General features: G+C 45.7%; 2 protein-coding genes across 2 annotated transcripts in view; one reads left to right on the top strand and one right to left on the bottom strand.

Moving 5' to 3' along the window:
• LOC141479544 (p53 apoptosis effector related to PMP-22-like) overlaps positions 1 to 9,742 on the top strand; it is a 15,190-nt gene extending 5,448 nt beyond the window's left edge. Inside the window, exons 2-3 of the mRNA XM_074168777.1 lie at positions 8,785 to 8,928; positions 9,528 to 9,742. Of these exons, the coding sequence (XP_074024878.1) occupies positions 8,785 to 8,928; positions 9,528 to 9,742 (359 nt within the window). The remainder of the gene's footprint in view (positions 1 to 8,784; positions 8,929 to 9,527) is intronic.
• A 48,550-nt stretch (positions 9,743 to 58,292) lies between these two features.
• TNFAIP3 (TNF alpha induced protein 3) lies at positions 58,293 to 70,626 on the bottom strand. The gene is made up of 8 exons (XM_074168533.1): positions 70,314 to 70,626; positions 65,392 to 65,582; positions 65,036 to 65,183; positions 64,651 to 64,821; positions 63,725 to 63,905; positions 61,433 to 62,343; positions 59,351 to 59,583; positions 58,293 to 58,574 (listed from the first exon to the last, which is right to left on the bottom strand). The coding sequence occupies exons 1-8, from the start codon at positions 70,624 to 70,626 to the stop codon at positions 58,293 to 58,295; spliced, it is 2,430 nt and encodes an 809-aa protein (XP_074024634.1).
• Positions 70,627 to 71,421: the final 795 nt, after the last annotated feature.

Genomic DNA, 71,421 nt, shown 5'->3' with positions numbered 1-71,421 from the left:
TTATTCAAAACTTAGAAAATACATGCTCAATTAAATGCGTATGGTAATGAAAAATTTCACAACAACATTATATTTCATGAACTCTGATGCAAGAAAGAAAGAACAAATTTGACTTCTTTTCCCTAGCTTGTAGGAGACACTAGAGAGGTATGAGAGAAGGGAATCAAGCCCAGAGCATTTAATTACCATGGCAATTTTCATTCCTCATCTGCAATTGCTAGCATGCTTTCCCTTGTAATGTTAGGGCTTTTATATGTTTAGTGGCAGATTCATTTAATCGGACTCTTTTCTAAATAATAGTTATGCTCTTCAGCAATTATCTCTACAGAGGGCAATTGCGGATGGCATCCCACTGTTTATTATCCAACTTCCCTTTAATAATTACAGTTGAATTGGGTGGAAAAATAGCAATCGTGTGGAGGGTTCTCACTTCCCCATCAGGATGTGATCTGCTGGTGTTGAGGATTCTATGAATTTCACTGAATTTCACTGAATTTTTAGAGTTGGAAAGGACCATAAAGATCATCTAGTCCAACTCCCCTGCCGAAGCAGGATTGCCCAGAGCATGTCAGAGCATGTTACTCAGGACTGCATCCAGGCGGGTCTTGAAAATCTCCAAAGAAGGGGACTCCACAACCTCCCTGGGCAGCCTGTTCCAGGGCTCTGTCACCCTCACTGTGAAGAAGTTTTTCTCATATTTGAGTGGAACCTCCTATGTTCCAACTTGTGCCCATTGCCCCTCGTCCTCTCACTGGCAACCACTGAAAAGAGTCTGGCTCCCTCCTCCTTCATCCCACCCTTTAGATACTTATAAGCATTGATAAGGTCTCCCCTCAGCCTTCTCTTCTCCAGGCTAAAGAGTCCCAGCTTTCTCAGCCTTTCTTCATAACGGAGATGCTCCAATCCCTTAATCATCTTTGTTGCCCTTCGCCAGACTCTTTCCAGTAGTTCCCTTTCCCTCTTGAATTGGGGAGCCCAGAACTGGATGCAGTATTCCGGTTGTGGCCTCACCAGTGCAGAGTAGAGGGGGAGAATGACCTCCCTCGACCTACTGGCCACACTCTTCCCTATGCAGCCCAGGATTCCGTTGGCCTTCCTGGCCACAAGAGCACACTGCTTGCTCATTGTCATTTTGCTGTCTACCAGGACCCCCAGATCTCTCTTTTCAGAACTTGAAGATCCTCAACACTTTGCAACGTCAGGACCTTAAATCCTCGAGAGGACACTGTTCACTTACACACACACAGGAGGCCTCTCTTGCTGAAAAATGTGTGGAAACTTGTGGCTAAACTCTCGTTTCTCTTCACCTCATCTCTTCCTCTAGTTTTTTGAGGCAATCTGATACAGCAGGGCTACAATAACCTCTCCGTAGTCTGAACAGTGATAAGGGCTGCGAGGTGGATGTGAAATTCCCCTGTTGGGTTAAACAGTCAGGTTACTTTGGCAGGAAAGGAGTTAGGCCGGAAAAGAAACAAAACACTCAAAACACTGTTTTTTTTTTCACATTTCCATATCACTTCTCACCAACTGCTTGCATTGTTCTGTGCAACCTTGAGCACGCTGAGTCAGTGAGCATTGTGGTGCCGTGATTCTTCTTTGTCAAGCACCATTACCAAATCTCTCATCACTCAAAAATTCCCGGGAACTCGAGGCAGTTTGTGGAGTGTGGAGGGTAGCCCGTATCCCAGAGGTTTCTGGCTTCCTTCTGCTGGCACTAAACGACACTTAAAGATCACACGCAGTCCCGCTGAAGTCCTAATCTGCAGTTGAACACATCTAATGTCACCTACCATGCTGAATATGCACACTGTGCCCAAATCAGGCCCCAGACGTGGGAAGTCCCTGTGTGGTTCATTAACTACCCCGCCAGCAGTAAGTGGCAAGTGAGGAAGACTTTCAGGATGCAAAAAGCTATTGTAAAAGCTTGCGAAAGCTATTTTGTTCACAAGATGAGCAAACAGAGCTTATGATGTATTTTATGAGCACAAAGTACCCTTTCTGCTTATACGTTGGGGTTTTTTTTTTCACAAATGGTAAAATTCTGCTTCTAACAGAAAATTAGATCCAGATTCAGAACTGCTCTCTACCAGAGAGAAAATCCCTAGTGCAAAAGGCGACTTTCGGCAAGGGTTCAGACCAAAGTTTGCTCACAGCATGAAAACTGCAGATCAAGAGTGAGAACAATACTTGCTGCATATGGAAATGAGATGTAAATTCTGTGTTCCTCAGCCTCAAATGGCCCTGGGAATACAGAACTTAAAAAGAGGTTTTTGGAAAGGTTCCACTCTGCTGCTTCAATTAAAACTCCTAGTTCGTAGGCTGTGTTATCATGGAAATAGATTCTGTTTAATTTACACTAAATATTTTAACCCGTCTTTATCTCAGGGGTAGTTTGGGAGCAGGTACATCTGGCTTCTCTGATTAACTGAGCTTATGTGTATGTTCTGATTCATCAGTACGTTACCTGCTTTATTTACCTGACCATCCCAACACCAATATACACATGCAGGTGTATGCAATCCTGCTTTGATTTAAAATAAATAGGAAAAAATAGGAGGAAAAAAATGTTACAGCATTAAAGTGTGTAAGACTGAGCTTTAATCCCGGGATGTTCTCAATGTATGCAACTGCTTCTGAAGATAATGCGAGATAGGGGTACTCCCTGACTCTCTCATGAGCAAACCTTTAATTTCGAGGCACTGTGTGCACATTATATTTAATAGCTAACTTACTCCCTTGGTGCTCCCTTTGATGATGGCTCTACGCCCTCTGCCACTTCTGCCTCCCTGGCGCTAACTAAGCATCAAGGAGCAGCCCTCATTAATACCAGATTTGCAGAAGCCAGCTTCTAAGTCAAGCTTGTACATGCCTGGGCTTATGATGAGATGAATTCAAACCACTCCCTCAAGATGTAACTGCTCCTCCCCTCAAATTCAAGTCGGAAAGGCTTCTAAGTTGAATTGCTTACCTCAGTAAGAGAAGAGGTTTGCAGAAGTACATAAAGGCTTGGATGCAGGCTTTGCCTGTGTACATTTGTGAGTGAGGTCAGAGTGATGGGGAATTAATAGGTTTTTGCTTTAAAGTAGTTCAAGTCCACCAAGCCAAACTGAGCTATCACTTTAGCACTAAGCTGTGGTCAAGACACTGCTTTCTGCTAACATATACTGTGTTTTACTGATAGATGGCCTGTGCATAAATGGTCTTTTACTTACTGTTGTTATTTAAAATCATTGTTATGGGGTAAACGTCCTAAATTCCTAATCCTTTCTCATACCTGCTGTTAATCACTGAGAAACTTTTGCAATGAAATTATCTTAGTGTGAACCTAAATAAATAATTCTCTGCTTCCATGGTTGTCTAAGAAAAGGCAAGCTTAAAGCTGGTTCCTGCTCACATAAAAATGGCTTGTGTGTTATTAGATAGTAATCTGTTATTAAATGAGAAATCCATATTAACTGCCAATGAATTCTAAAGAAGTAATGCTAAGGGAAAAAGAACAGAGTTATCAGCTCGTAACCCTTCAGCTGATAAATTGTGTTGTGAGTTAATGAGTCTGATGGGCCATCTTAGGATTCAAGTTAAGCAGAACACAAGTTCTGCTGAAGACACGTTCGCTTTCACAGGGAAACTTTCTCGAGAACAAACCGAAATGAAATGGGTAAAACCCTGCCAAAGCAGTTCCTTTCCGAAGTGAAGCGTGTGCTCTGCAGAGTTCACCACGCCCTGATGAAGAACGTCAGGTTGAGAAACCTAAGCGAGTTCAGCTTTGTTTCCAAAATAATGCTCTTTCCCTTTAATCAGGGAGACGTAAAACAGGTTGAGCTCTGCAAACTCAGCCTGGAAACATCCTCATTACGTACAACACAGCGATGAATCACCGCCACGGCAGATCTTAGGTCTTGTAAGAATCGCTTTGCAAGACTGGAGCTAGAACTGCAGGGTGTGTGTTTCTTTCCCTTGGTGGTGTGAAGAATAACAGAGCAAAATATTAGTCCCTTACATTTTCTTTGCCCTCCCTCACTGTGTCTTTTGAATTTAAACTATCCTTCCTAAAACAGCTGCGCTATTGCCCGCGGTGGACGATGTGTTAAAACAATTAGTCAGCAAGAACCTGTAGATAATTATCGGTATCTGCACGCTGGCAATAAACATTTGTTTTTCTTCCCAGTGCTAGTGTTGTATTTAGCTTCAAGCCAGGAGGAAAATTTGCAGAATTATGTTCTTATTGATTAAACCAGGAGAAGGACTTCTGGACTCCCTGGGGTTGCTTACAGAAAAGGTCACCCAAAGAGAGAGACTCTGTAGTTCATGTGGTCTGGGGACACCAGATCAAGAAAAAACACGAGAACAGCATTGTGAATATTTTCCCATGTTTCAAACCACATACAGCAGAAACAGAGAAATTCGTATTTCTCCTGGGGGAAGCAGACTTCGCATGCTTTTTTCAAGGCACAGCAGCTCTTTTCTGAAGGCAGTGTTTGGAGCACGAAGCTCAGCAGGCTAAGGAAAGGCTGGATCTGGTGGTTCAAAGTTTTGGCTCCACTTACTGCTGAGCGAGGAAGTTAATTTCCTCGTGTGTGAAGCACAGACAGTGTTTACTCCTTTGCAAACTGGAAAACGTATGAGGGAGCAAAATCAGGAAGGCAGGAAACTGGAGAAGCTCTTAGTCCTGGATCCCTAATGGAGTCCATCAGCTTCCCTATGGCTGCAGGCAGCGATGGGATGTTCAGGACGTGTGTAGGTGGTGCAATACAAGAGGTAGTCATGCTGCCTCTAAACTGAGTTAGCTTTAATGGCAGAGTAATGAAGCTGTGGTGTTAGTGTATACTGTCTCAGCTAATTACCTTGCTCATAAGCTACAGTGAGCTCTCTACTGGCATAGGTGGGCTCTTTCTGGTTTCTAAATTAGCTCAGGGGTCTTCCCACACAGCAGGGAGTTTTAGAAGGCCGGCACTTATTTTCATTTTCCAGTAGTCACATATTGCTGCGTCCACCGGTGGGTAGTCAGGACTCTTACAAATCATTGCTGATTGACTTCCAATTGGTAAATAGAAGCACTCTCCTTGCTGTGCTTGAGATAGGCGTCACACGTGAGCTCCTTTTGTCCGTTTTGGGGTAGCAAGGTCTTGTTTTAAGATGAAATTGCTCAGAAAATTGCCAGCTAGAAGGTGTTTTTAAGAGCGGACGGCGTGTAGCTTCCTACAAACCCTTTCATAGTGTTCATTGGTGTTCCTGCAGCTGATACAGGAGCTGGAAGAGGGAGAAATAGGACCGGCAGGCAAGTGTTACAGGATCCTGCTGGTATTCAAGGACACTCTTGCATAAACACACAATTCTTTTCTAACAAGTACGTTTTAACTCTTAAACAACCAAGACATCACTGCCATTTTTGGGGCCTGAGAAAACAGATCTCACACATTCCTGCATATTTTCACAGACGCCGCTTGATCTCCCATAACCTGCTGCTCCCTCTGTTTCTATTTTTGATTTGATGAGAGGTGGACGGGATCCTTTCAGCTTTCAGCTGGCCTCTCTCTAGAGTCAGGTGTACTTTGAGCTGGTGTTGCTCCTGTGATGATTCTTTGGACTGGAGTTTACTTTTTTAAGAAAAAGCTTTGCAGTTAGAACAATTTATTTATGCTTTTGCTTTATGTTAAAGCTAAAAAAACCCACCACACTGGAAGATAAGAATATATTTGGGACCAGATTAGGTCCTCGCTTGTCAGTGTTTTCTGACCAATTTAATTCTTCCAAGTCTGGCATTTTAAAGGAATTGTAAGTCTTAGTTTTATTGGTAAACACACTAAGCTACTCTAGTGATCCTGGCTGGCACAAGGGAAAATAAACATCTGAGACATAGAAACAGTTGCAATTATTCCTATAAAAAGCTTTTGCTGCCTTTTACCCTAGAAATTTAAGGTGTTTGCAGGCTGTGGTTTTAGGCAACTGATAAATGGTACTTTTTGTAAAGGAAAGATGAAGTCAGGGTACCATTCCTCAAAAAAAAAAGCCACCCCATAGTGACTCTTCCATGCAATCCTTACTTGGAGCTGTGTATTGTTTTTTTTCTCAATGTTGAGTTAACTCTTTTTCTCTTTTGTAGAAGTAAGTATTGTAAAATTGGCTGTTTAGTGATTAAGCAATGCCTCCTAAAGATGTAAAGCATCCTGCATGTCTCTTCTTGCCAAATAGCCAGTGCCCGGCGGGCTGGGTGTGCGCCCCATCCCATCTGCTTTCGTACAGACACAGCATTTGTAACACCACTTCAGGAGAAACACCTGGGCGAGCCCAGCGGAGGAGGGAGACTGGTGGCATGGGCAAGGTGCCACCACGCATGGCTGCGGCCACCAGGCACTGCTCCCCTGACCCCCCAGCCCAGGCGATGCTCCCAACCCTGGGGGGATGTTGCTTTGCCATCAGCTGCTCGCGGGAAGCAAGGCTGAGCTTTGGCAGACCCTCTGCTGCCCACAGCAGTGGTGGTGTTGGCAGGGGGTGAGGCAAAACCCCCCACGTCTTATGGTGCCTCAGCACTTCCCAGCTGGGCAGCCGAGCTCTGAGGCTGCTCTGGGAAAGGACAGCCCTTCACCCAAGGGTTTTGCACTTAACCACAATCAGTTGTAACAAAAAAACCTAACAAAAACCATCATCTCCAGATGTCCTTGTCATTTCACCCTTCTGCCCAAAGTTATAGCTCTTGTATCCAAGAGCAGTGAGGTCCCTCCTGCTGAGCAACTTCTTTTATCCTAGAATCCTAGAATGATTCAGGTTGGAAGGGACCTTAGAGATCATCCAGTTCCAACCCCCTGCCATGGGCAGGGACACCTCCCACCAGACCAGGTTGCTCAAAGCCCCATCCAGCCTGGCCTTGAACCCCTCCAGGGATGGGGCAGCCACAGCTTCTCTGGGCAACCTGTTCCAGTGTCTCACCACCCTCACAGGAAAGAATTTTTTTCCTAATATCTTATTTAAGTCTCCCCACTTTCAGTTTAAAACCATTACCCCTTGTCCTATCGCTCTACTCCTTCATAAAGAGTCCCTCCCTAACTCTCCTGTAGCCCCCTTTAGGTACTGGAAGGCCAAGTGCACCTTTTTTTGCTGTTTTAGAGGGGTGACAGAGAGGCTGGGAGCAGGAGTATTCCCAACAGGGTAAACTGAACCAGGGCAGCACAAAAAATTCCTCTTCCTGGCTGTTTCCTTTGGTACTGTGCCTGAGGTGCCGTCCTCCCATCGGCATCACCACATTGCATCGACCCTTCTGTAAACTCCCCAAGAGGAGAATTTGGGCTAAAATACTGGGCTAGAAAATGAGATGTAGGCACATCTTTTCTGTCCCTTTCAGTCTTCTCAGGCACCTGCCTGTTTACAGGAAAAAATAATACAGCTGAAAAGCCCTATAAAGGAGACAAACTTTTTGGCATAAGGAAGAAAAAGGATACGACACAATAGTGAAAATACGGTGCAATTGCTCGAACTGAGCAGGGATCATAAAGAAGGGCTGAAAAGCAAATAAAAATGGAAATTGGTTTTGATGGGTTGATGGGAAGAAAGGTAGAGCTGGAAAATCCCAACCCATTTTTCTTGTCTAATAGCAGCAGTGGTGTGGGGCCTGGGGGGAAGAGAGGTTGAGCACCATGGTGTCACCCGCCGGGGACAGGACGGTGGCTTTCGTGCCTACCTGACAGTGGCTGGGGGGAAGGTAGGAGACACTTGCATGCTCGAAGCAAACAAATTGGCAGGTTACTGGGTATCAAAAATCTTAACTTACTCAGTTCCAGAGGGAACTTTTACCGAACAGCGTGCGCTGCGTTTAAGTTGAGTTATAATTATTGTCGGGGTTGTTTGGGTTGTGATAATTTTTCAGCTCTGCTGCTTTATATTTGGTTACAAGCTGACGCCTTACAAACACACAGTGTAGGCGAGGAGGTGAAGTCTGTAGTTGCCCAGCAGACTTCAACTGCCTACTCCATCTACACACACAATTTAAAAGCTGTCAGTGGGCTTTTTATATTCAGAAAAGGAGACACTTTGATCTCTTTGAGCAGTAGTTGCCCCTCAAGACTTAAAATATTGAATAAATAATACCTTTTTTTTTTTTTAGTTGTTATGCCAACACAGTATGCTTAGATCTGACATGTTGTAACACAAAGTTGTATAATTTGAAAATGAAAGTATTAATATCCTGAACAAGCTTTTCAAAATGAAACAGTTCTCACTTTGGATCAAAAGCAGATCAAAATTTCCCTGCAAAACAGATTCCAAATCCTTAGCTTCATTTAGGACACAGAGCTAAACAAAGGCTGAAAAGGCACAAACCACTGAATTTTGACTTTTATGGATCACTGCCATACCTTTGAATTTGCATACCGGCGTGGTAGTGCTTGTATAAACGCGTTTTTTTTAAAGGAAGAGTTTAATTACTTTCAGGGACAGTCTAATTCTCTTTGTCCATGCAAATTGCTGCTGGCTTTATGGCATCCGCTGAGGCAATGACATTTGTTATTGAAGGAGAGTGTCCTTTCTTATGTCTTTACAGTAATTTTTATCTCAGTTCTTAACTGTTAAATCTAAAGAGGAAGCTTGCACACAAGCCCCATTGCATTTTCTATGAGAGGTCAAAGCTGGTGTTTTTATGCATTCTGCACTTAGTGAACGATTTCTTGTGGCACGAAAATGTTCACCTACAAGAGGAGAGAGCTGACCTTCTCCCATTTCATTATAAACCAGAGAAAAATACCGCAAGAGATTATTTTGTTCCTTTCTAATGTATCTTCCTTCTGGTTTCAGCTTGGGGAAGAGCTGCTGCTGCCACATACCTGGTCGGCTTTTTACTTCTAGTCATCTGTTTTGCTCTGGCCATCATCGCATTTGCCATTGACACGCTTCGGTTCAACTTCATACGCGGGATCGGAGGCTTGCTTTTTGTCGCTGGTAAGGCAGTATATGCAGTCAAATTTAGCTTGTGCAGGTATATCCATACTAGAACTGGTATTTATCTCATCGATGCTTATAAATATCTAAAGGGTGGGTGTCAGGAGGATGGGACCAGACTCTTCTCAGTGATGCCCGGTGACAGGACAAGGGGCAATAGACACAAACCGGAACACGGGAAATTCCATCTAAACGTGAGGAGGAACTTCTTCAATTTGAGGGTGGCAGAGCCCTGGAACAGGCTGCCCAGAGAGCTGGTGGAGTCTCCTTCTCTGGAGACATTCAAAACCTGCTTGAACACGTTCCTGTTCAACCTGCTCTGGGTGGACCTGCTTTGGCGGGGGGGGGTTGGACTAGATGATCTCCAGAGGTCCCTTCCAACCCCATATCATTCTGTGATTCTGTGATTTCCCTCAGCTGATTCTATACCCAGGTCTTTGTATCCACTTAAACTCTCCATGAAAAATAATATAAAGTCTATCATGGATCAATTTTCAAATCCTCCAAACCATGGGTGGGTTTGGCTACAGGTATTACGGAGTCAGGCAACATGATGGTTGTTAGCTTAAACATTTTTTGTTTTTTTCCTGTTTCTTCAGCTGTGTTCTCCATCATGGGCCTGGTCATTTATCCAGTAAAGTTCTCCTCTGAAATCGACATGACAGGAATCAATATGTTCAGCTGGGCCTACGGCTTTGGCTGGACCACTGCCATTATGGAAATATGCTTGGGATTCTTCTTCTGCTGCCTTCCTAACTACGAAGATCAGATCTTGGGTAATGTGAAGCCCACATATTTTTACTCTTCCCCATAAGCACCAGGAAAAATGCATTTGTATTCCAGAGATATCTGACAGACCAACTATGCTTTCCAGAATATCGCCATCGGATGCTAGTAGAAAAGGCTGGAAACTTTTCAAATGTGTACAGAAAAACAGTACTGGCATTCTGCAATAAAGTTATCTACTCTATTTTGGATCTTCATATCTGATGTGGATTTATTAGATAAAGTCTAACCAGTAAAAAAACATTGTGTTTCCACATTCATTCCCATGAGGATGGTGTATGTGGATTCCATTGCATCTTAAATGCATTTATATTTCTAACTAAATTCAGAAAATCTTTTTAAACTGCCAGTAAAGAAAACAACATATATCATCTTCCTGAAGGAAAGCAGCTCACAAAAATCCCCTTTTGTATGTATCATCTTACTTTAATCTGAATATTTTTCACGTTCTTCAAGAAGCCAAATGCCTTAAACACTGACTGCCAAAGCAGCAAATTAGTGAGCTTCATAGTTTTGCTTCCATTTTTCATTCATTCACCTAAGCCATAGGGACAGGGTAAGAAAAGACAAGAGAAAGGCCCCTACCAAAGCCAGCATCTTGTCTATTACCCATCCATGTGGAATGTAAGTATTTATTTCTGAATATTTGTAAGAGTAAGGAAAGGCCATCAATAAACCCTTAAAAATCCTGGTAGCACAGAGCGGGCAGAGGCAGAGGGGATTTCAAGCCACCCCTGCAACCTACAGACCTGGTTCAAAGTGGCTCCTGGTGGGGTTTGTCTTCATGGGTACCTGCCTCTTTTACCTCCTGTATCAAAATCTATGGCTTTAAAAAGCTCTGTTATACTGGCCCAGCTCTTTTATCCAGCATAGAAGGGTCAGGAAGGACTTTAGCAGAGCTGTGGTTCCCCTCAGTGGACTAGGTACGCATCAGGAGTGGAGCTGGAGCTGTATGAATGTGGGTGTCAAACATTTGTTAAAAGACCGCTTTTTTCATTGGTTTGCTGTTCATAAGTATTTTAAAAGTGGAAAGATTATACCGTGAGATGCAACTGTAAAATGCATAAATACTTTTTACCATCTCATACTAAGGCTCTCATAGAGAAAAATCAGATCATAAACCACCTTTCAGTATCTCACACTCCACAGTGCTGCAAACCCAGATACAGTGCACTCAAAACTCTGCTGGTTTCTGCCTTGTTAATCCTAAATTTATAATGCTCCATTTCTCCTCTTAAGTGAAAAAAATTGGATAATTCTGCTACGTGGAAAAAGAAGTGCCACTGAAATCTTAGTTACAGAGGATTACTAGCTTCTAACACATCTGCAATTTTCTATCTATCTGTACTTTATGAAAAGAGCCCCAAGAAATATTTTTAACTGCAAAGAATGAGAGGTAGAAAAATATTTTAGTAAAACCTCTGGGAAGCTAAAATTAATAAAGGCACAGGACTTAACCTTTTTTTTTTTTTTTTTTTTTAAAGCTATTAACTCCATTCACTTTTATGGAGTGACTTTAAACTTTGATCAATAAACATGAGAGGTGTATCAAACAAATGGGGGGAGTATATGCAACAGGGAATAGTTATACAAGAACTTGCAAATACATTAAGAAGGTGTCTCCTGGTTGGATGGAAATTAAAAAGAAAGGGAGTTGAGAAACCAATTTGCATAAAATGGCTTGCAGTTCTTTATGTAATGTTTTATGTTCAGGAAAAAAATTATCATGAACCTTTTTATTATGCTTATTCTACCTAATAAATGATGGTACCTGTGCACTGTTTCAAAAGTGAGTCTTAGCTTTTGTTCTCTACTAAGAGCAGGGAAGTGTGGAAGCCCCCAAAGCCTCCTCTTCTTGGGCACCACCTTGGGGCCCTCGGCTACGCTGGCTGGATTTTGAGAGGGGAGAGTGACAAATCCAACATCACAACGGCTTGTATTATCCTTCAGTCCTATTCCAGCTTTCTCCTGGGGCCTTGAGAATAGTGGGCTTGCTCTCTTTGCTTATGGGCTAAGAAAAAGAAGCCGGTGTGGTCCCGCGCGATGTTTTTGCTCCAACGGATGTGTCAATTCCCTGAGGAAGCCAAAGAGAACTTGAGCAACCACTGATTGTATTTACAGGTTCTTTAACATTAGCTGGACACTGACCCAACATCTGGAGGTGGGGAAAGGTGTGCAAAACAAGGTTTAGGAGTGTGACTCCAACCTTGATGAGAAAGCAGAGCATAATTGAAAGGCAAAGAAAATCTCCAGTGACAGATCATCCCCCCTCCTCCCTTCTCTCCCTTGCTGCTCTCAGCAGCTTCACCACCTCCTCGTCCTCCTCTTTCTCCTTATCCTCCTCTTCCTCCTCCTCCTCCTCCCTAAGGGTAACAGAGCAGTGTCAGGGCTGGTGGCCGTGGCTCTATGGGACACAGCCCCAGTCCCCATTCCCCACTGCCACTGTCCTCTTCCTGGGAAGGAGGAGGGTTGAAGGACCACAGGGATCCCAGCACAGCTCCCTGCTCCAGACCCCCAGGGAAAGGCTTTCTCTAAGAAAAAGGAGGGGGTCAGGTGTGTATCCAACAAGCAGAGGCATCACAGGGGCTGAGGACCAAGTGCCTGCCTTTAGGGTAGTTTGCTTCCAGTCATGCCAGGCCAGTTCCCTGGAAGGCTGCTCTAAGGGTCTCCCCGGAGCCTTCTCTTCTCCAGGCTGAACAACCCCAACTCTCTCAGCCTGTCAAGATTAACTTGAGCTGAACCAGCATAGGAAAGTTTGGATTTTCAAGCGAAGGGGAAATTAGAGGAAGAAAAGACACCCCTTTAGTTCTGCATATCTGTTTGGCAGGGCTCTTGCTCTGAGTCTTACCTGTAAGAGAAAAGGGCTTTTAATCACTAAGAGCACAATAAAAGACCTAAAGTTTCTTTGTGCCCAATGGCAATGCTAAAGAGAGATCGGGAAAGAACAGATGTCTGCGAGATTTGGGTTTCAAGAACATCAGGTTTATTACAACAACAGAAGTAAAGACTTGACTGTCAAAGGCATTGCTGTTGTTCCTGTCAAATTAAGATTAGGGAAACATCCTCCAACAAACACATTCTATTTCATTCAACTACATTACTGAAAAGCAAAGGAAAAATTGTGCTGGAAACAAGTGGAATGTCGCGCAGCCCTACAGGTACAAACCGAAGCAGAAGAAATAATGAAAATTTTCTACTGGTAAGTTAGTATGTTCAATTTAATTCCTGGTGTTTCTGCCAAAGCTTGTGTAGCGTGGGCATCTTGGTCTTTTCAATTTCCTCTGCAAATATATCCATCTTTCACTATACATTTTCAGGCACCTGCCATCTGGTCTTAAAATACAGCTTACCTCCTAATCAATAATTCAAATGCAATCTAGGTTACAACTGTATTAAAGTTGCGCATATCTTGTTGAATGAACTAATGCTCCGAGTGAAGTTTTGACCCCATTGACATCACTTGCAAAACATTTATTGATTTTCCTGAGGCTCATATTTCATTCTTGAAGTGCAAACCCTTTTTTTACATGTGCTTGGAATCAATAGTGTCTCTACAGGCTGCTCTGCTTCTTCCAGCATCTCTCTTTGTTTCTGGAGTAGGACACTGGTCCGTTCAAGGTAAGGAACCAGAGGTACAGCAGACAGGATGATTCCCAGAATAAAGGACAATTCAATGTGTGCAAGATTAGCAGAATCTGGGTCATATTTAAATCACATTTTGTTAGACACATAACATGGTTGCAGTGAAAAGATTCCTTTTTTCTTTTGATACATCTCAGTTCTGCAACAGTTATTGCTTCTTAGAATTCAATTTCTTGGACTACTTCTTTGCACATTTCTATATTCAGTGAATTTTGGTGTGCTCTGAAGATGAGTAGATTTAAGAAAAGCATGAAACAATCAAGTTTGTGATAAGGGAAAACAAAATCAGCCCATTTGTATAGTCTGTCAGAAAGCGGGAATCAAACCATCTTATTAGAAGGACAGTGAACTGAGCAACCAAAGAGTTACTTCTTCAGAGTCATATTGGAAATTCAAATAAGAAAACTGAGAATTGAAAGATGCTATGCAGTTAATAACAGGGGGAGAGAGAGGAAGTCACACGGATCTTCCTTTATCTTTTTCCTCACTGTCAAAGTATTGCTAGAAATTTTGGTTTCAAGAAAAAATTGCTACTCTGCTGCAGCTGCATAATAATATCTAGACCTAAGTTTTATCTGCGAAGTTCTTCAGCAAAGCACCTGGATAACCTTTAGCCTGCAGATGGTTGTGATGGGGTCATCAGAGCTGTTTACAGAGCGATTCCTTAAGTGACTTACAGATGAGGGCCCGTATGCCTCTCTACACACACCGTTCCTTATTGATGTTACACATTAGTTCCACAGATTTCCTGCAGATGAAACGATATAGTAAATTTCTTCAATTTTGTTTTTAAACTTTTATGACCAGTGGGAAAATGCGGATGCATCACAGGATTTTGCATGTGTCTGCTGGGTGTGAGGAGAATTTATAGAAAAAACCTTTCAAAATAGTTTTACCGTTTATGATAAAGGTGGTGAGAGTAGATCAAACTGCCCTCTCTTGGATAGCTATTATGATACATCCTTTCACTTGTGCCACTGTTTGCCTGAGCCATCTGTTTTTCTGTAAAAATAGTTTTGTGAAAACCTACTCTAATGATCATATCATACTGAAAAGAAATTATATTAGGTATCCATGGAGAACCCATCATCAAGCACTTTAAATAGCCCTTGATTGTTCAAATGCAGTTCAGAGAGGGAGATGATGCCTGTAGGACTTTTCCACAGAATAGTTTAAACCCAAAAGAGGCAAATTCACTCAACTGTTGACTGTAGGGCCTGGGTTACGTGCCCAACTCCCCGTTTCTTACAAAGTAACTGGTGTCCTAGAGCCTTGTTCTTAGCAAAACAACAAACGTATAAGTCAAATGCAAACCAGAAAAACAGTGAAGGAAAAATATTACATAAAGGCATATACTTACACACATACTTTGTATCACCAATTAGTCTATAGTTGACCTCAATGGGAGACAGGTTTGGGTTTGCACTGTTATTTCCAGTTATTTCCAGTTTTTCATTCTTTTTTTTTTTTCCCCCATATGGAAATTTTCTCACCTCGCTTCTGTACGGTGTCACTGCTTTTTGGTAAGCTGTCCCAATTTTACCACAACCTGTTCTGACAAGCACACCCATGCTTGCCTCGCTCGTATCTGAAACTTATATGAAGTATTAATACAGCTAGGCTTTTATCCCTTAACCCTCCCTCTTTGCTTGAAGTAATAAAATCTTGCTGACATTAGGCAAATGAGAAGAATGGAAGATTTTCTCAGGCTGCTTTAGAATTAACTCTCAAAAGAAGAAAGAAACAAGAACCGAGATTCAAGAGGAAAACCCAGTCTAGTGCAAAAGTGGTATCTCAAAATCTGCTTGCAATCCTGACGGTAAATTAGTTTGGATTGATTATGAGCCAAATTACCTTTGCAGCCCCCTCCCTTCATGTGAGCGTGTACTCTCTGCTGCCTTGCAGTTTTTCACTGACATCAACAAATCTTCTGGGCACTGGTTTCCATGTCCTCCAGTACAAAGAAGGAGGAGCTGCCCATCGCCTCTGCCTCTTACAGTGCCCAGGGGAGAGAGTTTGAGGGGAGCCCAAAGGACTCATTTGGCTGGTGCCTTCATGGCAGGAGAGGATGGTTACCCACCTGGGTGGAAAGTTTCCCTCAGTTTTAGCTTACAGTCCCAAACGAGTCACTGGCAAGTTGAAATTGCCATTTCATTCAGATGAGAGGGCTGTGTGTGGGGGCAGATGAAGGTTGGAGACTCACAATGGTTAGCCCAAGACAGAAAAATATTCTTGTAAAATCAAAAATTCACTGTGTCAAGATTTACAACCTTCCTTAGGATACTCCCATGTATAGCACATGGAAAAAAGGGAGGGAACAGAGGTGCCTGTTTATTTTCATAATTGCTAGGCCTGGTGCTTTGGCACCAAGAGATACTCGTTGGATTAGTGTCAGGAGGATGAGTACAAAGAGCTGAAGAGCTTTACACTTTGCCCTGAGTCACAGCATGGGTGAGGACCTCCTGAGTCACCAAGTGCTGTCCCTGGCTATCAGAGAAAATTTATTATCTCGTTCATTATGTGATCCCAGCTCTGCTTTGCCATCCGCCTTCCACAGGAGGCTGATCTGAAATATCACCTGAGAGTTGGCCTCTGATTTCCATCCAACACCTGTCACTAGCCAGATGATAAGTACCTCTCCCCCTGGCACTACCCAGACCTCACCCTTGGGGCAGCATCGCTGCCTCTGAGCTCTCCTCCAGCACGACTTCTTGTTTCAGCTGCCAGAACTTGCATTTTTGCTTGCTCCAGGCCCTTCAACGCATCCTTCCCCGAGGAGAATGTTGCCTTCCAACTCTGTGCTCCTGTCCTGACTGCTGCCTCACTTCCCACGACTGCCACTCTGGATAATTACTGCCATCCTCAGCAGTGTCCTGGGCATCCTTCAGGTCCCTCCTTTCCCGTGCCCAGCCTAGGGCATAGTTATTCTGCGCTGGCCACCCAACAGCCTGATGGGGAGCATTCCTCAAGCCATCCATGTGAGCAGGCTGGAGCGGAGCCTGGCTCATCTCTGTGGTAGAACAAGCTTGAACAGCATCTAGGCCATCAAAAGGGAGCACTGAAAGGAAAAAAAAAAAAAAAAAAGGTGAAGAATGAGGTAAAAGCAAACTTCAGTTCTCCATCTGCACAGTTAAAACAAATAAGGTCAAGGTCACAAGAACTGTTTGCTAAAACACTTTTTGCAATGGTGGACTTGCAATGACATGCTCTGCCTTCACCTCCCAAGCTCTTGAGGGCACTTGGGAATCATGGTGCTAGCAGGGATGGGTCCTCTAAAGGTTCAAAGAAAGCGCGAGGGTTTCTCCTCCATATACATTTCCACCTCCTCCTAGTGATACAACCCAAAGATGGCTCTGGAACCTGCCATGGGAGTGGAACTAACATGAAGCAATCCAACCAAAATAGCTCCAAGGAGGAAAAATGGCTTCAGGCATCACAGTGGTTTGCCACCTCCTATGTATAACATTAGTTTACATAGAATATTACACGGATCATATACATTGCATGTTTTGGGAAAGGATGTTTTGTTCTAATGTATTAAACACTGCTACAGGGGGGGTACTGGGTTGTATTAGTATTGGGAATGAGGATTGATATTCAGCAGCCTTGTGTCATCAAGACAGCTCCAATCTGAGCAGTGTTTATTTAGAATCATAGAATGGCTAGAGTTGGAAAGGACCTTAAAGATCATCTAGTTCCAACCCCCCTGCCATGGGCAGGGACACCTCTCACTAGAGCAGGTTGCTCAAAGCCCCATCCAGCCTGGCCTTGAACACTTCCAGGGATGGGACATCCACAACTTCCCTGGGCAACCTGTTCCAGTGCCTCACCACCCTCACTGTAAAGAATTTCTTCCTTATATCTAATCTAAATCTCTTCTCTTCCAATTTAAAACCATTGCCCCTTGTCCTGTCACCACTCTTCCTGACAAAGAGTCCCTCTTCAGCTCTTCTGTAGGCTCCCTTCAGGTATTGATAGGCTGTTATAAGGTCTCCTCGGAGCCTTCTCTTCTCCAGGCTGAACAACCCCAGCTCCCTCAGTCTGTCTTCATAGGAGAGGTGCTCCATCCCTCTGATCATCTTCGTGGCCCTCCGCTGGACCTGTTCCAACAGGTCCATGTCCTTTCTGTGTTGAGGACTCCAAAGCTTACTGTGTAAAAAAGTCCAGAAGTTTGGTATTAAGTTTGTCTAAATGATTGATTCTTTAGGGCATTTTTTTTTTCTTTTTATTTGGCTACTTTCAGGATATTTATTTCAGCTTCCTTTTCCCAATATATTTTTTTTTCCAGATTTTAGACCAATAAAATTTTGAAATGAAATATTTAAACTTTATTTCAAAAGTATGCAGGCACAACGTTTTAGCTGGCTTGGTTTTATTTTATATTACATGAAAATATTCACAAATGACAAATCTGAGAGTTGGAAGCCGAGCTGAGATCTGGTTTGCTTCTTAGTGAATAATCTAGAATTCGCCCTAGAATTGGCCCGGTTCTGCTGTTGTAAAGGCAGTAGCCGTTTTGCTACTAAAACCAGCAGTGTGGCTAATGTAAAGCTAGTGTAATCTGGAGAGACTCTTGCTTTCAAGTCGCCAGCGATAAGGCACAAGCAGGGAGTGAAATGCAGAGAACGGCAGGGCTTTGCAGGTTATCAGATGAGAGATGGCAGAAGACGGAGCCAAGGTACAGATGACTGGGCTTGTACACGGGCTCCTCCTCGCTTACTCGCCCGGTTTTCAGAGCCCCCGCCAAGTCAAACGCAAACACGAAGACTTGTTGACAGCCTGTGAAAAGCATTTTGGAGGCAGGGAGGCACTGCAGACGACTGCCAAATAATCAGAGCGCTGCTGCCGTACGCTCCTGCCACTAAAAGTGTGGTCTGTGCCTCACTACAGCTCCGCCGATGTTTTAATTACCTCACTTCATTTAGCCTGCATTAATAAAAGGAAGGTGTGGGCTGACCTAGCGATAAAAACATGAATGAACTAACGTGCAGGGGTTGTTTGAAAAGGGAAGTGTTTGTGTCCGTCTTATAGGGCTTTAGCATCGTGTTTCCTGCTTCCCTCATGGCGGTGGTAAATAGTGCGATAATCCACCTCCTGTAAGCAGAAAATATGAACTGATATCCCTCAAATACCATATCCATACCATACCCCTCAAATACCTGATATCCTATCAGGCTTTGGGACTGCCAACCTACTGTATAGATGCAAATAGTAGGCATAGAATCACAGAATCACAGAATCACATGGGATTGGAAGGGATCTCTGGAGATCATCCAGTCCAACCCCCCCCGCCGAAGCAGGTCCACCCAGAGCAGGTTGCACAGGAACGTGTCCAGGTGGGTTTTGAATGTCTCCAGAGATGGAGACTCCACCACCTCCCTGGGCAGCCTATTCCAGTGCTCTGCCACCCTCACAGTAAGGAAGTTCCTCCTCATGTTTAGGTGGAACTTCTTATATTCAAGTTTGTGCCCATTTCCTCTTGTTCTATCCCTGGGCACCACTGAAAAAAAAACAGCACCGTCCTCTTGACATCCACCCTTTCAGTATTTATAGGCGCTGATCAGATCCCCCCTGAGTCTTTTCTCCAGACTAAAAAGACTCAAGTCCCTCAGTCTTTCCTCATAAGGGAGATGCTCTAGACCCCTAATCATCTTTGTAGTCCTCTGCTGTACCCTCTCCAGAAGTTCCCTGTCCTTCTTGAACTGGGGAGCCCAGAACTGGACACAATACTCCAGATGGGGTCTCCCCAGGGCAGAGCAGAGGGGGAGGATGACCTCCCTCGACCTGCTGGTCACACTCTTCCTGATGCACCCCAGGATGCCATTGGCCTTCTTGGCCACAAGGGCACATTGCTGGCTCATGGTCATCCTATTGTCCACCAGGACTCCTAGGTCTCTGTCCTCAGAGCTGCTCTCCAGCAAATCAGTCCCCAACCTGTACTGGTGCAGGGGGTTATTTCTCCCCAGGTGCAGCACCCTACACTTGCCTTTATTGAAGTACATCATTCCTCTCTGCCCAACTCTCCAGCCTCTCCAGGCCATCGAGCATATCTACTCACATGAAAGTTAAGCTCAGCATGAAACAGTTGATCTGAGCAACAGAAAGCCTCTTTTCCAGCTTTAGGGTATCCAGTGTGTTTCTACTGTCACAACAGATGAAGAAATACACCGCGCAGTCCTGAGGAGCTGAATCAGCAGAAAACCCTGGGCTGGGACGCCAGCGATGAGACATTTGGTATCAGTTCTTGGGCAGAAAATGCCCCTTGGGCTGGGGCTGGGCGGCTCCAAAGCTCAAGCCTGGTGCTGGGGAGCAGCAGCTCCTCTGCGATGGCTCCAGGGCAGCCAGGCGGTTGGCAGAGAAGCCATCACAGCACCCAAATTAGAGTTACGAGCTGCTTTCCCATGGCGGTGCTGGGACATAACACCGTGCTTTATAATTATGTTTCAGGGAGCCTCCGCCCTCTTGCCCTAATTTCCAATTGACGGTAGTACCCTTCCCAATAGCGATTGAAAACATCCTGCAAACAGGGGCAAGAGGCCAGGAAGGACCATCCTGTGTAGGTCAGTAGCAGGCGGCGATCTGGAGAAATGACTTCATGTCACCACCAGGAGTTTCTCAGCCCCAGAGCCTTATCATTTCTCTCTCGTAGACTCACTGACAGTGTATTTAAAGCCACAAGGAAAAATGGACAGAGAGTAGAATGGAAATACGGTGGGAACGGAAAGAGAGGGGAAACCGAGAGGAAGCAGCAAGGCAACAGGATCCTCAGCCTCCTCAGTTATTTCTGTTGTCAGCCAACTGTGACTTGTCTAGAGTGAAATGTTGGGCTAAATGTGTCAGCAAGGGATGTCCTTTTCTCTAGTTTGTTTTCCTAACCATATCTAGGTGTTAGATAGTGTCTTCTACAGAAGCCCTCCTCCCTCATCCTAGATGTCCCCCAGAAATTGCACCAAGAAACCAGTGCTGTTCAGTAATCTCACGAGCTTTTGGAAGGTGGAACATCAAAACTGTGTAACTAATAGGATTTTAAAATATTTTCTTGCTTAAGTTTTGTGAATTGTCTCATAGCTTTTACAAGCCACTGCAGGTTTATATGCAGATTTTAAAGACGTTTGCAACTCCTGATTCAAATTCAAAATGTGTAAGGGCCACAGTTTCACCTCCAAAAGTTTGTCAATTGAAATTTCCTGGTGGCTTTAAATGGCCGGTAAATGGCTCTAAATTGGCAAATGGCACAGACGAAACCATGATATTTGATTTGTGAAGGTGGCTGGCAGCACTTGCTTTAATGAGGAAGAAGGGTGTAGGTATGTCGTGGTTTTGGATGAATTTACCAAAACCAGAATGACACATGCCCTTCCCCCCGCCCCACCCCGCAAAAGAGAGGAGAGGAAGAGATAAGGAGATTTAGAAGTTTAGAATGAACTAAACTGCTCAAAATGCTCTGGTTTGCCAAGAAGGTAGTCCTTCCCTGCTGGGTTATGTTACTTGGTTAGTAGGTTGCAACCGTGAAGGAAACATCGCTTGCCCGTCACACAGATCCTTCTCTGACACTCTCTCCTCCTCCTCCTCATCCGCTGGTCGAAGGAGGAGGGTTTCACAACTCTCCAGCCATCCAGCCTTTTCATGTGGGTATAAGGCACATGAGGCAAGACCTCCTGAGGCTAATTTAAAGCAACAACTTTGCCCATCATAATGATAATAATTGAATATCTCCAATAGGATGTTAAAAGGATGTTTCTTCCTTCATCTGTGTAATAGTTTCCTTTTAACTTTTACAGTCCTTGTTCTGTCATCTGTGACTAGCAGAATGTATTATTTGCAACGAATGTAATTTATATAATTAGAGATTTATGGACTTACATTGAACCCTTCACCAGCCTGTTTTTGTTTTTATACACCGCAGTTTTCCTGTTTGTTTTTGCAGCTGGTAAGAGCCTGGGTGGCCATTAAAATGGAAATTGCAAAAAATTTTCATATAGAAACCTTTCCTGCTGGAAAAAGCAGATTTGGATAAAAAAAATCAAAGCAACTTTTATGAACCAGTTCGGTTTAATAAAGACTTTCACCCAAAAATTATTAGGTCAGACTGCAACACTTCATTTGCAAACTAAGGCACCTATTTTGTTATTATTTTTATTCACATGAAACAACAAAAACAGTGTTTAATGGGGTGCATTTTTTAATCTTATCAAAACAAAAGGACTTTGACCTTATGAAAATAACATTAACAAATCTTTACCTTAAGTTTTTAAATAACTTTTCCGTTAGATTTTTAAAATCTATCTCACAACAGGTGGAAATATAAAAATATAGAAACACAAATTGCAGAAAAAGAATTCTTCATTGACCACTGTCAATAAATGGAATTTTTGGGGATGAGTTTTATGAAAGTTTTGATTCTGGTGAGATGATTGGCACCAGTGGTATCAACCAGTAGTTATTTTTCATTAAGGGACTTCTTTAGAGGAAAAAAGAAGTGTCAATAAATGTGGGAAAGATAAACATTCCTGCAGTTACATGCAATGAAATGAAAAGCCAGAAGAAATGTCCATTCTGGTGGGAATGGTGAAAGTCTTGTCCATTTGAAGAGTGAGTACCCAACCTCAAGCTCTGCAGCTGGGGCTTCAGCCTGTTCAGGTCAGATACTACCTTAAAGTGAAGCCGTGTTCAAACTGAGACCCTGAGCACCTGGGACATTGGTCTCCTTAGACCTACCGGAGGAAAAATCTTGGGATGAGGCTGCAGGGGAAGCACAGTCGGACCCGGGGACACAGCTGAGCAAGGGTTTGCCTCTTTCTTCATGATGGGAGAAGTTGCAACATGACCAGTTGATGACCAAGGTGGTTGCTGTTGCTGAGGGTAATGCGTTGTAAAGTATTGGCTTCTGCTTCAATCCAAGGTGGCACCCATGACATTTCCTTTGCTCCCTGTGTAGTACAAGGTGGATTACAAGCCAAGGGAAGAGTATTAATTGTATAATTAGCAAATGATTTAAGCTGAAATGTTACTGATTTAGTAAGAGCCTTTATTGCAGCACAAACAAGCAGCCACGTCTCACATAAAAGGCACAAAGCTTTTTGCTCATAGCTCTTCAGGAGTTATTAGCGTTAAAGCTTTTGCAAGCTAGCCTGGACTAGAAGGTTGACTGAGTGATCAGCAGCTGCACTAATTGGAAATCTTTCAGCCATCAATCAAGGAGGAGGCAGGGGCAAAGGACAAATGCACATGCTCAAGACAAGAGTCTGCATTCCAGTTCAACAAGTTAATATTAACCCACATTTTTACCCACTCTTGTCTGATTACACTTGAAGTCTTCTGATAGCAGAAATTCAGGTCAGCTTGTCTTTCCAGAGCCTGAAGAAGGCTTTCCTTAAGTATCCTGGGGAAAGAAAACCCTGAATCCACACAGAAATTATAAAAAGGATCAGGGGTTACATTTTTTTGCTACTTTTTTTTTTTTTTTTTCCCCAGGAAATGCAGAATGACAGTGACTGGTTGGGTTAGTAAGGGAACTACAGGAGTGAGAGGTGTGGAGGAGGAGGTCATTCTGAAAGCCTTTCTTAAGGAAGATGTAACAGTGAGAAAGGAGCTCAAGGAGAGCTTGAAATGGCTGCTAATTCTGATGTGAAACACCAGTACCTCAAGTAGTGAATTGCTCTCAATGTTATTTTCCAATTCCATCTTGTTAGTGCTGCAGCTAGCGGTCCATGTGGGAGTACTGGGGGGAAAGATTGTTGTGAGCTGCATGTGCCAACTGGGCTTTCAATGTTATGATTTGCTTCAGGAAAGTCGTCATCTTTCAGCAGTTTGTTGTGTGTGAGGGTTTGGGAGGAAAGGGAACCTACAGAGGGTTGAGCTTAGCTGTGATTTATTGAGTGGAAACCTCAGTTTTGCCTCTACGTGTGGGTATAAGGGATGAAGAGAAAAGCATGGCCAATAACCCAGGCAGAGAGCGCTGTAATCCTCCAGTGCCACTCTCCTCCTCCCAGCATCTGTTTCCATGTAAAACAGGCACAACAGCATCTTGTAGAGCTGTTGGGAGGATGCGTATTTGAAAGGTACGCTGAAACTGTGGATGTTTTTGCATTTAGCTGTAACCGATTGCCAAAGCCGGCAAACAGTCTGAGCCTGTTGTTCCTCAGGATGCCAACGCAGCCACTCCTCAAAGGCAACACCCAGGGCAACACCACCACCACCCTGATCTGAAACGAAATGAAGAAGCTGCTTTCCTTCCTCTTACTCCTCTGTGTCCCAAGGTCCCAATTTGCTCACGTCAGACACTGCGGTGACTGAAGCAGGTGAGGCAACACTGCCCTTTGTGTCCTTTCCCATGTTTTAGAGAAAGGGCAACTGTGACAGCACAAAATTCAAATTTTTGACAGCACATTCAAAATACTCAGAACATCCTCAGTAGCCCTTGTTGCCCATTCAGAGCAGCCTGCAAACTGTTTGGGAGCTGTATATGTTCTAGCATCTCTTTTTTTAATTTGCAGGCCTGGTTGAAAGTTCAATCTTTGTAGGTTAGAAGTTGGAGCCCACCTACCCCTCTGTCACCTGCGGCAGTGGCACTGGCACTGGGGTGCACCAAGGACACCAGCACAACTATTACTGCTAGATTAGCAGGGCTAGAATTGCCATTGTCCCTCCAGTTTATGGCACAGCAGTGATTACCTCTTGGTGTCTTGGAACTTGAAGTCGGTTTGTTCTTGTAACTGAGCAACAGGAGGGGACGATGAATCACAAAGGCGTTGGCTGGGCAGGGTTTGGCTGGGAGAAAGCACTAAACAAAGGAGCCTAACAAATCTCGTACAAAGCCAGGAAAACACTAACGTTGGCGTTATCCAGGACAGGGACTGGCCTGTGCAACAGATTTTCCCGTGTATGCACAGGAAAACTTCCCGGCCAGAGGTGCCAGGTAGCAGAGGCAGCCTCATCAAGTGACCAGAAACCAAATTATATTTACTATGATGGTGGGTTGTTTTTTTTCCCTCAGGGATTACTCTGTATTTAACAACAGCAAGGCTTTAATGTTTGCATGTGTGTGAGGGGGAACATAGAGACAAACAGCATCCAGGCAACAGTGTTTGGGAGAACAGTGGCTTTAATGCATTTTAGGGCTTCTGGCAGAACTGGAAGCTTTGAAATTTGGTACCAAATTTAGAAACATATGCAGACTTGTCGTCTCTCAACTGAGCAAGCCGGAATCCGAACTATTCAGGCAATCTGGCAGAGCCCTGGTCGAGCCCCGGTCGATCCCCACGTTGGGCACCAATAAATCTGCCTGGCTGGGCTGGGCTGGCCACTGAAACAGATGACAGATGCTCTCTCCAGCCTCTCCCTTCAGGGAGAGAAGGATGAGAGAGAAAGAGATTTATGAGTTGAAAAGAAACTAAATTGTTTTAATGAAATATTGATAATGAAAAGACAATAATATCAAAAAAGGAAACAATGAAATATATACAGTATATACAACTATATTGAGCTCCCAGGATGAAGATGACGTCACCAGCAGGCAATGGGAAAGCCCCAGACTGGACTCAGCGACGGGCAGACGGGAGCTGAACTCGGGAAATGGATTAAGGAACGCACAGATTGGGATGAAAGGCAGACGGACAGACAGAGTCCTCCTCAGACACCAGTCATTAAAGAGAGAGGATGACCCCTTTGATCCCTCAGCTTTATACTGAGCATGAAGCTGACACTGAAAAATACACCGTTAATTTCAGAGACTTAGAAGAGGCTTAATTGAAAAGTAAAATTACCGAAAATAAAATTGGTTCTGTTTTACCTCAAACCAGAAAAAGACTTGAGGAATGGATTCTTTTAATCAATTTTTCTTTTAACTTTGAACAGATTTATGAAAGTTTAATATTCCATAGTGAGTGTTATGCAAATTTTCCTTGCTAATAAAACAGGTAATAGTGAATGGCAGGGCTGTATCACTTCATTTGATAAGACTGGTAAATAAAGAAGCAAACCAACCCATGAAACACAGTTCTTGAGTGTGTATGCATGTAAATCTATAATTTCACTAACGAGAGGCTGTGCAAATAGCAATACATTTGGTTGAGGTTGTACGTGAGCTGTGGCACAGATTGGCCTTTACCTTCTTATCAGGGGCCCTCCAGGTGGGAATATAAAGGTAACCAACTGAAAGCTTGTCCTTTACCCCAGGTACTATGGGGGTATATTTTGAACCACTGATTTTCTGTTGTTTGTTTTTAAACATAAATCAACCTCAATTGAGTTTCAGCCCAGACATTTAGAAATCCCTGCTCTGAACTGACCTCTCTTGAGCCATAAGGATTTTTGTCCATATGAGAAGCTGTCTGATTCTCAAGTCTTCTCATTTGCCAATATCGGAAAGATCAATTTTGTCTCATAAAAATGAGACATAACTAGAGCTCTTGCTTTCCCAAAACCTGGCAAAGGCTGTGACAGTTTTTCAAAGCTGCAGAGAAATATCTTCTTCCATTTTTATTTCTTACTACTCCCTTTGTTAGCTATATGGCTCCTGCCATAGGTTATACTTCACTGATCTCCCTGCGGAGTGGCCTAAAATAAAGGCCACCTGCACTTTAACTGTCTTGGAAGCTCTAAATATTACATTCATCTACTCTAATAGAAAATTTTATGCTTTTCTCATGGGTGTATGCCCAAAACAGCTTACACTGAGATCTTAATAAGGGGCTTAGAAGACTCAGTGGTATGATGAGTTAGAACTTTAGGACCGAGTTTGGTAAATAGTTCAGACTTCGTAGTTCTGTAAGACAGATTTGATTCCTCGTATGTAAACAAAATCACTTCTTCCTCTATACAGGAAGAGGTGGAGAAGATGTAGTAGCAACAGTGTTGGTCTCTCTGCCTCCCGCGGTAGCAGGTGGTTTTTGCTGTCCATGCCTGGGCTGCAGGTCCCATAACCTGCGGGTTTTTTGAACGAGCACACGGTGAGCAAGAAGGCTGAAAGTTCCCAGAGGGCTAAAACCTGCAAATAGAGCTATTGTTATTGTGAGTAATATGTCTAAATTGGGTCTCGTGTTGTCCACACTCAAGCCCACGGCAAAACTTCAGCTGATTCAGCCCAGGAGCAGACCACACATATAGAGCTTTGATACATAGGCTGACTATTTATACAGAGAAACTTATACAAATCCCATTTTCTTTTCCCTCTGAAACATTTTCCAGTGTGTTATCTGGCTCAAAAGAGCTAGACCCTCAGACTGAAACCAAAGCTTAGTTTCTCAATTGTGGTCTCAGGTTGTTGATGGTGAATCATTTAATGGACTGGCTAAGTCCTGCCATCATCTGCCACTTGGTGGGCATGTGTCCGCGTCGCTTATAAGGCTTGCACATGTTCGCGACAGCTGAGGTCATCGTTTCCCTCTTTCGTGTCACATTACGATGACACTGTCTGCACATTTAGAGCCATTAAAGCTCTCGGGGAGAGGGGAAGCTACAGAGCCGTTCAACACCCCACTTTTTATGCGGCGGATTAGAGAAGGGAAGGTTCAATTTTCCAAACTTGCTGATGCAGAACATGCTGCGTGTGGGTGTGTGGGCGAGAGCGACCCGTGAGGGAGCAAACACACAAACAGTGATGTGGTGCTGCTAATGAGCAGGGTGGTATTAAGTGCTGGCAGGGTGTTGTGCTCAATAGGAGCGCTGGCTGCGCTAATTACCAGAGGGAAAAAAAAATGGCTTATGTAATTCAGTGTCACAAAGGTGAAAAAAAACTAAAAGTAAAGCCCAAAATACTTAGTCTAGAATTGAGCACAGTCCAAAGAGACAAAGCTACCCCATGCAGCCGAGCTCCTTGCCAGGCACGTGGACAACGAGGTGCTCCCTGTGCCTGTTCCTCAGTGCCTGGGGCTTCCTGACTGCAGGGCAACCCCATCCCAAACCCACAGCAACGTCCTGAGCAAGAGGTCTCACAGTCTTGAATCCCAGAATCATGCAATCCTTTAAGTTGGAAAAGACCTTAAAATACATATTGTTCTCTTCTCAGAAAATTATGAGAAGAGAGGTGTAGCCAGCCAGGCAGCGTAGGTCTCAGGAGACCCAGACAAAGAAAAGTTCATTGTTTTGCCTGCTGCTCATATCTTGTGTCACCTTGGGAAGTCACGTGGGAGGTAAATCAGCAAAGGACACCTATGCTTTTAAGGGTACAAGATAGGAAATGTTTGAAGGCAAGAGCAGTTCTTAAAAGCTACCTTAGTTGGAGTGTTGGATACTCTACAGGGCTGAGAAAGGCATTTTTCTCCATGTGGGACGTATAATTTGGCATCTCCATTAACATAGACGCCAAGAGCTTCCTAAACTAAGCAGACACTGAGGGAGCTGGTAACCCCCTTATATTTATTAATTCAGCTGGGGGACATGCTGCCAGCTCGGGAGGTGGGAGGCCATGTGCCATTGTCCCTGCTGCCTGGGGTAGCTCAAACCCACTGCTCCCCTCTGCCAGGTGGGACTCATTCTCCCTCCTGAGGTGGGGACACTGCAGAGGAAAAGGTAAAAGAGCAAAGCAAGAGATGGAAGAGATCAGACCTGAGATTCTGCCTTTTCTCAAAGTACTTGTTATACATTCAAGAACTTCATTGCATCTTCATCCCTGTGCTGCAGAACTGGGCTACCTCTGCAGCCTGGTGGGATGTGGATCCATGAAACCCAATGCGAGGGAAGGGGCTACAGCCGTGTTTTTATGGGAGGCAGCTGAACCCAGGGCTCCCATGAACCTTGTGACGGCTCTGCTTGCTGGCGCCTGTCAAAAAGCCAGGCAACCCCTGGTATTTAGAAACCTTCGTGAACAGACAGCAGCCGAACGGGTGTTTGCTGATCTGAATCTGTGCGCTTCATTCTGACAAAACACCATTTCATCACCGGTGCCTCTTTAAGCACTCCATCTTTCTGCCCAATATGGAAGAATTAGTATTTATGAGCAAACTTCAGGCATAAACATACTGAAAGGTTCTGAAATTATAGATATTAGAATAATGAGCAAAAATGCTTGACGTCTCGTGCCCTCTGAGTTAGGGATAAAGCAGTTACCTAAGTGATTCCTTTCCAGTGATGCAAGACCAACATTAATCATGTCTAACCATATAATTTCAGCTTGTACAGATACATTCTGGCTCCCGTCCAGCTACTGAAAAGCTTAACCATGTTATAACCACATTTTGATTATCTGTTGCTTAGGGAATCAGCTCCAGGCCTCCCGAAGGCACAAAGGTAACGTGAACGAACGCCGTCAGTATCCCGGCAGGCACCGTCTTTCTTCTCCAAGCACTTTAAGAACCGTGGCAGAGATCTCCAGCTCTTTTGGATGCATCTTTTCTCCTGGAGCAGGCGTCTTCTCCAGCTGCTGCCTCTGTCCCGGCCATCTCTGTGCTAGCCCTGGGGTGAGAAGATGGTCCGATCTCTGCCAAGTCTGTAATAAAAGCTGTCGATTCGGGAAGAAGACTCACGGCTCGCGTGCTCTCAGGAGGGGCAGTAAAGCTGTTAGAAATTCATGTTTACGGCTGAGTAACAAATTGTTTGGTAGGCAGAGTGGCATTAAGGAGTTAATCACCGGCGAGGCAGAGATTAATGTCTAATTGTAGCAACTCCAGGCCGTTTAATTTGCTTCCCTTGGCCTAGTGACAGAGTGAAACCCTCAGCCGGAACTGTGTGAAGCCTGCTCCACCCAAAATGGGGTGGTTTTAACCATAAACTGCCTTCCAATCTGCTTGTCCTGCCTCCTCCCATGCACCGAAAAGCAGAAACCATGTACAACTTTCCTACTCCTCATGTCCAGCTCCTGAGCTCCTCTGCACCGAGGGAATTGCCCACGATTAGGTCCTTGATGGAAGCCGCCGACCTCCTCAAATTGGTCCAGGCGCGTTCGTGGGCTGCAGAGAAGATAAAGCGGCTGAACAATCCGAGATTGGTTTCTGTCTCCTTTTGCCGGAGCGGTATTCCCAGCCCCTGCACAGGAGGGAGAATGGGATCAAAGGGATTGTTACCAAAAATTGCAACTCTACACTGAAATGCTGTTTCCTTATCTGGCTTTTCTGCCAGTCACACCCCGCCGCCCTGACTCTGGAGTTACACCAGACTCGGGGAAGGAACAAGGGTGCGCTTGGCGCCAGGCATTAATTTTGTCCCTGCACATCTCTTGGAAAAAGATTTACAGAAATGTGTCCGCTGCAGCAGCTTTCCCTCAAAAAGAATCCAATATTGCCGCTTTGCGCAGTAATTTATTTCTCACCTCTCCACACTGCCCAGGTCCTAATAAAGGAGCTGATTTACAGCGTAGCACAGCAGCGGACAACTTCTGGGAAAGTACCTATATATTGCATTAGCAGCAACAGCCACAGTGGTTGAACCTACAGGGGAACTTCCAGTAGGCTGGGTGGAGACACCCAGATTGGAATTTGGCAAAAAATCTGCATTATTTCCTTTACCTTAACAAATATAAGATGGAGACCCTAAGGGCTCACACTGCATGAAAAACCATGGTCTCCCTAATGTGGCAAAATCAGTCGTTCACCAATGTAATTCAAATTACTTTTCCCCTCGCAAGGTCTTGTCTGCTTTAGGAGAGTGTCCTTGCCAGCCTTAATTCTGATGATTATGTTGGCTAGAGAAATAATTACTTTGGGCTCTCAGCTCAGAGCCTTTGACGTTACTTCTCATGCAAAAGCGCAGAGAATATTTATGAGCGGACTGCAGGCATAAATACCCTGAAAGGCTGCGAATTTATGTGCCCGTTGGCATGTACGCGGTGACCCCAAGCCGTTGAGGTGAGGCACGAAGGTGGCGAGCTGCTCCGCGGAGGTGTCACAGACTGCGGCAAGTGCCAACTTCTGGCCTTTGCTGAAATAGTTTCTGAGTTCCCAGCGATACCACGGGGAGATCCGCCGTGCAAAATGGTGCTCTTTTTCAATGCGAGATAATTACTCCTGGTTTGTGCCCGTTTCTTTTTAAGTGATACAGACAGGGTGCTCTGGGTGACCCTGCTTTGGCAGGGGGGTTGGACTAGATGATCTCCAGAGGTCCCTTCCAACCCCATATCATTCTGTGATTCTGTTGAAAGCGTGAGATCCCAGGGATTAAAAAAAATCGGGAGTGACTGCTCACAAAAAAATCAGAAAATGCCTCAGGTGCCTTTATCAGAGAGATGACAAATTTTTTCCTATCTCAAGACCTCGGATTTGACTGCTTCCTCTGCCCAGTGCCATGACACGGCGAGTAGGACTCGGGAGGTGATCGTCCCCCTGTACTCGCCACTGGTGAGGCCCCACCTCGAGTGCTGTGTCCAGTTTTGGGCCCCTTACCACAAAAAAGACATCGAGGTGCTGGAGCGGGTCCAGAGAAGAGCAACAAGGCTGGTGAGGGGTCTGGAGCACAAGTCTTATGAGGAGAGGCTGAGGGAACTGGGGTTATTCAGCCTGGAGAAAAGGAGGCTGAGGGGAGACCTTCTCGCTCTCTACAACTACCTGAAAGGAGGGTGTAGAGAGGTGGAGGTTGGTCTCTTCTCCCAAGTCACGGGCGACAGGACAAGAGGAAACAGCCTCCAGTTGCACCAGGGGAGGTTCAGGTTGGATATTAGGAAAAATTTTTTCACCGAAAGGGTTATCAGACATTGGAATGGGCTGCCCAGGGAAGCGGTTGAGGCACCATCCCTGGAAGTGTTCAAAAGACAGGTTGACGTGGTGCTGGGAGACATGGTTTAGTGATGGTGTTGCATTTTGTTGTTTTGTGGGTGTTTATTTTTGTCAGTTAGGCTGATGGTTGGACAAGATGATCTTGAAGGTGCCTTCCAACCTAGAAGATTCTGTGATTCTGTGACACTCAGCAAAACTTTACTTCCAGACACAAGAAAGCTGCCACCAGAACTGGGAGGGCTGGGCCTGGGAGAAAATGTTTCTGTGTCCCCGGGGGAAGGAGGGAGGCAGGAGCCAGACTCCATTGGTCCTGTTGGAGCAGGAGCCGGGTGCTATCGGCTCTCCGGGGATTATGGATCCACAGGGATGCTGGCAGGCCCCACGTTCATCCTCGCTCTTTGGTACCCACCTGGAACTGGAAGCTCCACCTCTTTTTCTGTGAATAATGAAATAGCTAAATGTTGACTTTCCCACTGGGAATGATCGCCACTCCCCAGGAACTGCTAGCTGTCACCTCCCTGCCTGAATCGCCGCTGTGCTGACACAGGGACTCCTACTGGGGAGGAGAGTGTCCTTCTCTGCAGTGAGGACGGGGCACTATTTTCCTACGGTCACTCAGGGCAGAGCGAAACGGCTCCTCGGGCTAATGCTGGTGTCGCCCCCATGGGAACTGCACCCAATCCCTCCCTCCCCTCAGGGTTTGCCCCCCTCCCCGCTGAAACTGCCCTCCCCCCCCCCCCCCGCATCTGCACCCCCTCACCCCTCGCCGGGATTGCCCCCTTATACCCCGCCGCCGGGGCTCCCCCCCCGTCCCTGCCAGGTCTGCCTCTACCCATCCCGCTGGGATTGCCCCCCCATCCCCGCCGGGTCTGACCCCCGCCACCTCCACTGGCGCTGCCCCCCCCATACCCCCGCCGCCGGGTCTGCCCCCCCACATCCCCTCTGCGACTGCTCGGCCCCCTCCCCGCCGGGGCTGCCCCCACAACCCCGCCAGGATTGCCCCCGCTCCCCGGCGGGACTTGCTCCCCCCACCCCCGCCGGGACTGCTCCTCCACACCCCCCCCGCCGGGGCTCCCCCCTCTCCCCGCCCGGTCTGCACCCCCACACTCAACCCCGCCGGGACTGCTCCCCCTCCCCGCAGGGACTGCCCCCCCCGCCATCCCCGCCGACTCTGCCCCCGCACACCCCCCAACAGGACTGCCCCCACCCCCCCGCCGGGACTGCTCCCTCTCTCCGTCGGGACTGGCCCCCCCCATAGTCCCGCCGCCCGGGCTCCCCACCCTCCCCTCCGGGGCTGCCCCCCCAAACCCCCGAAGGGACTGCCTCCCCCCCCGCCCCCCACTACGCCCCCGCTACGCCCCCGCCGCGGCGGTTCTGCCCGCGCCCGCCCCCTGGTGGCGACCGGCGGCGCTGCCGGGCCCCGGGATCATGGTGAGGCGGAGGGGGGGGCAGTTATCAGGAGCAAGGCACATGCAGAATAAAGGCTGGTGGGCAGTCAGGCGTTTAATGTTACGGGTTGAGAAACCCACAACAATTTAGAATCATAGAATCATAGAATGGTTAGAGTTGGAAGGGACCGTAAAGATCATCCAGTTCCAACCCCCCGGCCATGGGCAGGGACACCTCCCACCAGACCAGGTTGCTCCAAGCCCCATCCAGCCTGGCCTTGAACACCTCCAGGGATGGGGCAGCCACAGCTTCCCTGGGCAACCTGTTCCACGACGATTTATTGTCGTTTAGAGAATTATTCTCTCACCTGGCAGCCCCTGCCCACCCAGGAAGGGGAATCTGGGAAAATCAAGGAATCCTGAACGTTGAAATATAAACATTTTTAATAGAATAAGAGAAGATCTCATAGCAGCCTTCCAATATCTGAAGGGAGCCTACAGGAGAGCCAGAGAGGGACTCTTTGTCAGGAAATGTAGTGACAGGACAAGGGGTAACGGTTTTAAATTGGAAGAGGGGAGATTTAGATTAGATATTAGGAGGGAATTCTTTCCTGTGAGGGTGGTGAGACACTGGAACAGGTTGCCCAGGGAAGCTGTGGCTGCCCCATCCCTGGAGGTGTTCAAGGCCAGGCTGGATGGGGCTTTGAGCAACCTGGTCCGGTGGGAGGTGTCCCTGCCCATGGCAGGGGGGTTGGAACTGGATGATCTTTAAGGTCCCTTCCAACTCTAACCATTCTATGATCCTATGATAAGATCGTTAAATTAATGACACCAAAGAACCAATATTAATCCCAATACCTATATAAAATATACCTGAATTAGCCTCAGCCCATTCCATCAGCTGGAAGCTGTGCGCCCCCAGCAGGGGACGGCCAGTGTGGGACACTGCGAGCACAAGGGCTTGGGGAGGAAGGGAAAGTCGACTCAGGGGTCTGGCACTGGGGCAAGAAGTTCTTGGGACCACCACCATGAAGGGAGAGAGCGAACTTTGCAGTAACCTTTCTAATTTATATTGAATGTGATGTTCATGGTGTGAAATAGTCCTGTTGGCCAGCTTGCATCAAGTGGCCGGGTCTCTCTCCTCCTCATCCCTGCAGCTGGCTGACTCAAAACCACTGAGACTTTGAAACCCACATACCACAGCTGGCTATAAAGTAAATATTTTCACAAATTCAGGCACTGGAGTCTTCTAAAAGTGCACTTTTCCCAAGCATTAGAGGACAAATTAGTCCTGTGTGGCTCAAACCAGGACAAAGAACTTGTCCCAGGCTGGAGATTTCTCATGGCCATAAGAAACTCAGAAAAGCTTTTAATTTTTCCGTGAAGTGTTAAACTGCAAGAGGGGACAGGCCAGAAAAGTCCTGTTGCTGAGCCGTGTGGTAGCTGGGGTAGCTGGTCTCCATCCCTGGCCTGGCAGTGATCACCCTCCATGTGCCCAGTGCAGAAGGGGATCCCGTGCAGGTGGAGCAGTCCTCCTCCATGGCATCCCCTGGTGCTCTTGAGTGACTGTCAGCAAGACCAGCTTCACACTCTTCCTCTTCCTACGAGAAGAAATCAGCAGCAGCCTTGTAATGGCTTAGGCCGCCTTCTTGCCTCACGCAGCTTGGAAACTGCTTCACATGCCACAAAGCTAAAAAAACTCATATAAAACCTGGGACAGGCTCCCAAGAAGTACCTTGGATTTAAAGCTGGGTCTTCCCCAGGTGGGGACAAGCAGATTATGGATCGGCGACCTCTGTCCAAGAGGAGGAAGGTCCCACAGTCTGGCTGCATGGGAAGGGCTCGGCTTGATCAATGAAAACCCAGCAAGCCCACCCCAGCTGGTCCTCGTCCCTGGAGGAGCTGTGGGCTGTGACCCCGCTGGCTTCTGTCAGGAATTACCCACCTGGTGTTGGTGGGCATTCAGTGCCCAGTCCTTACCGTGGCTCCTTTTTAGAAAGTCTACCCATAGCCACAAGTTGAGATGGACAAATGGCCTCTTCAAGTAAGAACTCGAGGATAACCCTTATGTGCTGTTCAAAGAGGAAGGGAATTTTCTTGCTTGGGCACTTTCGTCCTCTTGATCTCTCTTGTCAGCACCGTTCTCTTTTGAAAACTGTAGGGAATAAACAAGAATTAACCACTAGATGGCTGTATTCAGCAACAAAAGGCTATTCTTAGTCTACTACAATCCATACTAAAGATGTGTTAATCTTTTTATAAACTCAATCAGTCTTTTCATGGACGAATTCATATGGACAGGCCAAAGAGGCGGGACAACCCACTCGGACAAGATTATTGGCGACATAAGCAATTTTGGTTTTTCTGTGTACAAGTTTGCGGGAGGTGGTTCTACCCCACTACTCTGCGCTCGTGAGACCCCACCTGGAATACTGTGTCCAGCTTTGGAGTCCTCAACACAGGAAGGACATGGACCTGTTGGAATGGGTCCAGTGGAGGGTCATGAAGATGATCAGAGGGCTGGAGCACCTCTCCTATGAAGACAGGCTGAGAGAGTTGGGGTTGTTCAGCCTGGAGAAGGCTCCGGGGAGACCTCATAGCAGCCTTCCAATACCTGAGGGGAGCCTACAGGAGAGCTGGAGAGGGACTCTTTGTCAGGAAATGTAGTGACAGGACAAGGGGTAATGGTTTTAAATTGGAAGAGGGGAGATTTAGATTAGACATTAGGAGGGAATTCTTTCCTGTGAGGGTGGTGAGGCACTGGAACAGGTTGCCCAGAGAAGCTGTGGCTGCCCCATCCCTGGAGGTGTTCAAGGCCAGGCTGGATGGGGCTTTGAGCAACCTGGTCTGGTGGGAGGTGTCCCTGCCCATAATAGCGGGTTGGAACTGGGTGATCTTTAAGGTCCCTTCCAACTCTAACCATTCTATGATTCTATGATTATTAGTTGTGATACCCCAGATAAGGAGGGCTGTAGGGTGCAGTTCAATGCGGAGACTTGTGCAGTAACTTCTCGTGAAACCAGTCAGGAATAGGACAGCTTGGTCAGCACTGAGCCTGAGCGTGTAGGTCCTGAGCTGTCCTCTAGTGCTAGACTCAGAGGCTGGGTCTATGGGGAGGTGCTCCTGCCTCAGTTTGAGATGTTGCTAGAAGTCCCAGATATGGAGTACTGGTCAGTCTATGGCTGTGCCAGCCATGCTTTTGGGTGGCAGAGGAAGGGTAAGGCAAAAGTAGAATATCTCTGCCCCTTTCGCACAAAGGAGAAGTCCACAGATGCCAAAACAGGACTGTGGTGGTTTAATCTTGGCTAACAACCAAATGCCCACCCAGCTGCTCACTCCTTCATAGAATCATAGAATGGTTTGGGTTGGAAGGGACCTTAAAGATCATCCAGTTCCAACCCCCCTGCCATGGGCAGGGACACCTCCCACCAGACCAGGTCGCTCAAAGACCCATCCGGCCTGGCCTTGAACCCCTCCAGGGATGGGGCAGCCACAGCTTCTCTGGGCAACCTCTTCCAGTGTCCCACCACCCTCACAGTAGGGTGATCTAGTATATGAAGATGTTGTGCAGAGCAGCGTTACTAGGAATGCTGTTGCTGTGGTCAGTTAGGCTTATGGTGAAAGTCTGAAACAAGAGGTCTGTGGTCACTGCAACCTAGAAAGTAAAACTTGAATCCAGGTTTGTCGTCTATACTTAGCAAGCCTTTTAAATGCTTTTGGATGTTAATTATGCTGTGACAATCCTGTCAGGCCCTGGGTTCTAGATGGCATCTAAATTTGCATTTTAATAAACCTGAAACATCTGCAATGAAACTTGAAGTGATGCAATGATTTCAGTGGATCAGGCAGACAGAAAGTTCAGACTAGCGAAAATGGAATTGTGTGCCTGCTACACAGGTGAGTTACCTACAGGTGAGTTATTTCAGTGATTCCCAACGGCTTGGCAGCACGTCCACACTGCTGTGAGCCCACCACAAGCACAGCATGGGGCATAGTACCCTAGGGCAGAGGAGATGACCATCAGGAAGGGATCACAGCTCCCAGGCAGGGTCATAAATTACAACAGTCCCGTTCAGCTGTAACACAGTCACAGAATCACAGAATCTTCTAGGTTGGAAGGGACCTTCAAGATCATCTTGTCCAACCATCAACCTAACTGACAAAAATAAACACCCACAAAAACAACAAAACCAACAAAATGCAACACCAAGTTGCCTCAAGTCCAGGCAGAATGGCCCTGGACAACAGGGTGAGGGTAAAAATCCCCAATATGCTACTTGACTGCAGCATGTACTCCTCTCTTTAAAGTGCTTTTCTAGCTCTTGACACCTCCTGGCGGGGTGTGAAAGCAGAGGTGCCCATGTCTTAGCCAGTGTGGAATTCTGTGCCCCATAACATCCACTTTTACCCTTTTACATAAATGCAGTCATCTTCCTTGAGGGAAATAAATGCTAATTTTGCATTTTCAGAGATGATCTATGCATGGACATAGGTACTTAGTTTTAGTTTGCCATATTTGAAAATGTTTGTCCTACCCATAAAGGAAACATAACACTCACGGAGTGAGAGACATTGTTTATTAAACATTGTTTTGTTTCTTTTACCGTTTAGAAATAAAACCGTTGTGCTAAAAAAAAATCTGTAAGAAAGCAAATTGAAAATCATGAAAAAGGGCTGAAGATTTTCTTTCATAAAGGATTTTGAAATTTTTGAAATACGAGTGCTGAACTTGTCACCAGAGAACGTTAGACAAGTGATAACAATTCAGCAAAAGAAATCTAGACCTGTGATTAGTCTAACTTGGACTCGCACAGGAATTTCACTTTAACAAAAACCTGTAGTTTCGGTGCTCTTTTTGTTTCATTGAGACATTTAAGCAGATCACCTGATTATGTCAGGAATTTCTCATTTCCTCTGAAACAGCATTTTGGCAGAACTGATGTGATATTGTGAAATACCGCTCTGATAGCACTGCTTTTTTTTTTTCAATACAGAAGTGTTCTGTCAGGTTTTTTTTTCAGCCGCTTTGGATGTGACTAACCTGTATAACGCATTTTCTTCCTGACCACCTGCTTTTAATAATCATTACGATATCCAGGCTGATTTCACAGGCAGAATGTGGAAAACTGGCCTCACAGACAAGCAAGAGGAAAATCGGTCACTGTCTCCAGAACGGCAAGGTTTTTCCACCAACAGTTCCTGGAGCTATCTCATTCTTGGCCAGGCAATTAAATTACTTGTTTTAATGAATTTCCCCCCCCCCCCCCCCCACCTTGTAGAGCAGCTTTTTTGTTTCTACATAGATTAGAAAGAGAAGATTAATTTTTTAAAATAGAAAGGCTTTAACAGTTTCTTGTGCATTTAAAATGGGAAAATTGTGGGCTCGGCTGAAGAGAGGAGCAGAAGTTCAAGGCAGTTCTGCCTGATCTGAAGCGATGCTGCATCCCAGTTGCCAACCACTATGATGAGTGCCCAGTGATAGGAAATCTTGGTTTCTGTATCCATGTCTGATAAAATATTTTGAATAGAATCCTCTTTCTTGACATAAAACAGTGAAATATAAGCACTCAGTAGAGCACTGGGTTAATCACTGAGGTATCCTGGAAGTTCTCTGCCCAACAAGGCTGGGTTCCTGGTTACTGTCACTTGTGGGGACCCTGATATGCGCTGCCAGGGATTGAGAAGAAACAGTGATGGATAATGGCAGGCACGTTGGTGAATAGCTACCGAAACAACTGGCCCACAAGGGGGGATTGGTGTTTCTTGTTGACCATGATGATTGCCTTCGAAAACTTGTAGCAAATTCCCAGGCGAAGAGTACAGGTGGTTTTTTCTACTCCTTTTCACTGCTTCAGCAGCTAGATTTGAATTTCGATTATTAGCCACTATATTCAAAATGGGGTCATCTGAGAGTGTCTGAGATGAGGTTTGGCTGAGGCTGAAATAGTTTAATCAAATTTTTACTTTCTTAGTCTTTCGGTTAAAAGGAGGCTCTTTCTCTGGGGTATATCACGTGAAACTGGTGAGTGCAAATGTGTTTTCAAGACTTCATAAAAATTGTGCAAGCCCTTTTAAATTTACTTTTTTTTATTAATGTCATGGCACTAGAAATCAGTATAAATGTCAGGTGATGCAAATAAGTAGTTACACAAGCGTACTCTAGAGACTTTTCTTATGCTGAGTGGTGATCTATTTATTAACTTTTTGTCCATTTGTGTCGATTGCCAGTAAGTCTCCGGAGTTGTGTCTGTTGTTTCTAATAACAGGAGCAGGACTTATGCAAATGTGGAGAAAATACATGGTTGCAGCTTTCTAAAATGGGGAAATGAGGGATTTCTTAACAGACCGTCAAGCTAATCTTGCATCCCTGTTTAGTCAGTCCTTGATGAAACTGCCCGTGGTGATGCCAAACAGAAAGTGAGTTGTGATTTTGAACCTTTCTTTAGAGCTTACGGGCTATGAGCCTGGCTCTGACCATCATCTTCTCTTACGGAAACATCGTACCTTCAAGAGATGATGGTGTCTGTTTGCTGCACCAGCACTAGGAGGCAGGATTAGGCATGCAGATATAGTATACATTTTTATAGAATATACTAGACCTGATCATAGAATGATAGAATGGTTTGGGTTGGAAGGGACCTTGAAGACCATCCAGTTCCAACCCCCTGCCATGGGCAGGGACACCTCCCAACAAACCAGGTTGCTCAAAGCCCCATCCAGCCTGGTCTTGAATGGAATGGGGCAGCCACAGCTTCTCTAGGCAACCTGTTCCAGTGTCTCACTGCCCTCACAGTGGGGTGATCTGGTATACGAAAATGTTGTGCAGAGCAGCGTTACTAGGAATGCTATTAAAAACCCCCGACAACTGAAGCATTGATAGGTTAAACTATTTTCCTAGGTTGAAACCTTGAACCCATCCAAACTCACATAGTTATCTTATTCACAGACAGACCTCTGGAAAGGATTCATCTAAATCCTAGGTAGTGGAAATTGAACTCCAATGTTCTTGGTCCCTCTCTTCATGCAATGAATACTTTGTTCACCTTCTCCTCCTTTCTCTACGTGGCTGAAAGTGGTGCGTGTTCAATGTGCTTCCATGTACCCACGTGCTCCTTGCGGGTACATACTGTTCGTTCTGCATACCTTTAGCAGCTGTCATGATATGAAGTTATTCTTATTGTTTAGTTGAAGATGTGACACATAACAGCAAGGATGAATACCAATGAAAAAGCAAGCTGTCAGATACTGATTCAAAGGGCTCGGGGCTGCTCATCTGGAACCCAGGGCACCACGAGGTCAAGTACTTCCCCTTATTCAACCACACACAATACCCCTGGCTGCTGTATATTTTTAGTTTCAAGTGTTTTCTATCTTTGGTATCGGATTGTTCCACCAACAATCAAGGTGTAAGAAAAGTTTTGAAGCTGCCTGGAAGCTTTGTTGGGAAGCTTGTGGTGTTAACCCAGGCACAGGCGTACTTCTCTCTCTCAGATTTGGGATGGCAACGGAGGACTTCAAGCCACAGGCAAAGCCATGTCAGTTCTGTCTGGTCTTCTTTAAGGAGGTGGAGGTGACAGCTTCCTCAGGAAAAAGATGTCAAGTAGTAAAAACACACGTAGAGAGGTGTAGCAGTGGGGTTTTCTAGAGCCTTCTTTATGGGAGAGCTGAAGCGTGTTGTTGATGAGCAGCATCTTGCCTGGCTGGTGGTGCCCCTTGGGACAGTAAGAATATTAATGGCTACTTGGGTCTCTTTCAGTCTCAAAACTGAAATTTGCATGAAGTTCAAGAAGAGGAGATTTTCATCTCTGATCTTCTCCTTTTGCAGTTTTAATCAATGAATGAGTATGCTTAGGTAGACAGGCCTTCCTCTGCTGTGCTGGTAACCCAGCCCTCAGCGTGATGGTTTTGAACCTGAGAACCTCCAAGTGACACCGATCACTGGGAAAGCTGTCACCGACTGTCTGCCTCCTTTAAGCTGAGAGCAATAAGGTCGATAAATAAAGTGCTCAGGCAAGGAAGGGTTGTTTACTTGATTCACCTAAAGTGCATCATCCCTCTTTTTTGCTTTTAGGAAGAAACATGAATTAAATTTCTTAAGAAGCTCTGAAGAGTGAGCTACACCCCACATAGCCATAGCTTGCTCATTGCTGTGGTATTTGAATATTGGACTCTATAATGCATGACTGTCAGCTACTGAAGCTTGCGGTGTTTTTCTCTACCTTCAACAGGCACTGGAAAGACCAGAAGGCATCTGGATTCCCTTTTATAAAACGGAGGGGGCACAGAAAAAATATTGAACAGGGAGGAAAAATTTACAAATAGTAGCTACGTGACTTCTCAAGCCAAAAAAAAAAAAAAAAAAAAAAGAAAAAAGGAAAAAAACCCTGTAGTTTGATGGCAGGAAGTGATTCTTCAGGGAACAATTCTCCTGAGCTCTTGTGCCATTTTTAGCCTTGATCACCCGAGCAGAGCACAGCAGCTCTTGAAGGCTAGAGAATATGTTTTTTCTTTAATTGCCCGTTAAGTAGCATTTTCCCGTGCTTTCGTTATGGTTAGAAATGAAAACCTCGTCTTGTGGCAGGGCGGCTGCAGCGCTGGCAAGAGGCCAGGTGAGGTTCTACACCCACATCGTGTTCTCCAAAACGCGGAGGGTGCAGTCGGACGGGTGCGAGAGCCAGCCCTGCCTTACCCACTTCAGTCTGTGCCATGTGGGATGAGGGGATGGATGAGGGAATGGATGAGGGAATGGGTCTCCCCGGGGCCAGCCATTCCTGGAGCTTTCTCACAGCTCTCCCCAGAAGATGAGGATGTTTTCATCTCTTTCCACTGAAAACAATTCCAGAGAAAAGGAGCAAATAGCTCCGCACAAAGCCCAGAGCCTGGGTGTGCTCCCAAGCTCAGGATGAATAAAAGATACTCACAGCTGGGCAGGCTGCTAATCACTTGGTGGAAACATTGCTTAATTATGCAACAGGCAGCCTTAAATAACCTCCTAGAAAAAAAAAAACCCAAACACTTCTTCCCTCTTGATGCGGTACCTTCTTAAAGAGGCAGAGAAGCATTGAGAGGGCAGCAGAGACGGGTGGCCACCGTGAAGTCCTGTGGGCTTCACAGGGTGGCTGTGGTGCATGGGGTGGGCCAGCAAGATTGTGCGCTGGAAAGCCAAGCATCTGGGACAGAGTGGGATGGTTGCTGGTCATGGAACGATGTGCTTGTTTGCAGAAGGGAAGATGAAATGCAGCCGGCTGGTGATGCAGGCAGGAGGAGGCTGTGATGAGCAAGGGGAAGGCAAAAAATGGCTAAAAGAGGAACTGGGAAGGAGAATCTACCCACAAGGAAACGTTTTTCAGCACTCTCACTGCACGAGGGTGGCTGTGCCGACCGTGGGTGCTGCCCCCATGCCCTGGTTGGCTCAGGGTTCTCCAGCCCCGTCCCATCCCAGGCAGGCAGCAACGAGCCTCTGGAATTGGAGAGCACAGAGGTGGAGATGTCGGGACGCCAAAGCAGGTGGGAGACCGTGCATGCAGGGAAGCTGTGGAGATCCACCAGCCCTTGGAAGACAGTGGAATCGTGGAAACTGAAGGCATCGTTTGAGAACATCAGATGAGTGTGCACAATGTGCTGCTCCAGCCAAAGGGCCACTTCCCATCCCACATCTTCTGGCAGCAATCACTTTTGGAATGGGTGGAAGCACCTGAGACCTTTTGGAAAAATATGACAATATTTTCATGTTGCTTGGAGAGATGAGGCTGGAGATAAGAACTGTGTCTAAAACAACTTCTGAAATGAAGAAAAACTGAGACTTACGTACAAGGTACATAGACATGCGTGAAAAGCACCTAGACAAACTGTCTGAGGAACAAGAACTATTTTCACGTGGGAAAGGAAGAGGTTGCATGAATCATGGTATACTTCCAACTTAGATTTTACTGTAGTGAGGTTTTAGGGAGGAGAGATACCATCTAAAAGTTGGCAGAATTTGTTTTTAAAACACCTATCTGTGGAAACCCAACACTTCAAACAAAAAAAAAAAAACCCAAAAAACTAAGTGACAGAAGTCAGAATAAACCACTTTGTTTAACAAAAAAAGCTGCACGATCTCCCAAACCCTGTCTTGTGATGACAAGCCACATGAAATCTGTGCAGATAAGCCATCACCGGTGGCTAGCTTCCCCCATGTCTCACAGATGAGGGGTGGGGAGGAGTGTGCGTAATTAATACCCAGGGGAAAAATAGGGGACAGCTGTTGAAGTAATCACTCATTACTCTCAAGTGGCTATTGATCAGATGAAATCAAATAAGCTTCTGTACTCATATTCCCCTGGATAGTAGAAGCGGGAGATGGTCTAAGCAGAAGAGGTAGTGGCTTGGGGGTGCAGCATCCCGCCCACCACTGCCTGCCTGGAGGGCTGGAGGAGGTGGGATGGGGGGAGACCCTCTGCAGAGATGAGCCCATGCACTGCACTGCTGGTGGGCACAGAGGACAGACTTGTCCGCTCTGGGTGAGTATTTAAGGGTGATTTTTTTTTTTGTGTTAAGGTTTTCACGTGTGGTCTTTGATTAAGCTAGAAGTAGGAGGACAAAAATGAGTATTTGAAGGTTGGAAAAAATCACCTGTCATTTGTTCAGGAAACTCAGGTTATTCTGTGACTGTGCAAGAGAAGTTTCTGGGTGTGGTGTGACTTATCTTTTCCTGTTTCTCACTGTTATTTGGTGAGGTGCTGGCTTTTTAATTGCAGTTATTATCTTTACATGATAAACTTAGTTCTGGCGACAAGATAAATAACGTTGTAGGCAAGACCTCATTTTCCTCTCACCGGTTTCTTTGGTTAAGTAACTTAGGTTAGTTATGGAGGAAAACAAGGCAGACTGTAAACATACCCTGTCCTTTTCATCCAGCCTTTCAGTAATATTGTATTGTGCCAGGTAACGACTTCATGTTAAGGTTTTGACGTTATGTACAATGATATTGCAAAAAGCTTATGTTGCATTGACATAGGTAATTTTACAATTATAAGGTGCAGCATTAAAAAAAAAAAAAACCAAACAAAACCAAAACAATAAAACTGTTTGCTTTCTCTTTCTTCTCTTTCCTCATCACAATTTTTCAGGAAAAATTGGTTACACAAAATTTTTCCTCTTAAATTTGTAATTACAGTTCCCTTGAGAATTCAAGCTGGGAAGTATTTAGAGTATTTAGAGTACTCAGAGTATTTAGATACCCTGGTTCATTTGCTGTGAGTGAGGCTGAGCACAGTTCTGCACATCGGGCTGTCCTGAGCGACTGGTGCGGTACCGACGTGCCCATCCACGCTGGCGCCTTCAGCTCGTTAGAGAATCATTCTGAGAAAAGCTGAGATGGATGAACCACAATTTAACCAGAAAAAAAAAAAAAAAAAAATAAAAAGTCCTGTGGGTGCCTGGGGTGGTGCCAGCGGTTAGAAGCTCACACCTAGCACAGGCTTCACTGCACATGGGGTTTTGCCCCACATCCTAAAGACCCGTATTTCGTGTGGTGAGGGGGGGAACTGATGGAGGCTGCAATGAGCTTGGGGTGAATACAAGCTTTAATGAGCTGATTTCCCCAGCTTTCCACGTTGCCTTGGTCATGCTGGAGAGCCCAAGGGGAGCGCTCCAGCTCCTGCACCCGGGGACCACCCAGGGTATTTCTGGGCAGGGATGGATGCTCTGACCTGCCTGAATGCCCCACCAGGAACTGTCTCAGTTTACAAACATGGGGTACTCAGGGTAAAGTGGCAGCGCTGGTGTTTTCTGGCACAGAAAATACACGGAGAGGAGGAAAGAAATGGAAGTTCTGCCAAATTGCTGCACAGCATTGTGCTGCCGTTCTCCAAACAACCAAACAGCCCGAGCACCCGGACACTGGTGTGAACCCCTGGCCGCTTCACCCAGACTGCGCCCACCGGCCTGCACCTGACAGTCAGCTGGTGCCATTCTTCCTTGTAATTAACTCTTTTTAATGAGTCAACATGGTATCTCCTGTAGTCGCAAATGGGAAACTCCCTCTTTGCAAATGAGCTTGTAAAAGTGTCATTTAGACTCTCCCCAGATAGAGCCTTCTGAGAGAAAAATCCCTCTTCAGAACCTATCAGGCCTGAATGTTTTGGAGAAAAATGATCCTGAGGTGTCCTCAGCCCTGCAAGCTGCAACCTGGAGTTCTTGGAGCTGAGAGGTATAGGGAAATTATAGAATCATAGGATGGTTTGGGTTGGAAGGGACCTTAAAGACCATCCAGTTCCAACCCCCTGCCATGGGCAGGGACACCTCCCACCAGACCAGGTTGCTCCAAGCCCCATCCAGCCTGGCCTTGAACCCCTCCAGGGATGGGGCAGCCACAGCTTCTCTGGGCAACAAGTTTTCAGTGACCTGATGGAGGAAAGCAATAGCACATTGTTTTCTCTTATTTAATACTGGAAAACGTATTTTTAAAAAATTTTATTGGCAGTTTGTTTAGCTCTTGTACAACACAGCAATTGAGTAGAACTAAAACTAAAGAAGATCACATTTTCCAGACCGAGGGATCAAAGGGTCCTCTCCTCAGCTGGGCTGGGGCAGCTCAGTAGCCGGAGTACGGCAGCGGAGCTGGGTGGATGGTGCAGACACGTAGGAGTAGGGAACTTGCCACATAATGCCAAAACCTGACAGTTGAACTCTAACCCAGCGCCCTGTGTGTGTCATCCATTTGTTCTTTTGACATCTGACTTGTTTACAGCATGAACGCTTCTCTCCCACGTACAGGGATTGAAACTCCCCAAAGTCTAGCACCAGAGACCAGAAGATAGGGTGGTTTACATGTTTTGAATGGATGGCAGGTAAAAAATTGTACCTGTTGGGAAACTTTTTCATGGATTTGACTTTGCTTATTTTTTGTGTGGATTAGATGGGTACACAGGGGCTACTAAAGGTTAATGACACTGGAGAGCCTTTATACTGTAGGTTATGTCTCCCCAGGTCATTTTTTGCCTCAAGTCAAAAGCTCCTTGCTGTTCAGAACTAACAGGCAACGGGCAGCATAAAATGATTAAATCTTTCCAAAGCAAATCCATTTCATCGAAACAGAACACTAATACTTGTAGAAGGATGAATTTAGAAACATTTGGACATCTTCCCAAGTCCAAGTTGCACTCTCATCAAGGGAAAATCTGAGGTTGGCAAATCCAAAGGCAATAAAGAATTTTTTTATCATCAAATTAATCTCAGCGGTAGTAAATACCTCTTCTGGAGATAATAAAATTCTAAACATGGAGGGGAAAAAGTGTTCAGTAAACATCCTGGTTCTGTGTCTAACATTTCCCTTAAATATTAATGTAATGGAAATATTGTTCTTATGTGATACAAGTAAATAATATCACTTCTTCCTGAATGCAACTTACACCCACAAATCCTACAACAGTTACTTGAAGAAGGAGGAAAACAACCAGTGTCATCCTATGTTAATTATTAGAGAAAAAGCTTCTTAAATAAACCTGATTCCATGTTTTGCTGATGTCAATTATTAGCCTGGATGATAAAAGCAATTAAGTAGACATTTGTGAGGTATTTGTTTCAATATTGTACAATGTTTCAACAGAAAAATCTAGCAATTCTTTCTGGGAAAAAACCCATTTAGCTGAGAACTGGTGCCCTGGCAGAATTACTAATAGGTTGGCAATCAGAAATCTTCAGCATGTAACTTCTCTAGTTATTTTCTGCAGAGATTTGTGCCAGATTTGATCTCATCCCGCATTTTCATCTGTGGCCAGGAAGAAAATATTAAGTCACTACTGATAAAACCCAAAGATGACAGGAGGAGTGGGAAAACAGTAAAATACGGAGGAGTCAGACAGTGTGAAATAGACGAGTTAGCAAACTAGACCCACTGAAACAAATGCACATTAATACAGGCAAATACAAGGTGGAGTATTATATCCAGAGAACAACAAAGATCGTAGGGGGCACAGTGGGCAAATAAATCAATATGAGTTCACTGTTCATTATAGGGGTAAAAGGGAATGATGCAATTGATGGACGTATAAGCAATGTAGGAGAAGAGGTGATTCTTCCCCCCGTATTTCTCGTTGCTGGGATTTTTTTCCATGCTAGTAATTCTAAGATTTTTTTTTATGGGTACTTCCCAGGTCTCACTGAGATCACAACTTTATCTTTATTATGAATATTGTTCCACTGCAAAGAGGGTGTTTATCCCTTGATTACGGCAATAAGTCACTGCAGAAACAGATAAAAGACAGCTGGATGAACTTCTCACTTAACTTCCTTGTTCATGCCACGGTGGTTTATTCTCATCTCCCTTGATAACCTTGAAAACCTCAGAGTAAACAAGTGGGTCATCTATTTCCCCTAATTTATAACATTAATCATTGTGTAAGTCAGATACAAATTCCCTGGTACATCTCAACTGTATTATCATTCAAAGATGCTAAACATACTGATCCACAGCCAACTGCAAGCAGTGTACAGAAACCCACAGCCCAGTACTTTTCCTTGTCGTTTGACAACCTTTCAGACCTTTTGCTTTGTTAGAAAGAGAAACCAATGATGGAGCCAGGTAGTTCTTTAACGTAATTCCACTGACTACAAAGGAAAACCCCGTTTTCTTGAATGCATTATTAATGCAAGCGGAGGATATATTGTCTTTGGCAACAATGCCAAGTTTCTTGCCATTAACACTTATTCCAAACAGCTCTACCCTGATATAAATGCATCTGCTCTGATCTTCTACACTGGGAACATATTGGGCCTGAACTGGGAATTATTTGAGAATTCAAATGTATTTCCAGAACACTGGCAAGATAACCAAGGAAATGGTAGTGAAGTGGGCTTAGAATTTAGCTGTTGTTTAGTGCAAAGACATGCATCTGGTTCCATACCCTCCCTTTTGGGCAAGTTTCATTTTGATTCCTCTGTATCCCATGGAGTACCTGAAAGAAAACAAGACAAAGTGACTTCAGAAAAACGGTGGAGGAGACTCGGTTGATTGGAAAGTTCTGTTGTGAGTGAGGAGTGAATACATCCTCAATGCAGATAGAAATGTTAAGCACTGTTATTTAGGTATCGGATCTTTCGCCTGAGGATATCAGTGCATACTGTAATCATCAATGAATTTAATCTCATAACTACCAAGGAGAGTTAGGTGAGTGTTAGTTTCTCCAATTTCATGCAGAACAAATATATAAATGGAAAATGTGAGAGGTAAATTACCCCAGACATGCAAGACATTTAAATGCCTGACACCCAGGGATTTCAGCAGGCACTAGTCACTGTAAGTTTTGGGTGTCTCTGAAGTTTGTTCAGCACCAAACTGTTTAGTCCGGAAGCTATGAAGTAAAAGGCAATCTGCATATTGCCCTGGTTTTCCAATTCTCTCCAGGAGGAAACATCACCTTAGAAATGGGTTGTGAGATTCATCTCATCGAGCGTGTCGCCTTTGCAGAGTAAACATTGACGCCTGGACTAGTCATCTGGACGCACCTTGTAGTCAAGGGAGGGGAAGGCAACAGGGACGAATTCCACCTCGGGTGTCTGCACCGCAAAAGCGGAATACCAAAAGCAGCCTACACCAGCTGTGGTCATCCACTTACCCTCCCCTCTCCTATTTGCTATCCTGAGATTCACCGGAAAAAATTACAAAACGGATCCAGGGGATTTCCACGCAGTCCTTGATGCTATCTTTAGAGGGCTCTAATGCAGTTTCAGAATAAAGAACTTGTTTGTACTTTTTCTTGTGTCTACTTGTCTCTGCTTCACCCAGCTCAAAACAAGAGAGTTTATAGATTAAACACTTGCTGGCTCCACATGCCTATAAAGTTACCATCTTCTGGTTTTGCTGACCTCTGTGATGTCCTGTGGTTAATTTCCATTTATTGTAGGCTTCGCTGGGTTAGTTGTATCTGCTGATGATATTTTCACTATTGCGGTATTAAAACGGAGATTTGTGCAATCTTTTATACATTAGCAAGTATTTTTAAATGGCTTATTGCTTTTTAACTGGGTGAAAATAAGTCATGATTGATATGATCTAGCTACACATTCCCTAGAACTGAAAATATTTAGTTACACCCTGAAACATAACAGAAGGACTATGTTAATAAAAAAAGGTTAGGCACAAACACAGCTTCAGCAGCTATACTGCAGATGTTATTATTATTGCAGGCTGAACCTTCATTGCAGAGCAGAAAAAAAAGAGATAAAAACCTACCCATGACTGCTGTATTTCCTGCTAGAATCTGATGAGAGCTTAATCCAAAGTTATTTCCAAATCGGAAGCATTATTAACTCACAAGAATAAATACTGTGAAATTCAGAGGCTCAGCCCTTCGCAGAGCGCGGTTGGACTTCTGGATTTCTACAGCTGAAGCCATCTGAAGAAGCCAGCTGAAGCCATAAAGGAGAAGCATTAGGCACTGGAAAATTTCAACAAGCCGTGCTAGTGACCCTCGCCTTCTCCTAAGCCTCAGGGAGCGAAGGAATGTGCCCGATGCGGCAGCTGGCTTGAGGGTGGGGGAAGAGTGAGGCAGAAGACTTGTTGTGGTGCAAATAGGAGGTTGAGGGATGTGATTCTGCCCTTCTCCTCTGCTCTGGTGGCACCCCACCTGGAGTACTGCGTCTGGCTCTGGAGTCCTCAGCACAGGAAGGACATGGACCTGTTGTAACAGGTTCAGCAGAGGTCCACAATAATGATGAGAGGGCTGGAGCACCTCTCCTATGAGGACAGGCTGAGAGAGTTGGGATTGTTCAGCCTGGAGAAGAGAAGGCTCTGGGGAGACCTTAGAGCCCCTTCCGGTACCTAAAGGGGCTACAGGAGAGATGGGGAGGGACTCTTCATCAGGGAATGGTGTGATAGGCTAAGGGGTAATGGTTTTAAATTGAAAGAGGGGAGATTTAGGTTAGATATGAGGAAGAAATTCTTTGCTGTGAGGGTGGTGAGACACTGGAACAGGTTGCCCAGAGAAGCTGTGGATTGCCCCATCCCTGGAGGTGTTCAAGGCCAGGCTGGATGGGTCTTTGAGCAACCTGGTCTGGTGGGAGGTGTCCCTGCCCATGGCAGGGATGTTGGAACTGGATGATCTTTAAGGTCCCTTCCAACTCTAGCCATTCTATGATTCTATGAAAATGGAACCACGGGAACCTTGGGGAGTTAGTGAAGATATAGTTGCCCAGTGGAAAGTGCAGCAAAGCCTGGCACATTAAAGACCAGCTTGTCCTTGGTCAAAGGTGTTGGCAGGTTTCTCTTCTGGGAGAGAAGAGTGAGCCTGGATCAGAGAATGGATGTGTGACAGTGAGTTAACTCCATATGGTAGATGAGACCGTGGTTGTAGTCAACTTAGAATGTGCAGAAACATGAAAAACTCAAATCCTCAGAAAAAATCTTACCAGTCTGAGGAGGACTGAGTGCACAGTGGAGCCCAGACTGGAGACCTGGTGTAGCCCCATTGCTGGGAATATGAGCAAAGCTTAAAGGTCTGAGGTAACAGCAAACTGTCTGAACTGAAAGTCGGTTAATTAAATAATGAAACCTCGATAGATATGAAACCCTGCCTTAATAAGTCTTCTCTGATGAGCGCCCAAAAGAAAAAGTGAGGGGAAGAAAATTCTGGTGATGAATATGTTAAATTTGACATTCACGTAGACTCAGGTTTGGCTGGGCCTGATGGGGCCTGAGCTACACATCTGGTCTGAGTAATGCATTTTGAACTTTAATGGTGCACACTACTGATATGACTCAAATGCACAGGAGCATCGGAGACTTTCCTGCCTCCAAGCACCTGACCTGACACCAGCCTTCAAAGAGAACAGCCCTGCCAGGGGTCATCATTCATTGCTCTATCGCCACCACCCAAACTTCCTTTTTTTAAAAAAAAAAAAGTCTCTGGAAATGATGACTTTTTTTTTTTCTTTCAGGCAAATGTAGGCTGGTCTAGACATGCACATGATTGTGAAAGAGCCACGCAACATCATGCTTTTCTCTTAGACTGTGTGTTAATAATACGTAAATAAAAAATACCATGATCTCTTCCCTCCAGTAGAAATAAGTCTTGTCCTCGTTGCAGGTAATAAGTTCCAGGGTAAATAAGCTATAACCTACCATGGTGAATTATAAGTTTGGCGACTTTTCTTGCCTTTTAAGCGGTTGCGCGTTAGGGACTACGGCAAAGGCTAAGACATCTAATTCCCATTAAACTGTAACCAGCAAGCAGTGCAAGACGGGCATATATTTAAGCAAAGTCTTAAAAACGAGGTCTGCTTAGATAGGCATGCCTTGGTGGCTTGAGGATTGCAGCAGAAGCAATTTAAGGTGCAACTTTTCACTCCAGAAGCTATAAAATGAAGTAAGAGGCTGTTTTTATAAGATAGCTGGCCATATCCCCATCCTAATTATTCTACAGCGTACCTGGAGTAAATTTGCTGAAGCCAACTGAATTATTAAAGGTTTACACCAATATAAACGTTACCAGAGTTTGCAGTGAGATGTTTACCAGGGGTCACTCTTCGTCACCAATGTCAGGCAATAGGAAACGAAATGCATCCTCCACCAAGCAATGTTAGTACGTGGAAATTCTGCCCAGGTGGTCTTGGGGTACAGAATACTTCGTGCCTTGATCAAATTCTGCCCCATGGTACTCGATGGCATTTCTGAGAGCAGTCGGTAAGAAAAGCATTGGTTTCAAAGCCCAAACCACTGCAGGGAGCTGCATTCCTCGCAGCAGATCCCCATCTCACCAGCTTTGCTTGAAGTTGTAAATGAGAAGGGGATTTTGACCCCTTCTTGTGATGCACCACCTGCATTTAAAAAAAAAAAACACAAACAGCACTGGCTGGGAATTGGACTAACTCAGGATGTGCATTCATATGAGCTCATATGAATCCCTTGACATGGAACTATAACCAGAGAACAAAACCTAAGTTCCCCCCGCTTCCCAGTAATTCACCAGGGGAAATCTGACTTACTGCCCAACACCACGGATGTGTACTAGAGCTTAACCAGAAAAAAAAAAAGGGGGGGGGAGGAAGCCAAATCAATAACAAAAAGAATCATTGCTGTCAGAGATCGGGGGAGGTGGGAGGGGGGAGTGGTTACGTACGTAATATTATTCACTTTAGTGAGGCTGGAGGAGGGGGCAGTCTGGAGAGCACGCCGTAGGCTGTCTTTCAATATTAGACACAGGGGGTTTTTTGAAAATTAACATAAGTACAAAAAGAAGTCATCACAAAACTCCCAAGCAAAATTACCTGCTCTTATTTTAGGTTTCTGTTTGACAGACATTAAATATGTGGGGTTTTAAAATACATATATATCTACGTGTGTATGTACATAAAGGCTTTTTTTCAATAGACATTTATCGTGACAAATGGAGATGTAATCACACCGGGCTAAGTTTCCTACAGCAGCTGTTTGGTGAGAAAGGGCTGCAAGAGCCCTTTGCAGGGGGTGCTGGGCTGCCCAGGAGGCAGCGGGAGGACAGCCACGGCTTTGGCCAGCTGGCAGTGGTGGCCAGCTACTGGGCGGGCTGGGCAACTGACCGAGTTGGCTCGGCTGCAGGTCGAGAAGTGATAATGCTCATACAGGAGCCATTCTATAAGAGCTAGAATGTGTCCTATTAAGTATAAGAGCTAGAGGAATAACCCTCATAAGAGCTAGTGCAGTCTTCTCCAAAATAACCATGGATGGTGAAGGAAAGGGGAGTTAACGAAGTAGCAGCAGCTCAATTAAACCACTTCCGAGCATTTTTGTCTTTCTCCCCATGCAGCAAGGACAACCCTTGTGAACCAAGCAAGGGTTGATGCTATCGGTATTTATCACCAATGCGGAGAGAGCATCAGCCCAGAAATGACTGGACAAGGTCACGTTGGCGCGTTGAACCTGCTCCCATCAGCCACAGGTTTGATGCTCTTGCCTGTTAAACGCTGGCGCCTGAGAAACGGAGCACTTGGATGCAAAGGCACCTTGTTATGGTTTGAGAAAACCCATAACAACCTATTGTCGTTAGACAATTATTTTATCACCCGATGACCCCTCCCCACCCGGAAAAGGGAATCGGGGAACACAAAGAAACACAAGGATTGAGATATAAATAGATTTAATAGACTAAGACTAAATAATTAACAATAATACTAAAGATTATTAGTATTAATATCAGTATTAATCCCCATACTGATATAAGATATACAGGAATTATACTCAGCCAACTATATCAGTAGGAAGCTGTGCACTCCCAGCAGGGACAGCAAATGTCGGACACTGCCAGCGCAATGGCTTCAGGAGGAAGGGAAGGCCTCAGGGTTCCGGCACCAAGGCAAGGAGTTGTCTGGACCGCCACCATCAAGGGAGAGAGAGAGATACGCAGCAAACTTTTCTAATTTATATTGGATGTGACGTTCATGGTATGAAATAATCCTGTTGGCCAGTCTGGGCCAAATGCCCAGGCCTTGCTCCTCCTTGTCCCTGCACCTGGCAAGGCTCGAAAACACTAACCTTGAATCCCACAGAGCCTGGCTGGCTATAAAGTAAATATTTTCACAAATTCAGACACTAGAGTCTTCTAAAAGTGCAATTTTTCCCCAGCATTAGAAGAAAAGTTAGTCCTGTGTCTCTCAACCCAGGACACACCTGTACTTCTACCTCTGGATTTTTAAGGCGCTTAATATAAACTGAAATTGTGGCTGCTCGGTGTTGTGGTTTTCTATTTCGGAGCTGTACGTATTACACCATAGCGTCCTACTCAACTATGCAGGATAAAATTATGCAGTCGCTGCTCCCCTGCGGCTCTCCCCTGAAGAAAACATGCCTCATACTCTGCTGAAACCACTGATTTTGCAGAGACGGAATGCACAAGGTAACGTCAGGCACTGCGGCCCCGTAGCCCCAAGTGCACAAAGTTGTGCTCGGCATGAATTTTTAGAGATTTGTATCCAAAACACTTATATCTAACATCTAGACACTATTAAAATCTTCACAGGTCCCCTCAAATACTGCCTGGAGTCCTTCAGCTCCTCTGTCAGTAAAATCCCCAGGTACTGCGGATCTCTCTGGTGAGTTTGTGTCCCCACTCCCACGCTGCAGAGGAGCTCAGAGGCCTTCCTGGTGCCAAAGTCTCAGCAGGACTCTCAAACAAAGCATCGTCCTGGGCATCTGAACTACCAGGTCTGGCCCTATCAGAAATCCCAGGCCACTCACTGCCTCCTAAACACAGCTAGGGTTTACACGGAGAAGGCATCCTATTTATGGCCATTGAGCCACCTGCCCATCCTTTCTTCCTGCACTTGTTTGGCCCCCTCCCCATCCCACAGAGCACTCCCCCTCACCCAGCAGAGTGGAAGAGAATCACAGAATCACAGAATGATATGGGGTTGGAAGGGACCTCTGGAAATCATCTAGTCCAACCCCCCTGCCAGAGCAGGTGCACCTAGAGCAGGTTGCACAGGAACATGTCCAGGTGGGTTTTGAATGTCTCCAGAGAAGGAGACTCCACCACCTCTCTGGGCAGCCTGTTCCAGGGCTCTGCCACCCTCAAAGTGAAGAAGTTCCTCCTCATGTTTAGATGGAACATCCTATGTTCAAGTTTGTGCCTGTGACCTCTTGTCCTGTCACTGGGCACCACTGAAAAAAGACTGGCCCCATCCTCCTGACACCCACCCTTTCAGTATTTATAGGTGTTGATCAGATCCCCCCTCAGTCTTCTCTTCTCCAGACTAAGAAGACCCAAGTCCCTCAGCATTTCCTTGTAAGATCATCCATCTTCCCAGTCAGGAATTACTGTAATCGTCTAAAATTATCCCTTCCACAAACAAAATGAATGTGTAAGCACAGCCTGCGCAGCAATGCCTTCCTGTGCTGTATCCTAAGGAATTTCAGGGCAATGCAAGTAGTCATTAAGCCAATTGGTTCATGTTAGTTTTGCCTTTCTGCTAAGAGAAGAATCTCTGCCTATGAAAGACCTGAATCTCAGCAAATAGACTTCCAGAAGTGGTCGCAAAAAAAGGGAGAATCCAAATAAAAGTTCTCTCTTGCAAAACAGGAAGGAAAAAAATACATGAAGTTGACGAGGTGTCTGGGCAAAGAGCAGAAAGCATCAGAGGGTCAAAATCCCCTAAGGACATTAGGGAAATACCACAGCATTTAAAAAAAAAAAAAAAAAAAAGGCCCTACTAGCTTTAATGTTCCCACACAAGTAAATCACAAGAGCCAGGCTGGGCACACATTTACATCGGAGCGTCAGAATGCGACAAGCCTCATGTGACTTCAGGGTTATGAGTAACAGGCCCAGAGAGCAGCGGAGAAAAATCAGTGGGATTTGGGGCATTACATCTGAAATCCTTCCTCTCCGCAGAAGGTGTGGTTAAGCAGCCCCCCCGACACTGAAGGTGTCATGACGGAGGCTCTGCCTTTTCAGTACGCAGGGGCTGGATTGTGTGAGCTGCCTCCATCTCCTGGTGGAGACATCCCTCCCAGTCTCTGCCCGTTCTTCCAGCACCGAAGTGTCCGCCTAGTGCAGAAGCTGGATGAATCGGGCAGGCACGTGAGTTGCATGAGTTGCGAAGAAAGGGGAAGGAGGGTATGGATAAAGAGAGAGTCAGATATTTGAAAAAGAGGAGTATGTCATATAGATGAGGTTGGTAGGTCCAGCAGGATCTGCTCTAGGGGGAGTAGGCTGACTTCCAGGTTGTGTGCTCTGAAAGGAGGGGTACGTGGGTCCAGAGGGAGTTGGGCTAAACTGTAAGGAGAGCAGTGGCCATGAGGAAGATGGACAGACATCCAAGAACATGGGCTAGAGAGCGAAGTAAATTACAAGGACTAGCTAACCTGTGGCAAAAGTACTCAGGAACTTAACATCTACATGGTTTCAACTGGGACAGCACTGAAGCATATGCTGAGGTGTGCTCCTAAACAGCTGGAAGGGATTGAAGAGTTAACCAGGATAGAGAGCAGCTGATCTGGAGAGGTGTGGTCAGCCTCTCTGGAAAGGGTCTCTTTCCTGACTGCACAGCGATATTTGCAGCCCTGACTCATTTTTTTCCTTCAAGTCACAGGCAACACCAAGAAGCCATGGTAGGGTGCAGTATTGCCTGTCTAGGCAGGGGTCTGAAACACCTGAGCACCCGCACAGGCATATTCATGCCACACTGAGGGAGCGTTACAGTGCAGAAATCCCCCCCCCCCCAGCAGGGGGGCTGGGTTCGGCTGAACTTGCAATGAGAAGAAAACAGCTTTCATAGAATCATAGAATGGTTAGAGTTGGAAGGGACCTTAAAGATCATTGAGTTCCAACCCCCCTGCCATGGGCAGGGACACCTCCCACCAGACCAGGTTGCTCAAAGCCCCATCCAGCCTGGCCTTGAACACCTCCAGGGATGGGGCAGCCACAGCTTCTCTGGGCAACCTGTTCCAGTGTCTCACCACCCTCACAGCAAAGAATTTCTTCCTAATACTTAATCTAAATCTACCCTCAGTTTAAAACTGTTATCCCTTGTCCTATGGCTTCACTCCCTGATGAAGAGTCCCTCCCCATCTCTCCTGTAGCCCCTTTAGGCACCGGAAGGGGCTCTAAGGTCTCCCTGGAGCCTTCTCTTCTCCAGGCTGAACAATCCCAACTCTCTCAGCCTGTCCTCATAGGAGAGGTGCTCCAGCCCTCTCATCATTATTGTGGACCTCTGCTGAACCCGTTACAACAGGTCCATGTCCTTCCTGTGCTGAGGACTCCAGAGCCAGATGCAGTACTCCAGGTGGGGTGTCACCAGAGCAGAGGAGAGGGGCAGAATCACCTCCCTGGACCTGCTGGCCATACTTCTTTTGATGCAGCCCAAGTACTTTTTCAAGTAACAGTTGGCAACTTGGTTTTCAGGAGCTATCAGCTAACCCAGATGCCAAGACCAAAAGGTAAGGGGCTTCTCTGCTGCCCCTGGTGAGGGGAGGTGGGCTGGCCTGTGCCTTTTTGGGCTGCACGCGTGGCTGAGCAGAGGTGGGGGTCATGTACTACCATCACCACCACCCAAGGTGGCACTCAAGCAACATCAGTTGGGAATCCCTGGCATAGCTGATGGATGAATAAAGAAAGCAAAGTCAAGTCATTCTATGCTCAGCTTCTCTTTCAGCCTGGTCCTGACCATCCTCACTTTCCCACACCGAAAGTTCTGGGGACTGAAGATACTCCGCACCCCCAGGAGCAAACTCATGCACACTGACTGCATGGGTCTCCCATGGTACCATGAGCTCTTCCTGAGAGGACAATGACATAAGGTGGGAATATGGAGAGACTCACAGCAAGCTATCTCCTCCTCAAAACACTTGGCTACATCACCTGAATGAGGGAACACTTGGTAACATGCTGAATGGTGGTCCTGAATACATGCTCTCTTCAGTGGGTGTCTCACGCTCAACTGTGCCCTCTCCCATCAATACAAAATAGCAAAGTCAATCCTTCAATAATTTATTTCTTTATATCAGAGAATGTTTTTCAATTATACATTTAAGTTTTCAAATTTCAACACAAGAGTAAATATATGTAAAAAAAAAAAAAACCTAGCTGTGCAAATTTCAAAAGTTGCATTGTTTCAAATAATATAAATATCTTAATAAAACATATGTTCACATTAAGGTTTACAAAATATATAAAATTTAACAGAAATAAGTCGAGTTATTTAATTTTTTTTTTCCTTTTAAAAACTGTTTTTTTTTACAACTAGAAAAAGATTTGAAACTTGAGAAGCGACTTAGAAGAGGTACCACCTCCAAAACCATAGCAGCAAAACAGAGGCTGAAAACTTAAAAGGTGGGAAAGGAGAAGAGAGAAGCAGGTACCAGGCACAACGGTAAAGGCAAGGTGGCTAAAGAAAGTATGGCAGACTGAGAAGTGGATGCAGGAACTCCAGGAGTGAAGCCTCGACCCTAAAGCGCTCCGTTACCGAGCTCCAGGCTGTTTGCACGGTAACAGAATCACACTAAGGGTAACAACAGAGAGAAGTGTGACAGAAAGGAGGAGGGAGGGAAGGTACGAACAGCAGCACAGGTATTGCCAACAGTTACAATGCAAGAGAAGAGAGCTGCTCTGGTTTCAGAACTGAAGCTGAAGACAAAGGGCTTTTGGGGTATTTTTTGGTCTGTTGGAGGCAATTCCTTCCATACAAGTGGGGAATGGCAGGATTCAGTTTTCTCATTTCACACATAAGCTCATGAAATTTGCTTCTGTAATCACCTATCTTTCCAGCTGCCTTGGGATTTGGGAAAGGACCTAAATGCTGGTTGGGTTAAGCACATTAAGGGAACACACCACTGCTGGTCCTGTGTCTGGCGGTGGTTTTCCCAGGGCTCTGCAGACACAGAACCACTTGCTGTTAACACCCTGAACGCCCGCGGGAGCTCCCTCCTGCCTTGATGAACTCTGTAAGACCACCAGCAAGGACCCAAAGCAAGTCTCTTCAGACATTAACTGCCTGTCCTGGGGGATCCCTCTCAGGAAAGACTCACCTCTGACCGATGCAGGCAAACACAAAGAGCTCCTGCACCTCCAACAGTAGCTGCGGCTCCTCGGCCAGGAGCAGCGGGAGGTTTTGAGAAAGAGGCAGAACTGGGAAGTTCTTTGGATTCAAATGCTTCACACTTCCTCCCGGGAAGTCCAAGAATTAAATACAACATTGTAGGAGCTTAGTCACGAACGACAGCTCTGTGCAGAAGGCAACCTGCCCTTCTCAGCAGTCCTTGTACGCAGTGTTTAGAGGAAGTAGACATTTATTCCCATGAATGGGAATAAACACGAACACGAGCAGGCAGCTTATATTTCCCCTCCGCCCTCCCGCTCCCAGGACTGTTAAGTGTTTCGGACATAGCACCGTTTCAGTGAGAGAAGTAACTGGTCTCGCTTTCCGGTTCTGTACCGGCTCCTCCCCTCCGCTAGCCATAGATCTGTTTGAACTGGTAGCACTCGTTGCAGTAGCCGTTGCACTTGGCATTGCCATAGTGATCGCAAGCAGGGGCTCGGCAGCGTTGCTTCGGGGGCTCCTCCGCAGCCGGGTCCCTGGCACCTCCCGAGGCTGGAAGCTGACCGAGGCACTGGCACTCCGGGCACAAGTCGTCGCTTCTGCCGGCTAGGTTGTTTCTACACGAAGCCACAGCACACTGTCTCTTCTGGCTACTCAACGCCGCTCGCGGCAAATCTCTGTGCTGTCCCGTTCTCTTGAAAAAAAAAAAACAACAAAAAAATCCCACATTAAAACACATTGCCAGTTGCCGTGCTGGCAGCACAAGTGGCTTTTCATTTATTGACTTTCAACTCTGCTCATGGTTTGTATAGGCAACCACTGGGAGCTGTCGCAGACATGCTTCTTCTGAGAAGTACCATATCAAGAGCCAAATTGGGCTTTACCAAAGAAAATACCAAATTCTATCATTTCTTAGAAAAAAAAAAATAATGGGTTTTTATCTTTGGTAACTCTCAAAGGGACAAAACAAATCAAATTAAAAAAAAATTAGGAATAAAAAAATAAATCTGTAATGGGCTCAACGAAAAAGGTGACATGAAGCGGACCAAACACCATGATGCAGTTGCAGAGCTCTAAGAGTAAGAATGAAAATCTCTCCCCGACCAGCAAACAAACCAACTGCTGGTCCAATTGGTTCCACTGAAGCTGCTGGTGAAATCCCAGCTGAGCTAAAACTCAACATGGCCGTGATAACCCTAAACTGAGAACACTTGGCAGTGTTGGGTTTACAGTTGGACTCGATGATCTTAAGGGTCTTTTCCAACCTCAGTGATTCTATATAATATGAATTTTAGAAATGCTGCCCAGTTGCAGCAGGTAAAAATCATGAAATAACTCTACGTTTGTCTTTCTGTGATATTTAGGATGCAGTCAGTTGAGGATTTTGTAGTAAGCATCCAGAGTCGTTCCCACAAAAGAAAAACGTGCCGCGCTAAACACGAAGAAGATTTTTGAGAAGTTCACACTTACTTCTGGCTGTCTCACCAGCTGTTCTTCTGTCCTCCTGGCTTCCTGAAATCGCTGGTTCTGGGCTTTAATGAAGCAGTTCTGGCAGTACCCTTCGAGCATCGTGCTGCCCAGGGTGCCGCAGTCACGCCGCTGGCAGGACACGCTGTTACGGAAGGCAGCAGCGGAGGTTCCCAGCTGAGCCGCTGCCGAGGACTTCCTCTGAGATCTCCTCTGGTGGCGTAGCAAAGTGCTGTCTGTAATGCAAAGGTAGGACAGGGAGAGTTTGAATGTGCCCAGTACCTCTGATGACCCAAAGCAACTATAAAAAACTCCCCAGTTTGAAAGAAAACAAACCCCAAAATAATAAAAAAAAATAATCCAGCCTCAAACATGGGTTTTGGACAATCTCAAGACCCCTCAGTTGATGCCCTTTCCTCCATGCTACATAAACAAGGGAGCTAATACGGTCTGATTTTCATGTCAGAAGGTGTTGAAACAGCTGATTTGGGAAAAACTTGCCCTCAGTGGGAAAACTAGATACTGCTGAAGTCAAGCGGGATTTCACCTTTGGCTTCAGCACGTCATCTGCGACCTACCCTGATACTTCCCTTTCGGCCTCCCCCATTTCAGGCGCATGGGTAATGGAAGCACAGCAGCACAGGCCTTAATGGGAAAAAAAGGTCTCATGGCTTTTAGTCTCATGAAGCAATCTTATATATTCCACAAGCAGAAGGAAAAAATTTTCATTGTGAACAACACTAGAAAACAAGCTATTGCAGGCTGGCATACGAGTTGCCTAATTTGAAAGTATGTGGGAAGCGCAGCATCGGCACGCTTGTCAGCAATGCAACAGTCTGAAGAGATCTGCAGTAATTCTGTCTTTCACCCTCTCTACCCAAGGGCTCGTTGCCTGTGTAACAGGGCGGCAGCACGAGAGATGAAGATTTCATGCTGTGATTTATTCACAGGCTATTACATTTTTGAAGCCCTGCCATTAAACACACATGTGCACGCATGCACATGATACTACCAAGAAAGATTTCAAGGTAGATTATAACAATACGCTCCTAAGTTACTCCAAAATACAAGCACATTTTATCTACAGCCAGCTTCTGCTTGCTCTGCTTATCAAAGCGACTTCAGTAGTTGCTCCAGAGTGTTATACCCGTTACATCCAGAATGGATACAGACCTTCATATTCATCCCATGGTTTTTAAAAGCCTTGTTAACATAACTGGTTGCCAGTAGCATCAATACAGAATCACAGAATGATATGGGGTTAGAAGGGACCTCTGGAGACCACCCAGTCCAACCCCACTGCCAAAGCAGGTCCACCTAGAACAGGTTGCGCAGGAATGTGTCCAGGCGGGTTTTGAATGTCTCCAGAGAAGGAGACTCCACCACCTCTCTGGGCAGCCTCTTCCAGTGCTCTGCCACCCTCACAGTAAAGAAGTTCCTCCTCATGTTTAGATGGAACTTCTTATGTTCAAGTTTGTGCCTGTGACCTCTTGTCCTGTCACTGGGCACCACTGAAAAAAGACTGGCCCCATCCTCCTGACACCCACCCTTTAAGTACTTATAAGCATTGTTCAGATCCCCCCTCAGTCTTCTCTTCTCCAGACTAAACAGAGCCAAGTCCCTCAGCCTTTCCTCATCAGAGAGATGCTCCAGGCCCCTCATCATCTTCATAGCCCTCTGCTGTACCTGCTCCAGCAGTTCCCTGTCCTTCTTGAACAGGGGAGCCCAGAACTGGACAGAGTACCCTCTCTATATATAAATATTCTATAGCATTTCCCTCACCAACTCCTACAATTCATCTAGCTGTGAAGAAAATTCACCCCAAAACAAGACTGCAGTGGATGGTGGGGAGGGATCACGACCCACCCCACCTTGAGCTAGTTTTGCTCCCATGAAAGCCAACAGGAAGTTTTACAAGAGATTTCACAGATTTCCCGCGCTGTTAAGAGACAAAAAAGCACCTTCTCCTCGGGCTGCTACTTTTGCTCCACACCATTTCCGTCACCCCCTGCATGCAGAGCTTCATAGCTCCAGGAGGCCGATCTGCAACCAAAGCGTGCCAAAGCTCAGCCCCTCTCCGCTTACCGTGGTTTTCCCTGTACTCAAAGAAGCAGAGCGTGCAGAAGCCCTCGTTCTGCGCTGTCCCAAAAAACTTGCAGCCAGGTTTCCTGCAGAGATTTCCTCCCCTCTTCTCCTCGGGAGGCAGGGCAGCCGGCGGGGGCTCCTCGCCGTGGACGTTGGGAGGCTGGTGGCAGGAGTGCTGGAGGAGGCTCTGGGAGATCTGGGATGGGTCAGACGTGGATCTCTGATGGCACGTGGGCAGGAAAGCGGGGCTGCCGTTTGAGGGGCGCTCTGTAGTCCTTTTGAAGCAAGTGCTGCATATGCCATTGAAGGTCCTATTGGCCTTCTGACGGCACACCTTGCACGTGGCATAGTCTAAATGTCTCCGGTCATCCAAGTTGTTGCAAGGACCGAGCTGCCTGGAGTTATAGCAGCGCTCGCAAAGCCCGTTGTGTTGCACGTTCAACGTAAAGGGGCAGTCCGGTGTCCTGCACTTCATGGCCGTGGTCTCGCTGTACAGGAAAAGGCTCGGAGCAGTCGGAGGTGCGGAACGAGGGCCTGTCACTGGCTCTTCGGACGTCCATCCCCCAGGTTCACAAACGTCCCCGCGGGAGGAACCTGACCCAGATGCCTTCAGTTTCTCGGGTGCTGCTTTGGAGGTCTGCTTTCTTCCTTTGCTGGCCTGGGACCTCCGCTCAAAGCACTCGTGGCAGTAGGGCTGGGTGTTCACAGACATGTAGAAAGGGCAGTTTGGTGTTTCACATTTCACCTGTAAGAGGGAGAGCTGGGAGAGGGACAGTTCCTGCCTGTTCCTGGAGCAGGTCTCCCTTCTAGCGGGTTCACCGTTCTCCTGCCACTTCTTGTACTCATGCTGTACCAGTTGGAAGTAATCTTCCACGAGGTTTATTTCTTTGGGTAGGTTGCCTTCATCTAACCTGAACAGCCAAAAAAGGAAGATTGCATCAGTGTTTGAAAAGGGTAGATGGTGGGGGTGGAGGCAAATATAAGCAACGTGGGGAGGAAATGCAGGTTTAATGCACATCCATATTACTCAGCTAGAAGATCCAGGATGTTAAACTGCTGCTGTAAATGGAAATAATTTTAAAAGCAGGTGTCCAGTGATGTCAAATGGAGACTTTCATATCTAAAGAAATGGCCTGATGCAATGCTAAACAAGTATTCTTAAAAGGATTTTCTAGGGGAGGCTTTTCTGTCTGAGAGCTGTTTGCAGAAAGAATATGGATAATCTCTCTGAAGCTAAAAGAAAAATCCCCCCAGTCCTGAATTCCTCCGAAGACCAGGGCTCAGCTGAGCTGAGGTTAGAGTGGAAGATCCCCCTCTTCACCAGCCCACACAAAGAACAAGCCTTTCCTACAGTTTATCACGAAACCTGCTCCTGGTTTTGCCCTGTCGGGTCTGCGTCTACCAGCGGAATTCTTCAAACCGAGTACGGGGCTTCCGTGCGGTGTGTGTAACACTACCATCCATCCCACCATCCCTACTCTGCCCCTGACCACAGGGAATACACCACACCGGGGCTTCACCAGGCCACAACTGGGAGGATGAGGAGCTAGCATTACTGGAAATACTCAAGAACACATCCGTGCAGTGGGACTAGGGAAACCTGGATTGCTTCTCTTTACATATGCATATATCCTTTGGGTAGGAGGACTTCAGTTTTGAAGGCTCCCAAACCACCACTCCCTGTGTGGCAATGGAAGCAAAGACAAGAGGATTCAGGGAGCCGCACTTGTGAAGGGGCTGGGCAGACACCACCTCCAGTGTCCCCTAAATGTGAGAAGCCGGTGAGTGCCACCAGCTGCCTCCTGCACGTTACTGATGCTCAACCGTTGGGCTGATGCAGACGCCAGTTCCTCCACCAGCCACAGCTTCCTGCCCGCACTGCAACAGCCCAGGGTGTCGAGGCATCTGCCCTGAGAACATACCACCAACTACTCTCCCCAGGGCAGCCAAAATTACACCAGCTGCACTTTTATGCAATTTGCCCACAGATAAAGCGCAAGAGCTTGGTCTAGCTAGTTCCTGGGTTTAACTACTTCTCAGCCACCCGCCTGTGCAATCTGACAGTCAGCCAAACTAACCCACTGGGTTTACCCTTCTAAAATATTAGTTTGAGTCTGCTAAGTCTGAAGAGGTTTTTGCCTTTGAGACTGGCTTGAGCTCATACCCCTTCAAAGCCCATCAGCACAGGTGCTACCATGGCAGGAAGGAAGGACCAAAGGAACACACTGGGGTACCTGGCTTCTCCCACCACCGTAAACAAGACAACTTTGAGGAAAAAGGAATGACACTCACTTTGCAGCATTAATTAGATGAGTTGTACCATGATCCCAGCCTTGCACTGGAATTTCTATCACTATCAAGTAGTCTTTTAGCAGCTGCTCTTTCTCCCTCTCCTCCGTGTCTGTCAGAAAGTGCACGCTCAAGTCCTCAAATCTGCCTCGCTCGCTGGTGACCAGAGGGACAGCCCGGATTTCTGTGGGGAACAAGATGAATTAGCATATATATATATATATATATAAATATATACTACCAGGCAGGAGTAACCACAAGATCCAACACATGGAGATGTCACCTCTGCTGCTGAATTTTGGAGAGAGAGGAGAAACGGCTGGCAAGAGCAACCAGTTTCTGAACAGTGCCACTGTGGGAGGACGCAGACACATCTGCACCACAAATGTAGCCCCATCCCACGGGAGTTTTAATGTCCCCACAGCAATTTTCCTCTCAGTGTGGGCAGTGTTGTAGACCTTAGTTTATACCGTTCCACAGGATGATGCCCCAACCTAAACCCAGAGAACTGCTATCCATGCAGAAGAGATGCATTAAAACCAACAAAGCATATATCTCATTATCCCTGCCAGGCAACGGTACATCGCTGTGAGACCATGGCCTTCAGAGCTTCTTCTCTTATGATGGGGTGTGTAAAGGAGGCCAGAACACAATGACGCAGAGGCCACTCTTTAACTGATCCCAGCCTGGAAGCAGGTGAGTTGCGCTCTACTTTCAACCAGCATTTTGAAGACAATCTTTACTTTCTTATTCCGATTTACAGTCCACACTGTTTCTGCTTACATCATAAGCACGTCTTCCAAAGGAATTTTTAACTCTTATTTTAACTTTTGACATGCAAATCTAAACCAGATGATATTCAAATGCTTTATCAGCATGGTGATATTGAAGAAGTTACACAAATACCAAACAAGGTACTTGAAAAATACCTGGCCCACTGTCCTTCAGAGTCACTAGTGGTGTAAAATGCATGTTGTCGTAGCCGAGCACAATTGGGTATCGATAGCATTCTTCAGCTGGCCAAAGGAGAGGCAAGTAAATACCACCAACGTTCAGAGGAGCAAAACTGGAGCCTGACTCTAAGCTTCTCACCACTTTATCTGCATAAGGAAGATAAAGAAAACACAAATAAATGAATATAAGTATGTGCTACAGGCAAAAGAAAACATAGTTTGGGTTTCAGTTTTAGAACAATTGCTGAAAATGCCCAGTTCTGAAATGTATCTACCTGGAAACAGCTGCAAGTGAAATAAGATTACTAATATAGCACAGAGTGACACGGTCCATAAAGAGACCTGTGGTGGGGCAGCTCACCTGCAATGACAATGACTGGCCGCCTGAGGATGTTAGCAAGGATGAAGATGTGGATTTCTTCCAGTGCATTATATGGAAGCCTGTTTCGAGCCCCAGATGTCTCCGGGGAGGTCATTTCAATGAGGTATTCCCACTCCTCCTCCCAGTTCTGCGGAAAGAAACATCTGTCACCAACGGTTCCAAGACACGGAGGTCAGAACAGCTCAGAACAGTCACGCTTTCCCATTTCCTCCAAAGGAAGACTACTTCTGCTCTCTGCTAGCGGCAGAATCCACGAAGCCAAAAAGTGAACAAAATCAGCAAGGCACCGCTGACGAGCACTCAGAAAACAGCACCATTCCCTCAGGCCCCCTTACCCGGGTGTCATAGTGGAGTCCTGTTTCTACAAACTCCTGGGATTTAATCGCCTCCCGCTGCCAGCGGAGCTTGAAGTTCCGCGTGTCCATCTCCCTGAGCGCGCTAAACAATGTTTTTCTTAAGACGAGGTCGATATCTTCAATACCCCACATGTACTGGGACGCAGCATGCATGAGGCAATTCCCATCGCCTGCAAAAAAAAAAAAGGAAGGGTACGTGATTTTTAAATGGCTACTTAAATAAAACCCCACAAGCATGCGGGATGTAGAATTACGCTGTGCCTATGAGTATTCCCTCTCGCATTTCAGCCTCAGAAAGAACAATTAACAAGATGACAGTGATGAGCTCTCTGTTCAGAGACAGAAAGGAAAAAAGTCCCCCCTCTGCTGGTTTTGTCCCTTCACCGGTTGGTGTTAAGCTGTTGTTCAGCAACAGTAACGGGCATTCAAGAGGTAACAGGCACAAACTTGAACATAGGAAGTTCCATCTAAACATGAGGAGGAACTTCTTTACTGTGAGGGTGGCAGAGCCCTGGAAGAGGCTGCCCAGAGAGGTGGTGGAGTCTCCTTCCCTGGAGACATTCATTCAAAACCCGCCTGGACACGTTCCTGTGCAACCTGCTCTGGGTGGACTTGCTTTGGCAGGGGGGTTGGAGGAGATGATCTCCAGAGGTCCCTTCCGACCCCATCTCATTCTATGATTCTGTGAAGCCTGCCCCTTGTCTATCTTACTTAACTTTGACTGATACCATGAACTGAATTGTGGGGTCAACTGCAAATGTCAAACAGTTGAAACAGCTTTTAAACACAGCAAAGTCAACTTAGAATTACAAAACAACGTGTTAAGTCTCCTTCACTAGTGCTTATACAAGGACACCTGATGGCACAGGGTAGAGAAAATGGAAACCACTAAGAGTACACTATGGTAACACCAAGCCTCATGTCTCTTCACCAGCACTGCACTGAAAGGCTTAGCACTTGGCTGGGCTCGATGGAGGAATAATAATAATAATAATAATAATAATAATAAAAGAGACAGAAAGAGAAGAGTAGGTGATTTATGTAAAGCAATCACAAGAACACCTCTTCCTTCCTCTCAGAGCTGATGCTATGTTGGGCTGTTAAATATTTTAGTTAGAGAGTTCTTTTTTAAAACAAAATTAAAACTAAATAAATGAAAAACATAATAAACTGATTTTCATTTAGACATGTTCCTTGCATTGAAAAAGTCCTCTTTACGGGTAGGAAGTAAAGTGATGTTCTGCAGTTTCAGAGGGGAAAAAACTGGGAATCAGAGGAGTTAAGTAACTTAATTAAAAGGCGTGACAAAATATGCCTATGGCTGGGTTTCAAATTCTATCGCTAGCCATCTTCTTCAAAAGAGGATGTCTCCCCTGAAAGGGAGATGTCAAGAATCATTACTGTCATACCCTCAGATTCAGAACTAGGTCTGGTGTTTACTACAGCGGTGAGCAGATTCACCCAATGCTAAGAAATCACTGTGATTTCCTTGGAACAGACGACGTCAACCATGCTAAAGCTACTAGATTTTTTCTCACGTGGGAAAAAAAAAACCCACCCAAAGAACCCACACAAAAGACTTAATCCCAGTTCGCTACACGCATTAAGAGCTCAAGTACACTCTTTGTGAACGCTTTTACTACTTTTTCTATGAGACTGCAGAGAAAAGCCTACAACAGACCTGTTCAAAAATCAGGGAACGACATATTAGACAGAAAAAACTGACTGGGTTTCCTTCTGACCAAGAAAGATGACATATTAATCCCATTAAAATTTTCCCTTTGCAAAATCTAGAGCAAAGATAAGATTTTCTTTCTTTTTTTTTTTTTCCCTCCCCTCTCTCTCTCTGAGAGCTCGCTTTCAGTTCTTTATTGAGAAGCGCTGCCCAAAATTCCTTACACAGCACTTGGAATTCCCCCGCGCCGCTCGAGCAGCAGTTGAGCAACAGTTGTACTTTTTGTTCTTGCGGCGCGCAGGGCTGAGCAGCGAAGCCTCCCTCGGACTTTCCCGGGGAGGTGTGGCTGGGCGAGCTGGAATGAATGCCGATTCATTATACAAGTGAAATCTCTGCAGCCAATAGCTGCTGGAATTTTTAAATTTTTTTTTTTTTTTTTAAAAAAACCTTTTTAAAAAAAAACCTTTTTCGATTTTTATACCTCCTACTGCTTTCCTTCTATCCTCCATTCACACATCTGCGAAGAAATGTGTGGTGATTCAAAAGGGCTTTTTTTAATTAAAAAAAAAAAAAAAACAACCCCGCCACTCCACAAACTTATACACATATTAGGTAAAATATACATCGAAAGATCCTACAAGAGATACTTCCACTGTTTTCAACAATTACAGCCTTCATTAGAAAAAAGCCCCAGAATTTTCTGAAGAAAGCCCAGGGTTGACTGAAAGAACTAATATATTCCTCCCACACCTACGGGTTAAGCAGCTAAATGCTTTAAAAAAATATTCTTTGTGCCACACAGGAGGAAAAAAACCCAACCCTGTGTTATTTTCTGGGAGAATACAGGGGGGCTTCTCCAGGCTTCCGTCCCTCCTTTCAGGGATCCTCTTCTCTCTCCTGCAAAGGTCCCTCCTTGCGACTACTTTGCATGAACCACAGGTTGCCAAAGCCACTCCTTCTACTCAGGCACTTAATGACCCCAAAGCACTGAACTGAAGCTGAGTTCATTAGCCACATGGGGGAGTAAAGGGGGGGGGACACACCACAAACCCAGCCCTTGCTTTGCCTTCCCTCAACCTGCCCCAATGTTTTAGCATCTTGTACATCATTAGACCTGCTCACGGAGGGGACCCAAGTCCCCAGTTCTCAAATTGTTCCCACAGTCATGAGACAACCCAAGAGGTCACGGTTATTAAATACAGTGTTGTCAGCAACAAGGGCCTGTCCAGGCAACACTAACCCCTGCAGGACCCCTACCCCAAAAAAGTTGCTCTTTGCCCTGGGAAAAATTATGCATGGTGTCCGTTTTCCCAGTAAATCTGTTAGTGTGCATCTCCTGGGGTGAAGCTTTGGAGATGCAGCACTTGGAGCAATGTTACTTTCCCAGTCCCTGCAAAGCACTTGCCTGCCCCACCTGCAACTCCAGTCCTTCTGGAAGGTCAAGGTTAGACCATCTCCATACACAGCCTAACTACAGTCATGAAAATTTTATGCCAGTGCAGAGGCAGCCCACAAAAGCCCACCAGAAGGTAACGACAGTTACAGAGGTGTCCATTAGCATAAGGGTCTTCTAGGTCGGGGCAGTGACATCTACACAGCAGTTCTATTTTTACGGCTTTTGTACAACACGGCTGTGTGCAATCAGACTAAGAAATACGGTAGAACTTGTGAAAGGAAGAATGTGGACTAGGAAGATAGGGCAATGTGTACAAAAACAGATATGAAAAGAGGCATCCACAGAACACAATGTAAGGACTTCATCAAGGCTGGAGGTCCACCACACCCAGTGTTTCTATAACCAGTGTCATCTGCTCCTTGAGCAAAGAATATGTATTTTCCATGTTCTTGGAGTCCTCACTGTGCCAGTCTATCTTCCTAGTGTTAGGGAATCCTGAGTCCAATCCTGTTTGCAGCTGCGTGACCATAAGTCATAGCCATTACCCCATCTTTCCTCCCCTGAACGTGAAATACCCAGCGACTCTTAAGAGTCATGTGCAAAAGGTTCCTGCTCGAGACCTGCGGACACATGCACCCTATTAAAGAAATCTTTGCACTACTGCTGTACCTTCTCATTTATAGCAGTATGTGTGCGTAGTATGTGCCGTACACAAAAACCAACCCTAAAGACAAGTCCTGAAACCAGCACTGACCCTCGAAAGAGAAGGGCACTGCACACTCTGTGTTGGGAGTTACTGGTGAGCCCTGAGGGAAAGGGAGAGCTGGCAAACCCCAGCAGGCAGCTAAGGATGAGGGAGCCAGCGGGGCGCAGGATGTTGACTCCAGGGCCACTGAGGTTAGGTTCCCAGAGGCTCTAAGTCCAGGACGTTCCTGCTGGCACCGCTGTTAAAACTGGATCAGCAAGTGAACCTTGACTGCCAGCTACAGTGGCATGAGAGACGCTGAGAGAGTTGGGGTTGTTCAGCCTGGAGAAAAGAAGGCTCTGGGGAGACCTTAGAGCCCCTTCCAGTACCTAAAGGGGGCTACAGGAGAGATGGGGAGGGACTCTTCATCAGGGAGTGGAGTGATAGGACGAGGGGGAATGGTTTTAAACTGAAAGAGGGGAGATTGAGATTAGATATTAGGAAGAAATTCTTTCCTGTGAGGGTGGTGAGACACTGGAAGAGGTTGCCCGGAGAAGCTGTGGCTGCCCCATCCCTGGAGGGGTTCAAGGCCAGGCTGGATGGGGCTTTGAGCAACCTGGTCTGGTGGAGGTGTCCCTGCCCAGGGGAGGGGGGTTGGAACTGGATGATCTTTAAGGGCCCTTCCAACACAAAGCATTCTAGGATTCTACGATTCTGTGATATTAACTTCTGCTATATATACACACGAATGCATCCCCATCACTCAGAACATCCGAAGTCCCTGCACTTCTGACGAGGCAGCCGACACATAGCAGAGCCGGATTCATGGAAAGGTGATGGGTTGCAAGTCAAGGTTCCCACCTGGTATTTTATTCTGATGTGCCACAGGTTACCGATATTATGAAAATATCTGTGAAATTTTCAGGCTATTCACAATACCGTGATGTGGGCAGGGGACTGCTACAGCCTCAGCACAATACATCATGTGGAAAGAATTTTAATTTACAAAACTAAGATTAAAAGGCACCACTTTTAAAAAGCCGCGTGCTTCTGTTTCAGTAACGTGAACTCAGATGCTATTAATAAAGGCGCTTCTTTCGTATTACCCGTTTTAACGCGAGTGCAAAGACCGGCTCATAACTTACCATTAGTCTTCAGAGGGACAAGTCTCCGAACTTCCATGCACCAGTTGAGCTTCCTCTGGCGCTCCAGTGAAGTCTGGGTGGCCTGGTCTGTCAGGGCCTTCTGAAGCGTTTCCCGAAACTGAGGACAAAACTGGCACATTCTGAACATTTCTATGGTGTATCTGTGCATAGTCCTGAAGTGGTGAATTACTCCAGTGGGGGGTTTGACCAGATCTTCAGGAGTCCTCTCTCTAATCTTCATGGCTTTCAGCATATTGCTCTGATACAAAGCTTGAGGAAGGATGTGTTGGCCAGCCATGTTTCTAGAAGACATCTGAAATGAAAAAGGATGCTTTTATTGGCATGTTAGTGCACCACAGCGCTATCACTTCTGCAGAGATTGAGAAGGCACTTTCAGGGGCGGGATTCTGGCTGCAGTTTTGCCTAAAACGAGCACAGAGTGGATGCTATCCGCTGAGCCTTATATAGATGGTGGTTTTCAAAGCTCGTATCAATTAGCCTGTCGCGTATTACGCAGATATAGACACTGAACAGCTTATTCCAATCATTTACTGCTATCACTTACTGAGATATTAAAGAGAATTTATTCATAACTAAGGAAGTTGCATCATCGTTGGAAAAAAAAAAAAAAGGCATTTCAATCAAAGTAAGGATAAAAGGAGGCAAGATCAAGGGAAGGGAAAATTATCCTGGAAACTTGACTAATTGATAATTGCGCAGTGTAATCCCATATGAACTTGCTGAACTTTCAGCAGGCTTCAAGCTCTTGTTTTGATGACATGCCAAAAAAAACCAAAAAAAGCAGATAATGACCATTTCAGATTTCTGCAGCCCATACGTTCTGAGAAGTGATCCTCGGTACAGTCCAAAAAGAGCCCCAAGAACTCCGTGCCATGCTAGTATGTGTCCCATACTTACGGTGGCCGAAGATGGCAAATGAGGAATTTGTAGCGGAGCAAGGACACAGGGACAGGCTTATGTTACTCTTCTTGAGGCTCCTTATATTTTGTGAGCGGCAGTGCCACTGCATAGAGGTGCCCGTGTGGGGGTGCAGGCTGTAGTGCTGCTATTACTCAGCGGTAAGTCAACGTAGCTGAAAAAGCATTTC

This window comes from Numenius arquata, chromosome 2 (assembly GCF_964106895.1).
Source record: "Numenius arquata chromosome 2, bNumArq3.hap1.1, whole genome shotgun sequence".
Lineage (NCBI taxonomy): Eukaryota > Metazoa > Chordata > Aves > Charadriiformes > Scolopacidae > Numenius > Numenius arquata.
This window is presented reverse-complemented; position numbering and strand designations above follow the sequence as displayed.

Excerpts from the sequence above, each read along its gene's own strand:
- TNFAIP3 (XM_074168533.1), bottom strand. The coding sequence starts at position 70,626 with ATGTCTTCTAGAAACATGGCTGGCCAACACATCCTTCCTCAAGCTTTG. Across the intron at positions 64,822-65,035 it reads GCCAGTCATTGTCATTGCAG|ATAAAGTGGTGAGAAGCTTA; the intron begins GTGAGCTGCCCC and ends TTCCTTATGCAG. Across the intron at positions 62,344-63,724 it reads CATCTAATTAATGCTGCAAA|GTTAGATGAAGGCAACCTAC; the intron begins GTGAGTGTCATT and ends TTGGCTGTTCAG.